Below are 72,089 nucleotides of genomic sequence, written 5' to 3'. Positions count from 1 at the left end.
TTACTAGAGCTAATCAATCAATATGGTAACGTTGTGGGATACAAAATTAATGCACAGAAATCTCTGGCATTCCTATACACTAATGGTGAAAAATCTGAAAGTGAAATCAAGAAAACACTCCCATTTACCATTGCAACAAAAAGAATACAATATCTAGGAATAAATCTACCTAAGGAGACAAAAGACCTGTATACAGAAAATTATAAGACACTGATGAAAGAAATTAAAGATGATACTATTAGATGGAGAGACACACCATGTTCTTGGATTGGAAGAATCAATATTGTGAAAATGACTCTACTATCCAAAGCAATCTACAGATTCAGTGCTATTCCTATCAAACTACTACTGGCATTTTTCACAGAACTAGAACAAAAAGTTTCACAATTTGTATGGAAACACAAAAGACCCCGAATAGCCTAAGCAATGTTGAGAACGAAAAACAGAGCTGGAGGAATCATGCTCCCTGACTTCAGACTATTCTACAAAGCTACAGTAATCAAGACAGTATGGTACTGGCACAAAAACAGAAAGACAAATCATTGGAACAGGATAGAAAGCCAAGAGATAAACCCACGCATATATGGTCACCTTATCTTTGATAAAGGAGGCAGGAGTGTACAGTGGAGAAAGGACAGCCGCTTCAATGAGTGGTGCTGGGAAAATTGCACAGGTACATGTAAAAGTATGACATTAGATCACGCCCTAACACCATACACAAAAATAAGATCTAAATGGATTAAAGACTTAAATATAACGCCAGAAACTATCAAACTCTTAGAGGAAAACATAGGCAGAACACTCTATGACATAAATCACAGCAAGATCCATTTTGACCCACCTCCTAGAGAAATGGAAATAAAAACAAAAATAAACAAATGAGACCTAATGAAACTTCAAGGTTTTGCACAGCAAAGGAAACCATAAACAAGACCCAAAGAGAACCCGCAGAATGGGAGAAAATATTTGCAAATGAAGCAACTGACAAAGAATTAATTTCCAAAATTTACAAGCAGCTCATGCAGCTCAATAACAAAAAACAAACAACCCAATCCAAAAATGGGCAGAAGGCCAAAATAGACATTTCTCCAAAGAAGATATACAGACGACCAACAAACACATGAAGGAATACTCAACATCACTAGTCATTAGAGAAATGCAAATCAAAATTACAATGATATATCATCTCACACCAGTCAGAATGGCCACCATCAAAATATCTAAAAACAATAAATGCTGGAGAGGGCGTAGAGAAAAGGGAACACTCTTGCACTGCTGGTGGGAATGTGAAGTGGTACAGCCACTATGGAGAACAGTATCGAGGTTACTTAAAAACTACAAATAGAACTACCATATGACCCAGCAATCCCACTACTGGGAATATACCCTGAGAAAACCATAATTCAAAAAGTGTCATGTACCAAAATGTTCATTGCAGCTCTATTTACAATAGCCCGGGGATGGAAACAACCTAGGTGGCCATCATCGGATGAATGGATAAAGAAGATGTGGCACATATATACAATGGAATATTACTCAGCCGTAAAAAGAAGCAAAATTGAACTATTTTTAATGAGTTAGATAGACCTATAGTCTGTCATACAGAGTGAAGTAAGTCAGAAAGAGAAAGACAAATACCGTATGCTAACACATACATATGGATTAAAAAAATAATGTCATGAAGAACCTAGGAGTAAGACAGGAATAAAGACACAGGCCTACTGGAGAATGGACTTGAAGATATGGGGAGGGGGAATTGTGAGTTGTGACAAAGTGAGACAGAGGCATGGACGTATATACACTACCAAACGTAAAATAGATAGCTAGTGGGAAGCAGCCGCATAGCACAGGGAGATCAGCTCGGTGCTTTGTGACCACCTGGAAGGGGGGGATAGGGAGTTTGGGAAGGAGGGAGATGCAAGAGGGAAGAGATATGGGAACATATGTATATGTATAACTGATTCACTTTGTTATAAAGGAGAAAGTAACACACCATTGTAAAGCAATTATACCATAATAAAGAAATACAAAAGATCATGAGAGATTACCACAAGCAACTCAATGCCAGTAAAATGGGCAACCTGGAAGAAATGGGAAAATTCTGGAAATACACAACCTGCCAAGACTGAATCAGGGCTAAATACAACATATGTACAGACCAATCACAAGCCTTGAAATTGAAACTGTGATTAAAAATCTTCCAAAAAATAAATCCCAGGAGCATATGGCTTCACAGCCGAATTCTATCAAACATTTAGAGAAGAGCTAACACCTATCCTTCTCAAACTCTTCCAAAATATAGCAGAGGGAGGAACACTCCCAAACTCATTCTACCAGACCTCTATCACCCTGATACCAAAAACAGACAAGGATGTCACAAAGAAAGAAAATTACAGGACAATATCACTGATGATCATAGATGCAGAAATCCTCAACAAAATACTAGCAAACAGAGTTCAACAGTAATTAAAAGGATCATAATCCGTGATCTAGTGGGGTTTATTCCAGGAATGCAAGGATTCTTCAGTACAAGCAAATCAATCAACATGAAACACCATATTAACAAATTGAAGGAGAAAAACCATATGATCATCTCAATAGATGCATAGAAAGCTTTTGACATAATTCAACACCCATTTATGATACAAACCCTGCAGAAAGTAGGCATAGAGGGAACTTTCCTCAACATAATAAAGGCCATATATGACAAACCCACAGCCAACCTCATGCTCAATGGTGAAAAACTGAACCTATTCCAACAAAGATCAGGAAAAAGACAAGGTTGCCCACTCTTATTCAACATAGATTTGGAAATTTTTGCCACAGCAATCAGAGAAGAAAAGGAAATAAAAGGAATCCAAATTGGAAAAGAAGAAGTAAAGCTGTCACTGTTTCTGGTGACATGATACTATACATAGAGAATCCTAAAGATGCTACCAGAAAAATACTAGAGTTAATCAATGAATTTGGTAAAGTAGCAGGATACAAAATTAATGCACAGAAGTCTCTGGCATTCCTATATACTAATGATGAAAAATCTGAAATTGAAATCAAGAAAACACTCCCATTTACCATTGCAACAAAAAGAGTAAAATATCCAGGAATAAACATACCTAAGGAGACAAAAGACCTCTATGCAGAAAATTATAAGACACTGATGAAGGTAATTAAAGATGAAACAAGTAGATGGAGAGATATACCATGTTCTTGGATAGGAAGAATCAACATTGTGAAAATGCCTCTACTACTCAAAACAATCTACAGATTCAATGCAATCCCTATCAAACTACCACTGGCATTTTTCACAGAACTGGAAGAAAAAAATTCACAATTTGTATGGAAACACAAAAGACCTTGAATAGCCAACGTTATCTTGAGAACGAAAAACGGAGTTGGAGGAATCAGGCTCCCTGATCAGACTATACTGTGAAGCTACAGTAATCAAGACAGTATGGTACTGGCACAAAACCAGAAAGATAGATCAATGGAACAGGATAGAAAGCCCAGAGATAAACCCATGCACATATGGACACCTTATCTTTGATAAAGGAGGAAGGAAAGTACAGTGGAGAATGGACAGCCTCTTCAATAAGCGGTGCTGAGAAAACTGGACAGGTACATGTATAAGTATGAGATTGGATCACTTCCTAACACCATACACAAAAATAAGTTCAAAATGGATTAAAGACCTAAATGTAAGGTCAGAAACTATCAAACTCTTAGAGGAAAATATAGGTAGAACACTCGATGACATAAATCACAGCAAGATTCTTTTTGACCCACCTCCTAGATAAATGGAAATACAAACAAAAATAAACAAATGGGACCTAATGAAACTGCAAAGCTTTTGCACAGCAAAGGAAACCATAAACAAGACCAAAAGACAACCCTCAGAATGGGAGAAAATATTTGTAAATGAAGCAAATGACAAAGGATAAATCTCCAAAATTTATAAGCAGCTCATTTAGCTCAATAACAAAAAAACAAACAATCCAATCCAAAATTGGGCAGAAGACCTAAATAGACATTTCTCCAAAGAAGATATATAGACTGCCAACAAACACATGGAAGAATGCTCAACATCATTAATCATTAGAGAAATGCAAATCAAAACTACAATGGGATATCATCTCATACTTGTCAGAATGGCCATCATCAAAACATCTAGAAACAATAAATGCTGGGGAGGGTATGGATAAAAGTGAACACTCTTTCACTGCTAGTGGGAATGTGAATTGGTACAGCCACTATGGAGAACAGTATGGAGGTTCCTTAAAAAACTACAAATAGAACTACCATATGACCCAGCAATCCCACTACTGGGCATATACCCTGAGAAAACCATAATTCAAAAAGAGTCATGTACCAAAATGTTCCTTGCAGCTCTATTTACAATAGCCAGGACATGGAAACAACCTAAGTGTCCATCATCAGATGAATGGATAAAGAAGATGTGGCATATATATACAATGGAATATTACTCAGCCATAAAAAGAAATGAAATTGAGCTATTTGTAATGAGGTGGATGGACCTAGAGTCTGTCATACTGAGAAAAGTAAGTCAGAAAGATAAAGACAAATGCCATATGCTAACACATATATATGGAATTTAAGAACAAAAATGTCATGAAGAACCTAGGGGTAAGACAGGAATAAAGACCCAGACCTACTAGAGAATCGACTTGAGGATATTGGGTTGGGGAAGCATAAGCTGTGACAAAACGAGAGAGTGGCATATATATATATATACACTGCCAAACGTAAAATAGATAGCTAGTGGGAAGCAGTCGCATAGCACAGGGAGATCACCTCGGTTCTTTGTGACTACCTAGATGGGTGGAATAGGGAGAGTTGGAGGGATGTAGACACAAGAGGGCAGAAATATTTGAGCATATGTATATGTATAACTGATTCACTTTGTTGTAACGCAGAAACTAACATACCATTGTAAAGCAATTATACTCCAATAAAGATTAAAATAAAACTACAATGAGCTATCACCTCTCACTGGTCAAAATGGTCAGTATCAAAAAGTCTACAATAATAAATGCTGGAGAGGGTGTAGAGAAAAGGGAACCTTCCTACACTGTTTGTGGGAATGTAAATTGATACAGCCATTATGGAAAACAGTAAGGAGGTTTCTTAAGAAACTAAGAATAGAGCTACCATATGATCTATCAATCCCACTCCTTGGCATACATCTGGAGAAAAACATGGTTTGAAAGGATACATGCACCCCAGTGTTCACTGCAGTGCTGTTTACAATAGCCAAGACATGGAAGCAACCTAAATGTCCATCAACAGAAGAATGGATAAAGAAGAATATATACAATGCAATATTACTCGGCTATTAAAAAGAATGAAATAATGCCATTTGCTGCAACATGGATGGACCTGGAGATTACTGTATTAAGTGAATTAAATCAGACAAAGACATATATCATATGATATTGGTTATACGTGGAACCTAAAAAAATTATACAAATGAACTTATTTACAAAACACACTACTGTATATAAAATAATCAACAAGGACCTACTGTATATCACAGGGAATGATACACAATATCTTATAATAACCTATATTGGAGGAGAATGTAATAAAAGAATATATCTATATCTATCTATCTATATATATATATATATATCTGTTTTATTGCATCACTTAGCTATACATCTGTAACCATCAGAATATTGTAAATCAACCATATTTTAATAAAAATTTTTAAAACTGTCAGCTAAGAATACTCTATCCAACAAAGTTTTCCTTTGGATATGAAGGAGAAATAAAGGCTTTTCCAGACAAACAAATGCTGAGGAAATTACATCACCACTAAACTGCTTACAGGAAATATTGAAGAAGCTTATTTACCAAAACAAAAAAGTCAAGTGTAGACAAAACTTTGAGTAAGGTGATATATGGACAGAATCTTTGAGTAGATTTGATATATGGACAGACATCTTTGATATATGGACAGACAGTCTTTGATATATGGACAATCTTTGATATATGGACAGACAATTGCAACTTTATATCAGAATAAGGTTTTAAACAGTTTATAATAGCATAAAAATTAAAGAGAAAAAAGCAGTAAAAATAATTATAGCTACTTTAATTTGGTAACAAACTCACAACATAAAAAGGGATAACTTGTGACAAAAAAAGGAGAAGTGTAAGAGGAAGAGGACAAAACCTGTATTGGCAAATGAGGGTAAGATACTATCAGCGTGCTTATCTAAAAGACGTTTTATATAAACCTCATGGTAACCATAAAACATAAATCTAGAACAAAGTCACAGAACATTAAGAAAAGAAGAAACTAAGAAAAACTTCATAGAAAAACAGAAAACCACAATGGGGGACAGAAACACAAGAAAGAACAACAATGGAGATATAGAGCAACCAGAAAAATAAAAGGCAGTAGTAAGTCATCATCTGTCAACAATCACCCAAAATATAAATGAATTGAATTAACCAATAAAAAGACACAGAGTGGTGGGTTGGATTTCAAACCAAGACTCAATTGTGTTCTGTCTCCAGGAGACCCATCTCAGCTCTAAAGACAAATTTAGGCTCAAAGAGAAGGCATGGATGATAATACTCCAAGCACATGGCAGCCAGAAGAAAGCAGGTGTAGCCCCATACTCATATCATAAAAAAAAAATTGACTTCAAGCCAAAAAAGTTTTCAAGAGACAAAATAGGCATTATATAATGATAAAGGGGACAATTTTTAAGAAGACATAATAGAAAACCCAAAAGAGAGGGGATATATGTATATGTGTAGCTGATTCATTTTGTTGTACAGTAGAAACTAACACAACATTATAAAACAACTATACTCCAATGAAAATTAATTTTAAAAAAGAAGACATAATAGTGATTAATACATATGCACCTAACATAGGAGCACCAAAATTTATAAAACAATTATTAAGAGATGTAAATGGAGAAATTGACAGCAACATAATAATAGTAAGAAATTTTAACACCCTGTTTACATAAGTGGATAGAACACTTGCACAGAAAGTCAGCAAGGAAACATAACCTTAAATGAAATATTAGACCAGATGTATTTGCTAGATTTGTACAGAACATTTTATTCAAATGCAGCAGAACACATTCTTCAAGTACACATGGAACATTTTGCAAGGATAAACTACATGTTGGAACACAAAACAAGTCTTAATACATTTAAGAAGATTAATATCATATCAACACCTTTTGTGATCACAGTGGCATGAAAATAGAAATCAACTACAAGAAGAAATATAGGGAAATTACAAACATGTGGAGACTGAACAACATTCTACTAAACAACTATTGAGTCAACTAAGAACTCAATGGAGAAACAAAAAATAGTTACAAATGAAAATAGAGCAAAATCTGTTGGATGCAGCAAAAGTGGTAATAAGAAGGATGTTTATAGTAATATTGGCCTACCTCAAGAGACAAGAATATCAAATAAACAATATAAACTTACATGTAAATGAACTAGAAAAAGGAGGCAGCCAAAGTCATTAGAAGGAAGAAATAGTAAAAATTAGAGTAGAAATAAATGAAATAGAGAGTAAGAATAAAATAGAAAAGATAGGTGAAAGTTCAAGCTGGTTCTTTTAAGAGATAAGCAAAATTAACAAACCAGCAAACCAGATTACTTAGCCAGATTACTAAGAAAAAGAAGACAAGACTCAAACATAATATGAAATGAAAGAAGAGAAGTTATAATGGACACCACAGAAATACAAAGGATTATAAGATACTAATATGAATTATTATATGCCAACAAATTAGACTTTCTAGAAATAAAATGAATAATTCTTAAAGTCATACAACCTTCCAAGACTGAATTATAAAGTAATAGAAAATCTAGATAGATCAATCACTAGTAAGGAGATTGAAACAGAAAAACTTCCTTGTAAATAAAAGTTCAGGACCAGATGGTTTCAAGGTAATTTCTAGTAAACATTCAAAGAAGATTTAATACATATACTTCTCAAACTCTTCCAAAAAGTTGATGACAGAAGGATTCTGACTCATTTTACAAGGTCAACATTACCCTGATATGAAAATCATATAAGGAAGCACACAAAAAAACGAAAATATCTGTCCATCAAAATATCTGTGATAAACATAAATGCAAAAATCCTCAACAAAATATTAACAAACCAAAGACAACAATACATTTGCCTTGTTTATACATCATGATCAAGTGGGATTTATACCAGAGATATAAGAATGGTTCAACACCCACAAATCAAATGTGATATACCACACTAACAAAATGAAGGATAAAAATCATATGCCTGAGGAGAAGGCGGAAGATGGTGGAAGAGTAAGACGCGGAGATCACCTTCCTCCCCACAGATACACCAGAAATACAGCTACACGTGGAACAGCTCCTACAGAACACCTACTGAAGGCTGGCAGAAGACCTCAGACCTCCCAAAAGGCAAGAAACTCCCCACATACCTGGGTAGGGCAAAAGAAAAAAAGAAAAAACAGAGACAAAAGAATAGGGATGGCACCTGCACCAGTGGGAGGGAGCTGTGAAGGAGGAAAAGTTTCCACACACTAGGAAGCCCCTTCGCAGGCGGAGACTGCGGGAGGCGGAGGGGGGAGCTTCGAAGCCGCGGAGGAGTGCACAGCAACGGGTGCGGAGGGCAAAGCGGGGAGATTCCCGCACAGAGGATTGGTGCTGACCGGCACTCACCAGCCCGAGAGGCTTGTCTGCTCACCCGCCGGGGCGGGCGGGGCTGCGAGCTGAGGCTCTGAGGCTCGGGTTTCGGTTTCGGACGGAGCGCAGGGAGAGGACTGGGGTTGGCGGCTTGAACATAGCCTGAAGGGGTTAGTGCAGCACAGCTAGCCGGGAGGGAGTCCGGGGAAAAGTCTGCACCTACCGAAGAGGCAGGAGACTTTTCCTTCCCTCTTTGTTTCCTGGGGTGTGAGGAGAAGGGTTTAAGAACACTGCTTAAAGGAACTCCAGAGACGGGCGCGAGCCGCGGCTAAAAGCACGAACCCCAGAGACGGGCGCGAGCCGTGGCTGAAAGCGCGGACCCCAGAGACGGGCGCGAGCCGCGGCTGAAAGCGCGGAATCCAGAGACGGGCGTAAACCGCGGCTAAAAGCTCGGACCCCAGAGGCGGGCGGGAGACGTTAAGGCTGCTGCTGCCGCCACCAAGGGGCCTGTGTGCGAGCACAGGTCACTCTCCACACCCCTCTTCCGCGGAGCCTGTGCAGCCCGCCACTGCCAGGTTCCCGGGATACAGGGACAACTACCCCGGGAGAACGCACAGCACGCCTCAGGCTGGTGCAAAGTCACGCCGGCCTTTGCCACCACAGGCCCGCCCCGCACTCCGTGCCCCTCCCTCCCCGCCGGCCTGAGTGCGCCAGAGCCCCCGAATCAGCGGCTCTTTTAACCCCATCCTGTCTGAGCAAAAAACAGACGCCCTCCAGCGACCTACACGCAGTGGCAGGGCCAAATCCAAAGCTGAGCCCTGGGAGCTGTGAGAACAAAGAAGAGAAAGGGAAATTTCTCCCAGCAGCCTCAGAAGCAGCAGATTAAAGCTCCACAATCAACTTGATATACCCTGCATCTGTGGAATACCTGAATAGACAACCAATCATCCCAAATTAAGGAAGTGGACTTTAGGAGCAAGATCTATGATTTTTTCCCGTTTCCTCTTTTTGTGAATGTGTATGTGTATGCTTCTGTGTGAGATCTTGTCTGTATAGTCTTGCTTCCACCATTTGTCCTAGGGTTCTATCCGTCCATGTTTTTTTTTTTTAATTTTTTTCTTAATAATTAATTTTAATAACGTTATTATACTTTACCTTCGTTCTTTCTTTCTTTCTTTCTTTTTTTCCTTCCTTCCTTCCCTCCTTTAGACAACGAATCATCCCAAATTGAGGAGGTGGTCTCTGACAGCAAGATTTATGATTTTTCCCCATTTACCTCTTTTAGTGAGGGTGTATGTGTATGCTTCTGTGTAAGATTTTGTCAGTATAGCTTTGCTTCCAACATTTGTCCTAAGGTTCTATCCGTCCCTTTTTTTTTTTTCTAAATAAGAATTTTTTAATTCAATAACTTTAGTATACTTTATTTTATTTTTACTGTATCTTCTTTCTTTCTGTCTTTTTTCCTTCTTTCCCTCCTTCCTTCCTTCCTCCCTCCCTCCCTCCCTCCTTTCTTTCCTTCTTGCCTTCTTTCCTTCTTTCTTTCTTTCTTCCTTCCTTCCTACCCTCCTTTCCTTCTTTCTTTCCTCATACTTCTACTAATTCCCTCTACTTTTTCTCCCTTTTATCCTGAGCCATGTGGATGAAAAGCTCTTGGTGCTCCAGCCAGGAGGCAGGGCTCTGCCTCTGAGGTAGGAGAGCCAACTTCAGGACACTGGTCAACAAGAGACCTCCCAGCTCCACATAATATCAAACGGCGAAAATCTCCCACAGACCTCCATCTTAACACCAGCACCCAGCTTCACTCAACGACCAGCAAGCCACAGTGCTGGAAAACCTATGCCAAACAACTAGCAAAACAGGAACACAACCCCACCCATTAGCAGAGAGGCTGCTTAAAATCATAATAAGGCCACAGACACCCCAAAACACACCACCAGACGTGAACCTGCCCACTAGAGAGACAAGATCCAGCCTCATCTACCACAACACAGGCACTAGTCCCCTCCACCAGGAAGCCTACACAACCCACTGAACCAACCTTAGCCACTGGAGACAGACATCAAAAACAGGAGGAACTACGAACCTGCAGCCTGCAAAAAGGAGACACCAAACACAGTAAGATAACCAAAATGAGAAAACAGAAAAACACACAGCAGATAAAGGAGCAAGATAAAAATGCACCAGACCTAACAAATGAAGAGGAAATAGGCAGTCTACCTGAAAAAATTCAGAATAATTATAGTAAGGTTGATCCGAAATCTTGGAGATAGAATGGACAATAGAATGGACAAAATGCAAGAATCAGTTAACAAGGACCTAGAAGAACTAAAGATGAAACAAGCAACGATGAACAACACAATAAATGAAATTAAAAGTACTCTAGATGGGATCAATAGCAGAATAACTGAGGCAGAAGAATGGATAAGTGACCTGGAAGATAAAATAGTGGAAATAACTAATGCAGAGCAGAATAAAGAAAAAAGAATGAAAAGAACTGAGGACAGTCTCAGAGACCTCTGGGACAACATTAAACGCACCAACATTCGAATTATAGGGGTTCCAGAAGAAGAAGAGAAAAAGAAAGGGACTGAGAAAATATTTGAAGAGATTATAGTTGAAAACTTCCCTAATATGGGAAAGGAAATAGTTAATCAAGTCCAGGAAGCACAGAGAGTCCCATACAGGATAAATACAAGGAGAAATACACCAAGACACATATTAATCAAACTGTCAAAAATTAAATACAAAGAAAGCATATTAAAAGCAGCAAGGGAAAAACAACAAATAACACACAAAGGAATCCCCATAAGGTTAACAGCTGATCTCTCAGCAGAAACCCTACAAGCCAGAAGGGAGTGGCAGGATATACTGAAAGTGATGAAGAGGAAAAACCTGCAGCCAAGACTACTCTATCCAGCAAGGATCTCATTCAGATTTGATGGAGAAATTAAAACCTTTACAGACAAGCAAAAGCTGAGAGAGTTCAGCACCACCAAACCAGCTTTACAACAAATGCTAAAGGATCTTCTCTAGGCAAGAAACACAAGAGAAGGAAAAGACCTATACTAACGAACCCAAAACAATTTAGAAAATGGGAATAGGAACATACATATCGATAATTACCTTAAATGTAAATGGACTAAATGCTCCCACCAAAAGACACAGATTAGCTGAATGGATACAAAAACAAGACCCTTATATATGCTGTCTACAAGAGACCCACTTCAGACCTAGAGACACATACAGACTAAAAGTAAGGGGATGGAAAAAGATATTCCATGCAAATGGAAACCAAAAGAAAGCTGGAGTAGCAATTCTCATATCAGACAAAATAGACTTTAAAATAAGGACTATTAAAATAGACAAAGAAGGACACTACATAATGATCAAGGGATCGATCCAAGAAGAAGATATAACAATTGTAAATATTTATGCACCCAACATAGGAGCACCTCAATACATAAGGCAAATACTAATAGCCATAAAAGGGGAAATCGACAGTAACACATTCATAGTAGGGGACTTTAACATCCCACTTTCACCCATGGACAGATCATCCAAAATGAAAATAAATAAGGAAACACAAGCTTTAAATGATACATTAAAAAAGATGGACTTAATTGATATTTATAGGACACTCCATCCAAAAACAACAGAATACACATTTTTCTCAAGTGCTCATGGAACATTCTCCAGGATAGATCATATCTTAGGTCACAAATCAAGCCTTGGTAAATTTAAGAAAATTGAAATTGTATCAAGTATGTTTTCTGACCACAACGCCATGAGACTAGATATCAATTACAGGAAAAGATCTGTAAAAAATACAAACACATGGAAGCTAAACAATACACTACTTAATAATGAAGTGATCACTGAAGAAATCAAAGAGGAAATTAAAAAATACCTAGAAAAAAATGACAATGGAGACACAACGACCCAAAACCTGTGGGATGCAGCAAAAGCAGTTCTAAGGGGGAAGTTTATAGCAATACAAGCCCACCTTAAGAAGCAGGAAACATCTCGAATAAACAACCTAACCTTGCACCTCAAGCAATTAGAGAAAGAAGAACAAAAAAACCCCAAAGCTAGCAGAAGGAAAGAAATCATAAAAATCAGATCAGAGATAAATGAAAAAGAAATGAAGGAAACAATAGCAAAGATCAATAAAACTAAAAGCTGGTTCTTTGAGAAGATAAACAAAATAGATAAACCACTAGCCAGACTCATCAAGAAAAAAAGGGAGAAGACTCAAATCAATAGAATTAGAAATAAAAAAGGAGAGGTAACAACTGACACTGCAGAAATAAAAAAGATCATGAGAGATTACTACACGCAACTCTATGCCAATAAAATGGACAATCTGGAAGAAATGGAAAAATTCTTAGAATTGCACAACCTGCCAAGACTGAATCAGGAAGAAATAGAAAATATGAACAGACCAATCACAAGCACTGAAATTGAAACTGTGATTAAAAATATTCCAACAAAGAAAAGCCCAGGACCAGATGGCTTCACAGGCGAATTCTATCAAACATTTAGGGAAGAGCTAACACCTATCTTTCTCAAACTCTTCCAAAATATAGCAGAGGGAGGAACACTCCCAAACTCCTTCTACAAGGCCACCATCACCTTGATACCAAAACCAGACAAGGATGTCACAAAGAAAGAAAACTACAGACCAATATCACTGATGAACATAGATGCAAAAATCCTCAACAAAATACTAGCAAACAGAATCCAACAGCACATTCAAAGGATCATACACCATGAGCAAGTGGGGTTTATTCCAGGAATGCAAGGATTCTTCAATATACGCAAATCTATCAATGTGATAAACCATATTAACAAACTGAAGGAGAAAAACCATATGATCATCTCAATAGATGCAGAGAAAGCTTTGGACAAAATTCAACACCCATTTATGATAAAAACCCTGCAGAAAGTAGGCATACAGGGAACTTTCCTCAACATAATAAAGGCCATATATGACAAGTCCACAGCCAACATCATCCTCAATGGTGAAAAACTGAAAGCATTTCCACTAAGATCAGGAACAAGACAAGGTTGCCCACTCTCACCACTCTTATTTAACATAGTTTTGGAAGTTTCAGCCACAGCAATCAGAGAAGAAAAGGAAATGAAAGGAATCCAAATCGGAAAAGAAGAAGTAAAGCTGTCACTGTTTGTAGATGACATGATCCTATACATAGAGAACCCTAAAAATGCTACCGGAAAACTACTAGATCTAATCAATGAATTTGGTAAAGTAGCAGGATACAAAATGAATGCACAGAAATCTCTGGCATTCCTATATACTAATGATGAAAAATCTGAAAGTGAAATCAAGAAAACACTCCCATTTACCATTGCAACAAAAAGAATAAAATATCTAGGAATCAACCTACCTAAGGAGACAAAAGGCCTGTATGCAGAAAATTATAAGACACTGATGAAAGAAATTAAAGATGATACAAATAGATGGAGAGATATACTATGTTCTTGGATTGGAAGAATCAACATTGTGAAAATGACTTTACTACCCAAAGCAATCTACAGAATCAATGCAATCCCTATCAAACTACCACTGGCATTTTTCACAGAACTAGAACAAAAAATTTTGCAATTTGTATGGAAACACAAAAGACCCCGAATAGCCAAAGCAATCTTGAGAACGAAGGAAGGAACTGGAGGAATCAGGCTCCCTGACTTCAGACTATACTACAAAGGTACATTTATCAAGACGGTATGGTACTGGCACAAAAACAGAAAGATAGATCAATGCAACAGGATAGAAAGCCCAGAGATAAACCCATGCACATATGGACACCTTATCTTTGATAAAGGTGGCAGTAATGTACAGTGGAGAAAGGACAGCCTCTTCAATAAGTGGTGCTGGGAAAACTGGACAGGTACATATAAAAGTATGAGATTAGATCACTCCCTAACACCATACACAAAAATAAGCTCAAAATGGATTAAAGTCCTAAATGTAAGGCCAGAAACTATCAAACTCTTAGAGGAAAACATAGGCAGAACACTCTATGACATAAATCACAGCAAAATCCTTTCTGACCCACCTCCTAGAGTAATGGAAATAAAAACAAAAATAAACAAATGGGACTTAATGAAACTTCAAAGCTTTTGCACAGCAAAGGAAACCATAAACAAGACCAAAAGACAACCCTCAGAATGAGAGAAAATATTTGCAAATGAAGCAACTGACAAAGGATTAATCTCCAAAATTTACAAGCAGCTCATGCAGCTCAATAACAAGAAAACAAACAACCCAATCCAAAAATGGGCAGAAGACCTAAATAGACATTTCTCCAAAGAAGATATACAGACTGCCAACAAACACATGAAAGAATGCTCAACATCATTAATCATTAGAGAAATGCAAATCAAAACTACAATGAGATATCATCTCACACCAGTCAGAATGGCCATCATCAAAAAATTTAGAAAGAATAAATGCTGGAGAGGGTGTGGAGAAAAGGGAACACTCTTGCACTGCTGGTGGGAATGCGAATTGGTTCAGCCACTATGGAGAACAGTATGGAGGTTCCTTAAAAAACTACAAATAGAACTACCATATGACCCAGCAATCTCACTACTGGTCATATACCCTGAGAAAACCGAAATTCAAAAAGAGTCGTGTACCAAAATATTCATTGCAGCTCTATTTACAATAGCCCGGAGATGGAAACAACCTAAGTGCCCATCATCGGATGAATGGATAAAGAAGATGTGGCACATATATACAATGGAATATTACTCAGCCTTAAAAAGAAACGAAATTGAGCTATTTGTAATGAGGTGGATAGACCTAGAGTCTGTCATACAGAGTGAAGTAAGTCAGAAAGAAAAAGACAAATACCATATGCTAACACATATATATGGAATTTAAGAAAAAAAATGTCATGAAGAACCTAGGGGTAAGGCAGGAATAAAGATGCAGACCTCCTAGAGAACGGACTTGAGGTTATGGGGAGGGGGAAGAGTGAGTTGTGACAGGGCAAGAGAGAGTCATGGACATATACACACTAACAAACGTAGTAAGGTAGATAGCTAGTGGGAAGCAGCCGCATGGCACAGGGATATTGGCTTGGTGCTTTGTGACAGCCTGGAGGGGTGGGATAGGGAGGGTGGGAGGGAGGGAGACGCAAGAGGGAAGAGATATGGGAACATATGTATATGTATAACTGATTCACTTTGTTATAAAGCAGAAACTAACACACCATTGTAAAGCAATTCTACCCCAATAAAGATGTTAAAAAAAAATCATATGCCTATCTCAATGGATGCAGGAAAAGCATTAGACAAGATTCAACAAACATTTATAATAAAAACCCTCAATAAAGTGGGTATAGAAGAAATGTACCTCAAGATAATAAAGGTCATACATGACAAATCTACAGCTAACACAATACTAAATTATGAAGAGCTGAAAGCTTTCATTTTAAGGTCTGTTACAATACCATGGTGCCCACTATCACCATATTTATTCAACGTACTACTAGAAGTCATAGATACAGCAATCAGACAGGGGAAGAAAAGAGATAAAAGACATGAAAATTTGAAAGGTAGAGTAAAACTGTAACTATTTGCAGATGACATGATACTATATATAGAAAACTCCAATGATTCCACCAAAAACCTATTAGAACTAATAAATTAATTCAGTAATGTTTCAGGCTACAAAATCAAGATATACATAAATTTCTTGTGTTTCTATACACTAATAACAGAGTGTTAGAAAACAAAATTAAGAAAACAATTCTATTTACAATTGCATCAAAAAGAATAAAATAACTAAGAATAAATTTAATCAAGGAGGTGAAAGACCTATACTCAGAAAATTACAAGACACTATGAAAGAAATTGAAAACAATACAAATAAATGGAAAGGTATACCATGCTCATGCGTTGGAAGAATTAATATTGTCAAAATGACCATACTACCCAAAGCAATCTGCAGATTCAATGCAATCCCTATCAAAATACCAATAGCATTTTTCACAGAACTTAAATAATTTAAAAATTTGTGTGATACCACAAAATTAAGAGGTATTTAACATCACTAATTATTAGAGAAATTCAAATCAAAGTCACAATGAGGTATCACCTAGCACTAATCAAAGTGGCAATCATTGAAAAGTCTACAAATAATAAATGCTGACAATGTTGGGGAGAAAAGAGAACCTTTTTGCACTGCTGTTAGGAATGTAAATTTATGTAGCCCCCATGGAAAACAATATGGAGGTTCCTTAAAAAACTAAAAATAGAGCTACCCAGCAATCCCACTCCAGGGTATATGTCCAGAAAAAATGCTCACCAACCAATGATTTGTTTAAGAAGGTGTGGTATAGATATACAATGGAATATTACTCAGCCATAAAAAAGAATAAAATATTACTATTTGCAGAAATATGAATGGACCTAGAGAATATCATACTAAGTGAATTAAATCAGAAAGAGAAAGGCAAATATTATATCACTTATATGTGGAATCTAAAAAATAATACAAATGAATCTATATTAAAAACAGAAACAGGGGCTTCCCTGGTGGCGCAGTGGTTGAGAGTCCGCCTGCCAATGCAGGGGACACAGGTTGGTGCCCCAGTCCAGGAAGATCCCACATGCCACGGAGTGGCTGGGCTCGTGAGCCATGGTCACTGAGCCTGCGTGTCCAGAGCGTGTGCTCCGCAATGGGAGAGGCCACAACAGTGAGAGGCCTGCGTACCGCAAAAACAAAACAAAACAAACAAAAAAAACAGAAACAGACTCTTAGACATAGGAAAAAAAAAAAACTTTTGGTCACCAAAGGAGAAAAGAAGGGTGGGTAGGGATAAATTAGGAGTATGGTATTAAGAGAGAGAAACTACTATACATAAAATATGTAAACAACAGTGATTAACTGTGTAACATAGGAAATAATATTAAATATCTTCTAATAACCTATAATGGAATGTAATCTGAAAAAATATATGAATAGCCTTATGATATACCAGAAACTAACACATTATTGTAAATTAAATATACTTCAGTAAAAAAAAATTGAACTACCATATGGTCCAGGGATTTCAATTTTTGTATATATATCCAAAGAAAATTAAATCACTGTCTCAAAAAATAACTGCATTCCGTATTTATCGTGACATTATTCTCAGTGGCTAAGATATGAAAACATCCTAAGTATCTCTCAATGGATATTAAAGAAAATGTGATTTATATATACAATGCAATCTTCTTCAGACATAAGAGAAGAAAATGTTGCCATTTGTAACAGTTTTAATAAACTGTGACCACTTATCCTAAGCAAAATAAGCAAGACACAGAAAGACAAATATTGTATGATCTCTTTTAATGTGAAATCCAGGATAGTCAAACTTAAAGAACTCAAAAGTAGAATGGTGGTTTGCCAGGTGCTGGGTGAGGTGAGAAAAATGAGCACATATTGGTCAAAGCATAAATATTTTCAACTACAAAATGAAAAAATTATGGAGACCTAATTAAAAATATGATGACTAGAGATAATAATTCTGAATTGTATACTCATAATTTGCTAAGAGAATAGATCTTATGTTTTCTCTCAAAACATGAATAAGTAAATGAATAAATAGATAAATAATGGTAAGTATGTGAGGCAATGGATGTGTTGATTTTCTTGTGTGTGGTAATCATCTCATAATGTGTATTAAACGGTCAGGTTGTGCATCTTAAATATATACAATTTATGTATCAATTTTACTTCAATAAATCCTTGGGAAAAAGAAAGAAAGATGGATTTGCTATATGAATTTCAAGCAAAGCTAACCTCAGAAATAGAAAAAATGTTAGGGATAAAGAGCTATTACGTATGATAAAGACATCAAGTTTTTAACATCTTTATTGGAGTATAATTGCTTTACAATGATGTGTTAGTTTCTGTTTTATAACAAAGTGAATCAGTTATACATATACATATATCACCATATCTCTTCCCTCTTGCGTCTCCCTCCCTCTCACCCTCTTTATTCCACCCTTCTAGGTGGTCACAAAGCACCGAGCTGATGTCCCTGTGCTATGTGGCTGCCTCCCACTAGCTGTCTATTTTACATTTGGTAGTGTATATAAGGATATCAATTATTGAATTCTATATGTGTATACACCTAACGAAAGAGATGAAAAGGCACGAGGCAAAAATGGAAACTTTCAAGAAGAAATGCATGAACTCGATATTATACTTTGAGACTTGAACACCTTATATCAATAACTGACAGATCCAGCAAGCAGAAAATCAGCAAGGATATAGTTGAACTGAATAGCACATTTTCTCAGTTGGATCCAGTTGACATTTGTTTTAAAAATATCGAACAACAACAGAAAACACTTTTTTTCAAACCTCACATGAAATGTTCACAATAATAAGATACACCCTGATCCATAATATGCCTTAACAAATTTAAAAGAATAAACATCATACAAAATATGGTATCTTGTGTGAAAAATGTCATTGGTAATTACAGGGATTAAACTCAATCTGTAGATTTCTTTGGGTCGTAGAGTCATTTTTGCAATGTTGATTCTTCCAATCCAAGGACATGGTATATCTCTCCATCTATTTGTATCATCTTTAATTTCTTTCATCAGTGTCTTATAATTTTCTGCATACAGGTCTTTTGTCTCCTTAGGTAGGTTTATTCCTAGATATTTCATTCTTTCTGTTCCAATGGTAAATGGGAGTGTTTTCTTGAATTCACTTTCAGATATTTCATCATTAGTGTATAGGAATGACAGAGATTTCTGTGCATTCATTTTGTATCCTGCAACTTTACCAAATTCATTGATTAGCTCTAGTAGTTTTCTGTTACAATCTTTAGTATTCTCTATGTATAGTATCATGTCATCTGCAAACAGTGACAGCTTTATTTCTTCTTTTCCAATTTGGATTCCTTTTACTTCTTTTCTTCTCTGATTGCTGTGGCTAAAACTTCAAAAACTATGTTGAATAATAGTGGTGAGAGTGGGCAACCTTGGCTTGTTACTGATCTTACTGGAAATGCTTTCACTTTTTCACCATTGACAATGATGTTGGCTGTGGGTTTGTCATATATGGCCTTAATTATGTTGAGGAAAGTTCCCTCTACGCCTACTTTCTGGAGGGTTTTTATGTTAATGGGTGTTGAATTTTATCGACGTTTTCTCTGCCTCTATTCAGATGATCATATTGTTTTTCTCCTTCAATTTCTTAATACGGTGTATCACGTTGATTGATTTGCGTATACTGAAGAATCCTTGCATTCTTGGAATAAACACCACTTGATCAGGGTGTATGATCCTTTTAATGTGCTGTTGGATTCTGTTTGCTAGCATTTTGTTGAGGATTTTTGCATCTATGTTCATCAGTGATATTGGCCTATAGTTTTCTTTCTTTGTGACATCTTTGTGTGGTTTTGGTATCAGGGTGATGGTGGCCTCGGAGAATGAGTTTGGGAGTGTTCCTCCCTCTGCTATATTTTGGAAGAGTTTGAGAAAGATAGGTGTTAGCTCTTCTCTAAATGTTTGATAGAATTCGCCTGTGAAGGCATCAGGCCCTGGGCTTTAGTTTATTGGAAGATTTTTAATCACAGTTTCAATTTCAGTGCTTGCGATTGGTCTGTTCATATTTTCTATTTCTTCCTGCTTCAGTCTTGAAAGGTTGTGCATTTCTAAGAATTTGTCCATTTCTAACAGGGTATCCATTTTATTGGCATATAGTTGCTTGTAGTAATCTCTCATGATCCTTTGTATTTCTGCAGTGTCAGTAGTTACTTCTCGTTTTTCATTTCTAATTCTATTGATTTGAGTCTTCTCCCTTTTTTCTTGGTAAGTCTCGCTAATTGTTTATCAATTTTGTTTATTTTCTCAAAGAACCAGCTTTTAGTTTTATTGATCTTTACTATCATTTATTTCTTTTTCATTTATATCTCATCTGATATTTATGATTTCTTTCCTTCTGCTAACTTTGGGGATTTTTGTTCTTCTTTCTCTAACTGCTTTAGGTGCAAGGTTAGGTTGTTTATTTGAGATGTTTCTTGTTCCTTAAGGTAGGATTGTATTGTTATAAACTTCCCTCTTAGAACTGGTTTTGCTGCATCCCATAGGTTTCAGGTCATTGTGTTTTCATTGTCATTTGTTTCTAGGTATTTTTTGATTTCCTGTTTGATGTCTTCAGTGATCTCTTGGTTATTAAGTAGTGTGCTGTTTAGGCTCCATGTGTTTGTATTTCTTACAGATTTTTTCCTCTAATTGATATCTAGTCTCATGGTATTGTTGTCGGGAAAGGTACTTGATAAGATTTCAATTTTCTTAAATTTACCAAGGATTGATTTGTGACCCAAGATATAATCTATCCTGGAGAAAGTTCCATGAGCACTTGAGAAGAATGTGTGTTCTGTTGGTTTTAGATGGAATGTCCTATAAATATCAATTCAGTCAATCTTGTTTAATGTACCATGTAAAGCTTTTGTTTCCTTATTTATTTTCATTTTGGATGATCTGTCCATTGGTGAAAGTTGAGTGTTAAAGTCCCCTACTATGAATATGTTACTGTTGATTTCCACTTTTATGGGTGTTAGTATTTGCCTAATGTATTGAGGTACTCCTATGTTGGGTGCGTAAGTATTTTAAATTGTTATATATTCTTCTTGGCTTGATCCTTTGATCATTATGTAGTGTCCTTCTTTGTCTCTTGTAATAGTCTTTGTTTTAAAGTCTATTTTGTCTGATATGAGAATTGCTAGTCCAGCTTTCTTTTCATTTCCACTTGCATGGAATATCTTTTTCCATACCCTCACTTTCAGTCTGTATGTGTCCGTACGTCTGAAGTGGGTCTCTTGTAGACAGCATATATACGGGTCTTATTTTTGTATCCATTCAGCCAGTCTATGTCTTTTGGTTGGAGCATTTAATCCATTTACATTTAAGGTAATTATTGATATGTATGTTCCTACTAACATTTTCTTAATTGCTTTGGGTTTATTATTGTAGGTCTTTTCCTTCTCTTGTGTTTCCCGCCTGGAGAAGTTCCTTTAGTATTTGCTGTAAAGCAGGTTTGGTAGTGCTGAATTCTCTTAGCTTTTGTTGTCTGTTAAGCTTTTAATTTCTCTGTCGGATCTGAATGAGATCTTTGCTGGATAGAGTATACTTGGTTGTAGATTTTTCTCTTACATCACTTTAAATATGTCCTACCACTCCCTTCTGGCTTGCAGAGTTTCTGCTGAAAGATCAGCTGTTAACCTTATGGGGATTCCCTTATGTGTTATTTGTTGTTTTTCCCTTGCTGCTTTTAATATGTTTTCTTTGTATTTAATTTTTGATAGTTTGATTAATATGTGTCTTGGCGTGTTTCTGCTTGGATTTATCTTCTGTGGGACTCTCTGTGCTTCCTGAACTTGATTAACTATTGCCTTTCCCATATTAGGGAAGTTTTCAACTATAATCTGTTCAAATATTTTCTCAGTCCCTTCTTTTTCTCTTCTTCTGGGACCCCTTGAATTCGATTGGTGGTGTGTTTAATGGTGCTCCAGAGGTCTCTGAGACTGTCCTCAATTCTCTTCATTCCTTTTTCTTTATTCTTCTCTGCCATAGTTATTTCCACTATTTTATCTTGCATTTCACTTATCCGTTCTTCTGCCTCAGTTATTCTGCTATTGATCCCTTCTAGAGAATTTTTAATTTCATTTATTTTGTTCCTCAACTCTGTTTGCTCGTTAGTTCTTCTAGGTCTTTGTTAAACGTGTCTTGTATTTTCTCCATTCTATTTCCAAGAATTTGTATCATCTTTACTCTCATTTTTCTGAATTCTTTTTCAGGTAGACTGCTGATTTCCTTTTTATTTGTTAGGTCTGGTGGGTTTTTGCCTTGCTCCTTCATCTGTTGTGTGTTTCTCTGTCTTCTCATTTTGTGTAACTTACTGTGTTTGGGGTCTCCTTTGCACAGGGTGCAGGTTCGTAGTTCCTGTTGTTTTTGGTGTCTGTCCCCAGTGGCTAAGGTTGGCTCAGTGGGTTGTGTAGGCTTCCTGGTGGAGGTGAGTAGTGTCTGTGTTATGGTGGATGAGGCTGGAACTTGTCTTTCTGGTGGGCAGGTCAACATCTGGTGGTGTGTTTTTTGGTGTCTGTGGCCTCATTATGATTTTAGGCAGCCTCTGTGCTAAAGGATGGGGTTGTGTTCCTGTCTTGCTAGCTATTTGCATAGGGTGTCCTGCACTGTAGCTTGCTTGTCACTGAGTGGAGCTGGGTCTTGGTGTTGAGATGGAGATCGCTGGGAGATTTTCACCATTTGATATTACATGGAGCTGGGACGTCTCTTGCATACCAGTTTTCTGAACTTGGCCCTCCCACCTCAGTGGCACAGTCCTGATGCCTGGCTGGAGTACCAAGAGACTGTCCTCCACATGGTTCAGAATAAAAGGGAGAAAAGAAAGAAAGAAAGAGGAAGATAAAATTAAATAAATAAAATAAAGTTATTAAAATAAAATATAAGTATTAATAAAAAAATTTTAAATAATAAAAACAAAGAAGCAAAAATGGACAGACAGAATCCTAGGACAAATGATACAAGCAAAGCTATACAGTGACAATAACACACAGAAGCTTACACATACACACTCACAAAGAGAGAAAAAGGGGGGAAACATATATATTGTTGCTCCCAAAGTCCACCCCCTCAATTTGGGATGGTTTGTTATCTATTCAGGTATTTCACAGATGCAGCATACATCAGGTTGATTGTGGACATTTAATATGCTTCTCCTGAGGCTGCTGGGAGAAATTTTCCTTTCTCTTCTTTGTTCACAGAGCTCCCGGGTTTCAGATTTGGATTTGGACCCGCTTCTGCATGTAGGTCGCCGGAGTTTAAGGAGAAGCTGATTCGGGGGCTCTGGCTCACTCAGACTGGGAGAGGGAGGGGTACGAATGAGGGGCGAGCCTGTGGCGGCAGAGCCCCTGCGTGACATTGCAACAACCTGAAGTTTGCCATGCGTTCTTCCGGGGCAGTTTTCCCTGGATCACGGGACCCTGGCAGTGGTGGGCTGCACAGGCTCCCGGGAGGGGAAGTTTGGAGAGTGACCTGTGCTTGCACACAGGCTTCTTGGTGGAGGCAGCAGCAACCTTAGCATCCCATGCCCGGCTCTGTGGTAAGCGCTGATAGCCGCGGCTCCGCCCATCTCTGGAGCTCATTTAAGCAGCACTCTTAATTCCCTCTCCTCTTACATCATGAAACAAAGATGCAAAAATAAGTCTCCTGTCTCTTTGGCAACTCCAGACTTTTTCCCAGACTCCCTCCCGGCAAGCTGTGACACACTAACCTCTTCAGGCTGTGTTCACGTAGCCAACCCCAGTCCTCTTCCTGGGATCCAACCTCTGAAGTCCGAGTCTCAGCTCCCAGCCCCCACCCCTCCCGGCGGGTGAGCAGACAAGCCTCTCAGCTGGTGAGTGCTGGTCGGCACCGATCCTCTGTGCGGGAATCTCTCCACTTTGCCCTCTGCACCCCTGTTGCTGTGCTCTCCTCCATGGCTCTGAAGCTCCACCTTCCGCCAACTGCAGTCTCCACCTGCGTAGGGGTTCCTAGTGTGTGGAAACCTTTCCTCCTTCACAGCTCCCTCCCACTGGTGCAGGTCCTGTCCTTATTCTTTGTCTCTGTTTTTTCTTTTACCCTACCCAGGTGCGTGGGGAGTTTCTTGCCTTTGGGGAGGTCTGAGGTCTTCTGCCAGCATTCAGTAGGTATTCTTTAGGAGTTTTCCCACATGTAGATATATTTCTTATGTATTTGTGGGGAGGAAGGTGATCTCCACGTCTTACTCTTCCGCCATCTTGAAGCTCCTCCCTCCCTTTCATCATTCTTAGTCAACATTGTACTGGAAATCTTATCTAATGAAATAAGAGAAGCAGGGCAAAATAAAGATACACACTTTGTGTAGAAATATAACCATGTTTTTTTCAGGTTACATAGCTATGTAGAAAATGCCTAAGAATAATAATAAAAAATAACATTCTTGAACTAATGAATTATTATAGTAGGTTGCAGGATACAGGGATTTAATATACAAAAAATTTTGTTTTCTTATATACCATGAAAGAATAATTGGAAATAGAAACTAAAAGCACAACACCATAACATTAATACCAAAAAAATTTGTCATAAATCTATCAAATTATGTGCAAGAGCTATATGAGGAAATTGTTCATGGAAAAGAAGGTTCAATATGTTAAGATGTCAGTTCTTCCCAACTTCATCTATAGATTCACAATGCCAATCAAAATCCCAGCAAATTACTTTGTGGATATATTTTTTAAAGGATTCTAATGTTTAGAAAGACAAAAATCCATATTAGCCAATGAAAAATTGAAAAAAAAATTTAAAGTTTTAGAACTGACCCTTTCTGACAACAAGATAAAGTTATAAAAAGACAGTGTAATATTGGTGAAAGAATAGACAAATTAATCAATGGAGCAGAATAGAAAACTCAGAAATACACACACAGAACTATAGTCAACTGATGTTTGACAAAAGATCAAAGGCAATACACTGGAAAAAGAATATTCTTTAAACAAATAGAGCTGGAACAACTGGGCATTCACATGTTAAAAAATGAATATGGACAATGATCGTATGCTTTCCACAAAAATTAACTCAAAATGGATATCAGACCTAAGTGTAAAATGCAAAATTCTTAAAATTCTGAAATAAAACATAGGTGAAAATCTAGATAACCTTGGGTTTGACAGAAAGTTTTTTGATACAACATCAAAGGCAAGATCCATATAAGAAAAATAGATAAGCTGGACCTCCTTAAAATTTCAAACTTTTGCTGTGCCAATTACACTCTTAAAAGAATGAGAAGATAAGCCACAGACTGGGAGAAAATATTTGCAAAGACATATCTGATAAATAATTTGTGTCCAAAATATGCAAAAATCTATTAAAACTAAACAAGACAACACAGATGAAAAACGGGTGAAACATCTGACCAGAGTCCTCACTAAAGAAGATATAGAGATGGCAAATAAGCAAATGAAATGACATTCCACATCATGTGTCACTAGAAAAATGTAAATTTAAACAACAGTAAGATACTACTACACATCTATTAGAATACGCAAAAGCCAAAAGGCTGACAACACCAAATGTTGTTGAGAATGTGGAACAACCGGCACACTCATTTATTACTTGTGGAAATACAAAAGAGTACAACCACTTTGGAAGACAGTTTAACAGTCTCTTACAAAACTAAACATACTCTTACAATACAATCCAGCAATTGCACTTCCGGGTAGGTACCTAAATGAGTTTAAAACTTCCGAACACACAAAAACCTACATAGCAGCTGTATTCAAAATTGCCCCAAATTTAAAATAACCAAGATCCCTTTCAGAAGGTGAATGATTTCTAAAACAAAAAGAGAAAACTATGGGGAACTCCCTGGAAGTCCAGTAGTTAGAACCCCATGCTTTCACAGCGGAGAGTTTGGGTTCAATCCCTGGTTGAGGAACGAAGAACCTGCAAGCCATGCACAGTATGATCAAAAACAAATCAAAACAAAACAAAAACTATGGTATTCGTTAAAGGAAATATTACTAATAACTACAAAGAAATGAGATTTTAAACCAAGGAAGTGCATAGAGAACTCATAAATAAGTATTGCTAAGTAGAAGCAGTCAACTCAAAGGCTACGTACTGTATGATTCCAAATATATATTCTGGAAAAGGAAAAACTATAGATGGCTAAAAGATCAGTGTTTCATGAAATAATGCTCAATATCCTTAATCATTAGAGAAATGCAAATCGAAACTACAGTGAGATATCATATCACACCAGTCAGAATGGCCATTATCAAAAAATCTACAAACAATAAATGCTGGAGAGGGGGTGGAGAAAAGGCAACCCTCTTGCACTTTGGAGGGAATGTAAATTGATACAGCCACTATGGAGAACAGTACGGAGGTTCCTCAAAAAACTAAAAGTAGAACTACCATACGACCCAGGAATCCCACTACTGGGCATATAACCTGAGAAAAACATAATTCAAAAAGAATCATGTGGAGAGAGGGGGAAGATGGCAGAAGAGTAACACGCAGAGAGCACCTTCCTCCCCACAGATACACCAGAAATACATCTACACATGGAACAACTCTTACAGAACACCTACTGAATGCTGGCAGAAGACCTCAGACCTCGCAAAAGGCAAGAAACTCCCCACGTAACTGGGTAAGGCAAAAGAAAAAAGAATAAACAGAGACAAAAGAATAGGGACGGGAGGCAGCCGTGAAGCAGGAAAGGTTTCAACACACTAGAAGCCCCTTCGCAGGCGGAGAATGCGGGTGGCGGAGTGGGGTAGACTCAGTGCCGCGGGGGAGAGTGCAGCAACAGGGGTGGAGAGGGCAAAGCGGACAGATTCCCACACAGAGGATTGATGCCGACCAGCACTCACCAGGCCGAGAGGCTTTTCTGCTCACCCGCCGGGGCGGGCCGGGCTGGGAGCTGAGGCTCAGAATTCGGTTGGAGCGCAGAGAGAGGACTGGCGGTGTGAACACAGCCTGAAGGGGTTAGTGCACCATGGATAGCCATGAGGGAGTCCGGGGAAAAGGCTTCACCTGCCGAAGAGGCAAGAGACTTTTTCTTCCCTCTTCGTTTCCTGGTGTGTGAGGAGAGGGGATTAAGAGCACTGTTTAAAGGAGCTCCAGAGACAGGTGTGAGCCGCGGCTAACAGTGCGGACCACAGAGACGGGCATGAGACACTAAGGCTGCTGCTGCCACCATGAAGAAACCTGTGAGCGAGCACAGGTCACTCTCCACACCACCCTCCCGGGGAGCCTATGCAGCCCGGCACTGCGAGGGTCCCGAGATCCAGGGACAACTTCCCAGGAAGAAAGCATGGAGCGCCTCAGGCTGGTGCAACGTCTCGCCAGGCTCTGCCACCGCAGGCTCGCCCCATATCGTGCTCCTCTCTCCCACAGGCCTGAGTGAGCCACAGCCCCTGAAACAGCGGCACGATTAACCCGGTCTTGTCTGAGAGAAGAACAGATACCCCCCAGCGACCTAAACGCAGAGGCGGGGCCAAATCCAAAGCTGAACCCCGAGAGCAGTGTGAACAAAGAAGAGAAAGGGAAATCTATCCCAGTAGCCTCAGGAGCAGCGGATTAAATCTCGACAATCAACTTGATGTACCCTGCATCTGTGGAATACATGAATAGACAACGAATCATCCCAAATTGAGGCGAGGGACTTTGAGAGCAACATTTATTATTTTTCCCCTTTTCCTCTTTTTGTGAGTGTGTATGTATATGTTTCTGTGTGAGATTTTGTCTGTATAGCTTTGCTTTCGCCATTTGTCCTAGGGTTCTATCCATCCTTGTTTTTTACTTTTTAAAAAAAATTTTACTTAATAATTATTTTTTATATTTTAATAACTTTATTTTATTTTACCTTACTTTATTTTATTCTCTTTCTTTCATTTTTTTCTAATTTTCCCCCTTTTAATCCAACCCATGTGGATGAAAGGCTCTTGGTACTGCAGCCAGCAGTCAGTGCTGTGCCTCTGAGTTGGGAGAGCCAACTTAAGGGCACTGGTCCACAAGAGACTTCCCAGCTCCATGTAATATCAAATGGCAAAAATCTCCCAGAGACCTCCGTCTCGAAACCAACACCCAGCTTCACTCAACGACCAACAAGCTAGAGTGCTGGACACTCTATGCCAAACAACTAGCAAGACAGGAACACAACCCCACCCATTAGCAGAGTGGCTGCCTAAAATCATAATAAGTCCACAGACACCCCAAAACACACCACCAGACATGGACCTGCCCATGAGAAAGACGAGATCCAGACTCATCCACCAGAACACAAAAACTAGTCCCCTCCACCAGGAAGCCTACACAAACCATTGAACCAACTTTAGCCACTGGGGACAGACACCAAAAACAACGGGAACTACAAACGTGCAGCCTGCAAAAAGGAGACCACAAACACAGTAACATAAGCAAAATGAGAAGACAGAAAAACAAACAGCAGATGAAGGAGCAACACAAAAACCCACCAGACCTAACAAAAGAAGAGTAAATAGGCAGTCTACCTGAAAAAGAATTCAGAATAATGATAATAAAGATGATCCAAAATCTTGGAAATAGAATAGAGTAAATGCAAGAAACATGTAACAAGGACCTAGAAGAAATAAAGATGAAACAAGCAACAATGAACAGCACAATATTGAAATTAAAAATACTGTGGATGGGATCAATAGCAGAATAACTGAGGCAGAAGAACGGATAAGTGACCTGGAAGATAAAATAGTGGAAATAAGTACTACAGAGCAGAATAAAGAAAAAAGAATGAAAAGAACTGAGGACAGTCTCAGAGACTTCTGGGACAGCATTAAACACACCAACATTTGAATTATAGGGTTCCAGAAGAAGAAGAAAAAAAGAAAGGGACTGAGAAAATATTTGAAGAAATTATGGTTGAAAACTTCCCTAATATGGGAAAGGAAATAATTAATCAAGTCCAGAAAGCACAGAGAGTCCCATACAGGATAAATCGAAGGAAAAACACACAAAGACACATATTAATCAAACTGTCAAAAATTAAATACAAAGAAAACATTAAAAGCAGCAAGGGAAAAATAACACACAAGGGAATCCCCATTAGGTTAACAGCTAATCATTCAGCAGAAACTCTGCAAGCCAGAAGGGAGTGGCAGGACATATTTAATGTGATGAAGGAGAAATACCTGCAACCAAGATTACTCTACCCAGCAAGGATCTCATTCAGATTTGATGGAGAAATTAAAAACTTTCTTTTTTACATATGTTCCCATATCTCTTCCCTCTTGCATCTCCTGCCTCACCCTTCCTATCCCACCCCTCCAGATGGTGACAAAGCACCGACCTGATCTCCCTGTGCTATGTGGCTGCTTCGCACTAGCTATCCACCTTACGTTTGGTAGTGTATATATGTCCATGCCCCTTTCTCGCTTTGTCACAGCTTACCCTTCCCCTCCCCATATACTCAAGTCCATTCTATAGTAGGTCTCTGTCTTTATTCCTGTTTTACCCCTAGGTAATTCATGACATTTTTTTTCTAAATTCCATATATATGTGTTAGCATATGGTATTTGTCTCTCTCTTTCTGACTTCCTTCATGCTGTATGACAGACTCTACGTCTATCCACCTCATTAAAAATAGCTCAATTTCGTTTCTTTTTATGGCTGAGTAATATTCCATTGCATATATGTGCCACACCTTCATTTTCCATTCATCCCATGATGGACACTTAGGTTGTTTCCATGTCCTGGTTATTGTAAATAGAGCTGCAATGAACATTTTGCTACATGACTCTTTTTGAATACTGGTTTTCTCAGGGTATATGCCCAGTAGAGGGATGCTAGGTCATATGGTAGTTCTATTTGTAGTTTTATAAGGAAACTCCATACTATTCTCCACAGTGGCTGTATCAGTTTACATTCCCACAAGCAGTGCAAGAGTGTTCCCTTTTCTCCACACCCACTCCAGCATTTATAGTTTCTAGTTTTTTTGATGATCGCCATTCTGACTGGTGTGAGATGATATCTCATTGTAGTTTTGATATGCATTTCTCTAATGATTACTGATGTTGAGCATTCTTTCATGTGTTAGTTGGCAGTCTGTATATCTTCTTTGGATAAATGACTCTTTAGGTCTTCTGCCCATTTTTGCACAGGGTTGTTTGTTTGTTATTAAGGTGTATGAGCTGCTTATAAATTTTGGAGATTAATCCCTTGTCAGTTGCTTCCTTTGCAAATATTTTCTCCCATTCTGACGGTTGTCTTTTGCTCTTGTTTATGGTTTCATTTGCTGTCCAAAGCTTTGAAGTTTCATTAGGTCCCATTTGTTTTTTTGTTTTGTTTTGTTTTTATTTCCATTTCTCTAGGAGGTGGGTCACAAAGAATCTTTCTGTCATTTATGTCATAGAGTGTTCTGCCTAAATTTTTCTCTAAGAGTTTGATAGTTTCTGGACTTACATTTAGGTCTTTAATCCATTTTGAGCATATTTTCTTTCTATGGTGTTTGGGAGTGATCTAATCTCATATTTTTACATGCATCTGTCCAGTTTTCCCAGCACCACTTATTGAAGAGGCTGTCCTTTCTCCACTGTACATTTCTGCCCCCTTCATCAAAGATAAGGTGGCCATATGTGCATGGGTTTATCTCTGGGCTTTCTATCCTGTTCCATTGATCTATCTTTCTGTTTTTGTGACAGTACCATACTGTCTTGATTACTGTAGCTTTGTAGTATGGTCTGAAGTCAGGGAGCCTGATTCCTCCAGCTCTGTTTATCTTTTTCAAGACTGCTTTGGCCATTCGGGGTCTTTTGTGTTTCAATACAAATTGTGAAATTTTTTGTTCTACTCCTGTGAAAAATTCCAGTGGTAGTTTCATAGGGATTGCATTCAATCAGTAGATTGCTTTGGGTAATAGAGTCATTTTCACAATATTGATTCTTCCAATCCAAGAACATGGTATATCTCTCCATCTATTTGTATCATCTTTAAAGAAAAATTAAAAACTTTACAGACAAACAAAAGCTGAGAGAGTTTTTCAGCACGAAACCAGCTTTACAACAAATGCAAAAGGATCTACTCTGGGCAAGAAACACAAGAGAAGGAAAAGACCTGTAATAACAAACTGAAAACAATTACGAAAATGGGAATAGGAACATACATATCAATAAATTTCTTAAATGTAAATGGATTAATGCTCCCACCAAAAGACACAGAGTGGCTGAATGGATACAAAAACAAGACCCATATATATGCTGTCTACAAGAAACCGACCTCAGACCTAGAGACTAGAGACACATACAGCCTGAAAGTGAGGGGATCAAAAAAGATATTCCATGCAAATGGAAACCAAAAGAAAGCTGGTGTACCATTTCTCATATCAGACAAAATAGACTTTAAAATACAGAGTTTTAGAAGAGACAAAGAAGAACACTACATAATGATAAAGGGATCGATCCAAGAAGAAGATATAACAACTGTAAATATTTATGTACATAACATAGGAGCACCTCAATACATAAGGCAAATACTAACAGCCATAAAAGGGGAAATTGACAGTAACACAATCAGAGTAGCGGACCTTAACATCCCACTTTCACAAATGGACAGATCAAACAAAATGAAAATAAATAAGGAAACACAAGCTTTAAATCATACATTAAACAAGATGTACTTAATTGATATTTATAGGACATTCCATCCACAAACAACAGAATACACATTTTTCTCAAGTGCTCATGAAACATTCTCCAGGATAGATCATACCTTGGGTCACAAATCAAGCCTTGGTAAATTTAAGAAAATTGCAACTGTATCAAGTAACTTTTCCGACTAGATATCAATTACAGGAAAAGATCTGTAAAAAATACAAACACATGGAGGCTAAACAATACACTACTTAATAACGAAGTGATAACTGAAGAAATCAAAGAGGAAATCAAAAAATACCTAGAAACAAATGACAATGGAGACTGGATGTCCCAAAACCTATGGGATGCAGGAAAAGCAGTTCCAAGAGGGACGTTTATAGCAATACAATCCTACCTTAAGAAACAGGAAACATCTCAAATAAACAACCTAACCTTGCACTTAAAGCAATTAGAAAAAAAGAGCAAAAAAAACCCCCAAAGTTAGCAGAAGGAAAGAAATCATAGAAATCAGATAAGAAATAAATGAAAAAGGGAAATGAGGGAAATGATAGCACAGATCAATAAAACTAAAAGCTGGTTCTTTGAGAAGATAAAAAAATAGATAAACCATTAGCCAGACTCATCAAAAAAAATGGAGAAGGCTCAAATCAATAGAATTAGAAAAGCAAAAGGAGAAGTAAAAACTGACACTGCAGAAATACAAAAGATCAAGAGATATTACTACCAGCAACTGTATGCCAATAAAATGGACAACGTGGAAGAAATGGACAAATACTTAGAAAGGCACAACCTGCCAAGACTGAATCAGGAAGAAATAGAAAATATGAACAGATGAATCACAAGCACTGAAATTGAGCCTGTGATTAAAAATCTTCCAACAAACAAAAGCCCAGGACCAGATGGCTTCGTAGGCGAATTCTATCAAACATTTAGAGAAGAGTTGACACCTCTCCTTCTCAAACTCTTCCAAAATATAGCAGAAGGAGGAAAACTCCCAAACTCATTCTACGAAGCCACCATCACCCTGATACCAAAACCAGACAAGGATGTCACAAAGAAAGAAAACTATAGGCCAACATCACTGATAAACATAGATGCAAAAATCCTCAACAAGATACTAGCAAACAGAATCCAACAGCACATTAAAAGGATCATACACCATGATCAAGTGGGGTTTATTCCTGGAATGCAAGGATTCTTCAATATATGCAAATCAAACAATGCGATGTACCATATTAACAAATGGAAGGAAAAAAACCATATGGTCATCTCAATAGATGCAGAGAAAGCTTTCGACAAATTTCAACACCCATTTATGATAAAAATTCTGCAGAAAGTAGGCAGAGAGGGAACTTTCCTCAACATAATAAAGGCCATATATGACAAACCCACAGCCAACATCATCCTCAATTGGGAAAATTGAAAGCATTTCCACTAAGATCAGGAACAAGACAAGGTTGCCCATTCTCACAACTCTTATTCAACATAGTTTTGTAAGTTTTAACCATAGCAATCAGAGAAGAAAAGGAAATAAAAGGAATCCAAATCGGAAAAGAAGAAGTAAAGCTGTCACTGTTTGCAGATGCCATGATCCTATATATATGGAATCCTAAAGATGCTACCAGAAAACTACTAGAGCTGATCAATGTATTTGGTAAATTACCAGGATACAAAATTAATGCTCAGAATTCTCTGGCATTCCTATACACTAATGATGAAAAATCTGGAAGTGAGTTCAAGAAACATTTGCATTTACCATTGCAGCAGAAAGAATAAAACATCTAGGGCTAAACCTACCTAAGTGGACAAATGACCTGTATGCAGAAAATTATAAGACACTGATGATAGGAATTAAGAGTGATACAAATAGATGGAGAGATATAACATGTTCTTGGATTGGAAGAATTAACATTGTGAAAATGATTCTACTACCCAAAGCAATCTACAGATTCAATGAAATCCCTATCAAGCTACCACTGGCATTTTTCACAGAACTAGAACAAAAAGTTTCACAATTTGTATGTAAACGTAAAAGATCCTGAAGAGCCAAAGCAATCTTGAGAACAAAAAATGGAGCTGGAGGAATCAGGCTCCCTGACTTCAGACCATACTACAAAGCTACAGTAATCAAGACAGTATGGTACTGGCACAAAAACAGAAAGATAGATCAATGTAACAGGATAATAATCCCAGAGATAAACCCACGCACATATGGTCACCTTATCTTTGATAAAGGAGGCAGGAATGTACAGTGGAGAAAGGACAGCCTCTTCAATAAGTGGTGCTGGGAAAACTGGACAGGTACATGTAAAAGTATGAGATTAGATCACTCCCAACACCATGCACAAAATAAGCTCAAAATGAATTAAAGACCTAAATGTAAGTCCAGAAACTATCAAACACTTAGAGGAAAACATAGGTAGAACACTCTATGACATATATCCCAGAACGATTCTTTTTGTCCCGTCTCCTAGAGAAATGCAAATAAAAACAAAAATTAAAAAATGGGACCTGGGTCTTCCCTGGTGGCACAGTGGTTGAGAGTCCGTCTGCCGATGCACTGAACATGGGGTCGTGGCCCGGTCTGGGGAGATCCCACATGCTGCGGAGTGGCTGGGCCCTTGAGCCATGGCTGCTGGGCCTGCGTGTCCGGAGCCTGTGCTCCGCAATGGGAGAGGCCACAACAGTGAGAGGCCCGCGTACTGCAAAGAAAAAAAAAAAGGACCTAATGAAACTTCAAAGCTTTTGCACAGCAAAGGAAACCATAAACAAGACCAAAAGACATCCCTCAGAATGGGAGAAAATATTTGCAAATGAAACAACTGACAAAGATTAATCTCCAAAATTTACAAGCTGCTCATTCAGCTCAATAACAAAAAAACCAACAACGCAATCCAAAAATAGACAGAAGACCTAAATAGACATTTCTCCAAAGAAGATATACAGGCTGTCAACAAACACATGAAAGAATTCTCAACATCATTAATCATTAGGGAAATGCAGATCAAAACTACAATGAGATATCATCTCACACCGGTCAGAATGGCCATCATCAAAAAATCTAGAAACAATAAATGCTGGAGAGGGTGTGGAGAAAGGGGAACACACTTTCACTGCTAGTGGGAATGTGAATTGGTACAGCCACTATGGAGAACAGTATGGAGGTTCCTTAAAAAACTGCAAATGGAACTATCATATGACCCAGCAATTCCACTACTGGGCATATACCCTGATAAAACCATAATTCAAAATAGTCATGTACCAAAATGTTTTTTGCAGCTCTATTTACAATAGCTCGGAGATGGAAACGACCTAAGAGTCCATCATCGGATGAATGGATAAAGAAGATGTGGCACATATATAGAATGGAATATTACTCAGCCATAAAAATAAACGAAATTGAGTTATTTGTAATGAGGTGGATAGACCTAGAGTCTGTCATACACAGTGAAGTAAGTTAGAAAGAGAAAGACAAATACCGTCTGCTAACACATATGTATGGAATTTAAGGAAAAAATGTCATGAAGAACCTAGGGGTAAGACAGGAATAAAGACTCAAACCTAGTAGAGAATTGACTTGAGGATATGGGGAGGGGGAATGGTAAGCTGTGACAAGGCGAGAGAGAGCCCTCGACATATATACGCTATCAAACGTAAAATAGCTAGTGGGAAGCAGCCGCATAGCAGAGGGAGATCAGCTCAGTGGTTTGTGACCACATAGAGGGGTGGGATAGGGAGGGTGGGAGGGAGGGAGACGCAAGAGGGAAGAGATATGGGAACATACGTATATGTATAACTGCTTCACTTTGTTATAAAGCAGAAACTAACACAGCATTGTAAAGCAATTATACTCCAATAAACATATAAAAGAAAAAAAAAGAATCCGCCTGCTAATTCAGGGGACATGGGTTCAAGCCCTGGTCTGGCATGATCTCACGTACCACAGAACAGCTAAGCCCATGGACCACAACTACTGAGCCTGAGCCCTAGAACCCTCGAGCCACAACTACTGAAGCCCGCAAACCACAACTACTGAAGCCCACGCACTTAGACCCCGTACTCTGCAACAAGAGGAGCCACCACAATGAGAAGCCCATGTACCACAACAAAGAGTAGCCCCCACTCTCTGCAACTAGGGAAATCCCACATGCAGCAGTGAAGACCCAATGGAGCCAAAAATTAATATAAATTAATAAATAAATTTATTAAATAATATATTATGCTAAATAAAATAAGCCAGGCACAAAAGGACAAATATTGTATGATTCCACTTATATGAGGTATCTATAATAGGCAAATTCATAGATACAAAAAGTAGAACAGCAGTTAGCAAGGGCTGGGGAGAAGGAGGGATGGGGAATTGTTGTTTAATGGGTACAGACTTTCTATCTGGGATGATGAAAATTTTCTGGAGATGGATGGTGGAGATGGCTGCACAACATTATGAATGTATTTAATGCCACTGAATTGTACACTTAAAATGGTTAAAATGCAGACAAAGCTATAATTAAAAAAAAGAGTCATGTACCAAAATGTTCATTGCACCTCTATTTACAATAGCCAGGACGTGGAATCAACCTAACTGTCCATCAACAGGTGAATGGATAAAGAAGATATGGCACATATATACAATGGAGTATTACTCAGCTGTACAAAGAAACGAAATTGAGTTATTTGTAATGAGGTGGATGGACCTAGAGTCTGTCATTTGTAGTGAGGTGGATGGACCTAGAGTCTGCGAAGTAAGTCAGAAAGAGAAAAACAAATACCATATGCTAACACATATATATGGAATCTAAAATTTAAAAAATGATCATGAAGAACCTAGGGGCAAGACGGGAAGAAAGACACCGACCTACTACAGAATGGACTTAGGGTATGGGGAGGGGAAGGGTAAGCTGTGACGAAGTGAGAGAGTGACATGTACATATATATACTACCAAACGTAAAATGGACAGCTAGTGGAAGCAGATGCATAGCACAGGGAGATCAGCTCGGTGCTTTGTGACCACTTACAGTAGTGGGATAGGGAGGGTGGGAGGGAGGGAGACAGAAGAGAGAAGGATATGGGAACATATGTATAACTGATTCACTTTCTTGTAAAGCAGAAACTAACACACCATTATAAAGCAATTATACTCCAATAAGGATGTTTAAAAAAAACATTGTTTGCTTTATGATATAAATCACAGCAAGACCCTTTTTAAGATCCTTTTTGACCCACCTCCTAGAGGAATGGAAATAAAAACAAAAATAAACAAATGAGACCTAATGAAACTTAAAAACTTTTGCACAGCAAAGGAAACCATAAAGAAGACAAAAAGACAATGCATTTTAGGGGAATGGGAGAAAATATTTGCAAATGCAGCAACTGAAAAAGGATTAATCTCCAAAATATACAAGCAGCTCATGCAGCTCAATATCCAAAAAAAAAAAAAAAAAAAAACTAATCCAAAAATGAGCAGAAGACCTAAATAGACATTTCTCCAAAGAAAATATACAGATTGCCAACAAACACATGAATGGATGTTCAACATCACTAATCATTAGAGAAATGCAAATCAAAACTACAATGAGGTATCACCTCACACCAGTCAGAATGGCCATTATCAAAAGATCTACAAACAATAAATGCTGGAGAGGTTGTGGAGAAAAGTGAACCCTCTTGCATTGTTGGTGGGAATGTAAATTGTTACAGCCACTATGGAGAACAGTATGGAGGTTCCTTAAAAAACTAAAAATAGAGCTACCATACCACCCAGCAATCCTACTACTGGGCATATACCCTGAGAAAACCATAATTCATAAAGAATCATGTACCACAATGTCCATCGCTCTATTTATAATAGAGAAAACAAATACGTATGCTAACACATGTATATGGAATCTAAAAAAAATAGACAGAGAACGGACTTGAGGACATGGGGGGGGAGGGTAAGCTGGGATTAAGTGAGAAAGTGGCATGGACATATATACACTACCAAATGTAAAAAAGATAGCTAGTAGGAAGCAGCCGCTTAGCACCGGGAGATCAGCTCCATGCTTTGTGACCACCTATAGGGGTGGGATAGGGAGGATGGGGGGTAGATGCAAGAGGGAGGAGATTTGGGAATATATGTGGATGTATAGCTGATTCACTTTGTTATAAAGCAGAAACTAACACACCATTGTAAAGCAATTATATTCCAATAAATATGTTAAAAAAAAAAGAAGAATGAACAAGTGTTGTGAAACCATGGGGGAAAAGAAAAATGAGTCATGTACCACAATGTTCATTGCAGCTCTATTTACAATAGCTAGGACATGGAAGCAACCTAAGTGTCCATTGACAGATGAATGGATAAAGATTAAGTGGCACATATATACAGTGGAATATTAGTCATAAAAAGAAACGAATATGAGTTTTTGTAGTGAGGTGGATGGACATAGAGACTCTCATACAGAGTGAAGTAAGTCAGAAAGAGAAAAACAAATACCATATGCCAACACATTTTTATGGAATCTAAAAAAACAATAGTCTGAAGAATCTAAGGGCAGAACAGGAATAAAGACGCAGACATAGAGAATGGACTTGAGGACAAGGGGAGGGCGAAGGGTAAGCTGTGACGAAGTGAGAGAGTGGCATTGACATATATACACTACCAAATGTAAAATAGATAGCTAGTGGGAAGCAGCCACATAGAACAGGGAGATCAGCTCGATGCTTTTTGTTCACCTAGAGGGGTGGGATAGGGAGGGTGAGAAGGATACGCAAGAGAGAGGAGATATGGGGATTTATGTATATGTACTGCTGATTCACTTTGTTATAAAGCAGAAACTAACACATCATAGTAAAGCAATTATACTCCAATAAAGATGTTAACAAAAAAATTAAAGAGAACAATAGAAATTTTCTGATACATGAAGTGCGGTAATATAATAGAAACCATTCTTCTTAGACTCTGAATTATTTTGTTAATACTTAATTGTACACATAATGAAGGATCCTTATGTATCATAGAAGGGACAATGGTAGGGAATGATACAAGCTTTGATAATATAGACATTTTCTCTCCTAATTTCCTTATAGTGCCAACTCTCTTCTAGTGGAACAAATGAATTAATCAAACATAGCTCATTAAGAAAGCATTTGACCATTAAAAAAAGAAATAAAATATACATGCACCCTAATGTTCATTGCAGCACTCTTTACAGTAGCCAAGACATGGAAGCAACCGAAATATCCATTGACAGAGGAGTGAGGAGTGGATAAAGAACATGTGGTATATATATACAATACTCACTCATAAAAAAGAATGAAATAATCCCATTTGCAACAAATGGATTGACCTAGAAATTGCCACACTGAGTGAAGTAAGTCAGACAGAGAAAGACAAATGTCATATAATAATGCTTATATGTGGAATCTAAAAAAAAAGTACAAATGAACTTATTTACAAAACAATAATAGAATCACAGATGTAGAAAACATCTGTGGTTTCGTCCCTGGTTAGCAGGGACGAAAGAGTTGTAGGGATAAATTGGGATATTTAGATTGACATATACACACTATTATATATAAAATAGATAACTAATAAAGACCCACACTACTATATTTAAAATAGATAACTAATAAGGACCCACTGTGTAGCACAGTGAAGTCTACTCTGTAATGACCTATATGGGAAAAGAATCTAAAGCGAGTGGATATATATAACTGATTCACTTTGCTCTACACTTGAAACTAACACAACACTGTAAATCAACTGTATTTCAATGAAAAATTTAGGATTAGGGAAACAACTTAAGTGTCCATCAACATATGAATGGATAAAGAAATTGTGATATATATATGCATACACACACACAGTGGAATAGTACTCTGCCATAAAAAGAGTGAAATTTGCAGCAACATGGATGGACTTGGAGGTCATTATGCTTAGTGAAATAAGTCAGACAGGGAAAGACAAATACTGTATTCCATAGTTATATGTGGAATCTAAAACATAAAACAAACCACTTTTTATAACAAAAAAGAAGCAGTCACATATATAGAGAACAAACTAATGGTTACCAGATGGGGAAGGGGCAATATGGTGGTGAGGGAGTGGGAGGCACAAACTGTTGGGTACAAGATAGCCTCAAGGATGTATTGAACGGCACAGGGAAGGTGGCCAATATTTTGTAATAACTAAATGAAAAGTAACATTTAAAATTGTGTAAAACATTTTTAAATAACTGAAATAAAAAGCTTAGTAAGATTAGAATGTTAGAGTGAATTTGTCTCTTAAAAATTCTCACCCATGCTGAGAAAGTCCAGAAGTCATACCTTTCACCACGACTGTCAGAAAAAATTTGTGAAGAGAGCCCTGGCATTCTTGAAGAGGTCTCTGGGAACTGCAGTCACTAAATTGAGAAACATAAATGCAATGGGAGTAATTAGATACCTGGATGACAGGGCAAAGTAGCAGCACTCAACTGCCAAAAGCAAGGTGGGTGTCATTACCATAATAAACAGCAGTGTCAAAACAGCAATCAGAATTGTCTGACTCACAAAAATCTATGGCATTGGTTAGTTGATCATAATGTTCCTAGAGGTGAAATAGATAGGAAGTCTACTAAATTCTTACTTAGATCTGTATAAGCAGAAAACTTCGAGGTTAAAGAAAACAAAAATCTAACTTGAATCATGAGTCAAAGCCCCTTAATTGTTCCCAGATTTGAGCCAGTTTACAGAGCCAAACCCCTTGAGTGAAAGGGAGGCCAGAACCCCTTGTGGAAGGACTTTGGTCTAAAAATTTATGCTGTTAATCTTTCTCCCTGCCTTCCATAATGTGACTTATGATCTTTTACCAGGGAAATTGTGCATTGGGGGAAAGAAAATAACTGGATCTTTTGAAGACTATGAGACACTGACTCTGAACTGGCACTAAAATGTCACTGGTCCACTAGATTAAGTAGGGACTTTTAGAGGTCAGGTGATCAATGGAGCTTCAGCACAGATTTATCTCACAGTGGGGCCATGGGGGCCTCACACCCATCCTCTAGTTATTTCCCCAATTCTGAAATGTATATTTGGAATAGACATATACAGTAGCTGGGGGGAATCCCTATATTGGTTCCCTGACCTGTACAATGAGGACTATTATGGTGGTAAAGGCCAAATGCAGGATTTGTATGCAGAAAACTACAAAACACTGATGAAAAAATCAAAGACCTGCGCATATTTTACTAGATTTATTTCTAAGTACTGCACTTTTGGGTGATAGTATAAATGTAATTGTTTTACAATATCATATTCCAAATGTTTGTTGTTCGTATATAGAAATACCATTCACTTTTTTATATTGACTCTATATCTTGCAAATTTGCTAAACTCATTTATTAGTTCCAGGAGCTCTTTTGCAGGTACTTTGGGATTTTCTACATGGACAATCCTTGTCAATGAACAGAGAGTTTTATGAAGTAAGTCAGAAAGAGAAAAACAAATATCATATATGAATGCATATATGTAGAATCTAAAAAACTGGTACAGATGAACCTATTTGTAGGGCAGGAATAGAGATGCAGATGTAGAGAATGGACATGTGGATATGGGGGTGAAGGGGAGGGTGGGATGAATTGTGGGATTAGGATTGACATATATACACTACCACGTGTAAAATTGTAGGAACCTGCTGTATAGCACACAGGAGCTCAGCTCAGAGCTCTGTGATGACCTAGATGGCTGGGATGGGGGTTGGGGGAGGTCCAAGAGGGAGGGGATATATGTATACATATAGCTAATTCACTTCGGTGTACAGCAGAAACTAACACAACATTGTAAAGCAATTATACTCTAATTAAAAAAGGAAATCAAAGACCTAAGTAAATGTAGAGATACATCTTGATCATGGATTTGAATACTAATAGTGTTAGGATATTCAGTCCTTCATAGTTTAATCTACAGATTGAGCAAAATCCATCAATATTTTTGTAGATATCAACAAGTCTGTTATAAAATTTGTATAGAAAGACAAAGTAACTAAAATAGTCAAACAAGTGTGTAAAAAGAAAAGAAAAAAATAATAACATTTAAGGAGTCACACTGATTTCTAGACTTATTCTGAAGCTCTATAATCAAAAGACTGGGTTTTTACAAAAAAATGGGAAATATGTGAGGTGATGGATGTGCTAATTGACATGAATGTAGTTAATCACTCCATAATGTATGTGACTATTAGAACATTACATTGGACACCTTTAAAAAATCACATTGCACATGTACCATGCTTTAGTCAATCATATTTTAGTAAGGTTGGGAAAATGAGTTGGTTGCTAGTGAAAAGTTAGAAAACTTGTTCAATGAAACAGTATAGAAATGGCCAAAATAGATGCACACAAATATAATCAATTGATTTTTGAAAAAAGGGACAAAAGCAATTCAATGAAGAATGGAGAGTCTTTTTAACAAATGGTGCTGAAAAACTAGACAACCATATGCAAAAAAAGAAAAAAAAAAGAACCTCAGCACATGTCTTATACCTTAAACAAAAGTTAACTCAAAATGGGTCATAGATCTAAATGTAAAATGTAAAACTCTAAAACTTACAGAAGAAAACACTGGAGAAAATCTACCTTGGTTTTACAAAGAGTTTTAGATATAAAACCAAAAACACAATCCATAAAAGAAAAAAATTAATTGGACTTCATTATAATTAAAAACTTTTGCTCTTTGAAGAACACTTAAAAGAGATGGAAAGGATTAGCCACAAACAGGGAGAAAAATATTTACAAATCACATAGATAAAAACTCTCAAAACTACAATGAGAACACAAAAACCTAGTATTTAAAAAGGCAAATATTCAGACAAGACACTTTACGAAAGAAAATATAACAATGACAAATAAACTTATGAAAAGATATTCACCATTATTAATCATTAGGGAAATACAAAAATTAAGACCACAATGCAGCTGGTCACTGCACACCTATGAATGTGGTTAAAATAAGAAATTCTGACAATACCAAATGCTGATGAGGATGCAGACCGAATGAAACTCTTGTACTTTGCTGGTAGGGATGCAAAATGATAAAGCTACTTTGGAAAACTTCATAAGCTGTTTTTTATGCAGTTAAATATACACTTACCACACAATACAACAACCCCAATCCTATCTATTTATCCAAGTAAAAAAACCCAAAAAACTAATATCCACAAAAAAAACCCCTGCACTCAGATGTTTATAACACCTTTATTCCTAAATGCCAACAACTGGAAATAACTCAAATGCCCATCAAAATGTAAATGAATAAACAAACTGTGATATATCCATATGATGGAATACTACTCAGAAATAAAAGGAATGAACTACTGATTCACATATATCATGAATCAAACTTAAGTATATTTTGCTAAGTGAAAGAAGCCAGACCCCAAATGCTACATAATGTATGATTCTGTTTACAAAGACCTTGTGGAAAAGGTAAAGAATATAGGGACGAGTGGTTGCCAGTGATTGGACGTGAGAGAAGGTGTTGATTACAAAGAGACAATATGAAGAAAATTTTAAAGTTGGTGGAACTGTTCTTTGTGGTACTATGATAATGGACATATTTCATGCATTTGTCAAACTCTTAAAACTGTACACCAAAAAGAAAAAACTTTACTGTATGCAAACTGAAATAAAACAACTAGAATATCAGGAGAACGAAAGATACAGACAGAGACAAATGAATGCAACTATATTACAAATGAATGCCATAAGCACACTGAAAGGGATGGGGAAGAAAATGACTCTGTAATTATTGACTTTGGAAAACTATCTTATCTGATAGTGAGGCTAGAGACAAAGAGAACTGTACACTAACACCAACACTGTATTTAAATTGGTAAGCTGGTAAACTTGTTTCTTACATGGGCATAGATTAGAAATTCTGAAACTACTTTACATGTGGAACAGGTTGAACAAATACTATATTGCAGATAATGGGACCCAGGTTTCTGACTTCTGGATAAGGAAGTAAGAACACAAGAATCAACCTGAACATGTTCCCAATTGTCACAGTGGAAAAAAATTGAACAGTAATATAAATATGGTACTTAGTTACTACCCAGATAATTCAATAAATATCTGAGTCCATACTGTTAATAAATGTTTGAATAAGTAAATAAATGGGAGAGAAAAATACACCTCTCTCAAGAACTATGAAGGATTCAATATTTTGCCCTACTTAATACTGTGACAGATGTTGTTATGCTCATCAGTACAGGTTTTTCTCCTCTTTTTCTGGAGTTTTTAGCTAATTTGCATTTCCTAAATCCCTTCCAGTAAGATTTGGACTTTGAGTTCTGGCCATATGGAATTTTGGTAAAAATTATAGGTACAATTTAAAGACCTACCCCATAAATGGCTAGAACTATGCCATCCAGTATGATTGTCTTTAGCCACATATGGCTATTGAGCACATGGAAAATGGATAGTCTGAATTGAGATGTGCTGTAAGTGCAACATACACGCTAGATTCTGAAGACTTTGTATGAAAATAAATTTAACTATCTCATTAATAATCTTTATATTGATTGTATGTTGAAGTTATAATTTTAGGAGCATGTTGGGTAAAGTGCATTACTAAAATTACTTTTTACGTATTTTCTTTCGCTTTTTAATGTGATAATTGACAAATTTTAAAATACATATGTGTCTGAAGTCAGGAAGCCTGATTCCTCCAGCTCCGTTTTTCTTTCTCAAGTGTTTTCCTGTTTAGTTTGATGTAGTCCCACTTGATTTTTGTTTTTGCTGCTTGTGCTTTGGGTGTCATATCCAAAAAAATCATTGCCAAGACCGATGTCAAGGAAGTTTCTCCCTGTGTTTTCTTCTAGAAATTTTATGGCTTCACGTGTCTCATTTAAGTCATTAATCCATTTTGAGTTAATTTTTATTAATAGTGTAAGATAGGGGTTCATTTTCATTCTTTCGCATGTGAATATCCAGTTTTCCAAGCACAATTTATTGAAGAGACAATCTTTTCTCCATTGAGTATTCTTGGCTCCCTTGCACATATGACTTATCTTAATATTTCTATTAGACAGCACCACTCTAGTAAACTCTTTCTCATTCTTTGTTTGATGGCCAGCTGGATAAGATCTGGCTGAGGATCATGAAGTCAGAGAAAATGGCTAGGTTTGAAGAGATCAAGGTGCTTTGTTCTCTGAATTACCAATTCTAGGAAAGCTGCCTACTGACCAGAAATGCCTGCATTGTACTGTTTCACGTGTAAGAAATTATTTTTTATATTGCACTACTAAGGTTTGGATGGTATTTGTAGAAGAAGTAAGCATATATTAATTAGTACAAATAGTGTGAGAAAGAGTCGAGCAAAATAAAAAGGATTCGGAGCATTGAGACAAGAATTTTAAACGAAGTCCTCAATGTGGCTCTCATTGTGACTATGATGAGTAGAGAAATTAAGATAGTGAAAAAGGACATTAAATGAGAAGGAATGCAAACACAACAGCCTGAATGTAAGAGAACATTTTGTTTGTTCAAGGAGTACCAATGATTCCAGTGTGGAAGGAGCACAGTTAGATGATAGTTTGAACCTTTTGGAACTGCTGATATTCAATGTATTCTGACCTATGAACACAGAAATTTTATATACTTCAGCATCATGGTAGTGAGAGTGGTAGTGTTATCAGAAAGATAACAGAGTAGGGAAAAAAGAGTTGGACCATGTATAGTCTTGTAAGAAACCCTAAGTACTTTGACTTTTCTTATGAGTGAAATGAGGAGCCGTTATAGGTTTTGTCTGATGTATATGATCTGGCTATTAAGAAACAAGATCACGGAGGGCTCACAAGGACCTCCCTTTGCAGAGGGCTGCTGAGGCTTGTCCTCCATCTATGCTTGATACACCAGAAATACATCTACACGTGGAACAACTCCTACAGAACATCTACTGAACGCTGGCAGAAGACCTCAGACCTCAAAAAAGCAAGAAACCCCCACGTACCTGGGTAGGGCAAAAGAAAAAAGAATAAACAGAGACAAAAGGATAGGGACAGGACCTGCACCAGTGGGAGGGAGCTGTGAAGGAGGAAAGGTTTCCACACACTAGCAAGCACCTTCGCGGGCAGAGACTGCGGGTGGTGGAGGGGGAAAGCTTCGGAGCCGCGGAGGAGAGCACAGTAACAGTGGTGCGGGGGGCAAAGTGGAGAGATTCCCGCACAGAGGATCGGTGCTGACCAGCACTCACCAGCCCGAAAGGCTTGTCTGCTCGCCTGCGGGAGCGGGCGGAGCTGGGAGCTGATGCTCCGGCTTCGGTCAGAGCACTGGGAGAAGACTGGGGTTGGCAGCGTGAACACAGCCTGCAAGGGGTTAGTGTGCCACGGCTGGCCGGAAGGGAGTCCGGGGAAAACTCTGGACCCACCGAAGAGGCAAGAAACTTTTTTTTCCCTCTTTGTTTCCTGGTGCGTGAGGAGAGGGGATTAAGAACGCTGCTTAAAGGAGCTCAAGAGACAGGCGCGAGCTGCGGCTAAAAGCGCGGACCCCAGAGACAGGTATGAGACGCTAAGGCTGCTGATGCCGCCACCAAGAAGCCCATGTGCGAGCACAGGTCACTATCCACACCTCCCCGCCCGGGAGCCTGTGCAGCACGCCACTGCCAGGGTCCCGTGAACCAGGTACAACTCCCCAGGGAGAACGCACACTGCGCCTGAGGCTGGTGCAACGTCACGCCGGCCTCTGCCGCCGCAGGCTCGCCCCACATTCCGTGCCCCTCCCTACCCCAGGCCTGAGTGAGCCAGAGCCCCCGAATCAGCTGCTCCTTTAACCCCGTCCTGTTTGAACGAAACACAGACATCCTCCAGCGACCTACACGCAGAGGCGGGGCCAAATCCAAAGCTGAGCCCCTGGGAGCTGTGAGAACAAAGAAGAGAAAGGGAAATCTCTCCCAGCAGCCTCAAAAGCAGCGGATTAAAGCTTCACAATCAATCTGAAGTACCCTGCATCTGTGGAATGTATGAATAGACAACGAATCATCCCAAATTGAGGAGGTGGACTTTGAGAGCAAGATTTATGATTTTTTCCCCTTATCCTTTTTTTGTGAGTGTGTATGTGTATGCTTCTGTGTGAGATTTTGTCTGTATAGCTTTGCTTCCACCAATTGTCCGAGAGTGCTATCCGTCCGTTTTTTTACTTTAATCAAAGAAAGAAAACTACAGGCCAATATCACTGATGAACATAGATGCAAAAATCCTCAACAAAATACTAGCAAACAGAATCCAACAGCACATTAAAAGGATCATACACCATGATCAAGTGGGATTTATTCCAGAAATGCAAGGATTCTTCAATATACGCAAATCTATCAATGTGATAAACCATATTAACAAATTGAAGGAGAAAAACCATATGATCATCTCAATAGATGCAGAGAAAGCTTTTGACAAAATTCAACACTGATTTATGATAAAAACCCTGCAGAAAGTAGGCATAGAGGGAACTTTCCTCAACATAATAAAGGCCATATATGACAAGCCCACAGCAAACATCATCCTCAATGGTGAAAAACTGAAAGAATTTCCACTAAGATCAGGAACAAGACAAGGTTGCCCACTCTCACCACTCTTACTCAACATAGTTTTGGAAGTTTTAGCCACAGCAATCAGAGAAGAAAAGGAAATAAAAGGAATCCAAATCGGAAAAGAAGAAGTAAAGCTGTCACTGTTTGCAGATGACATGATCCTATACATAGAGAATCCTAAAGATGCTACCAGAAAACTACTAGAGGTAATCAATGAATTTGGTAAAGTGGCAGGATACAAAATTAATGCACAGAAATCTCTGGCATTCCTATATACTAATGATGAAAAATCTGAAAGTGAAATCAGGAAAACACTCCCATTTACCATTGCAACAAAAAGAATAAAATACCTAGGAATAAACCTACCTAAGGAGACAAAAGACCTGTATGCAGAAAATTATAAGACACTGATGAAAGAAATTAAAGATGATACAAATAGATGGAGAGATATACCATGTTCTTGGATTGGAAGAATCAACATTGTGAAAATGACTCTACGACCCAAAGCAATCTATAGATTCAATGCAATCCCTATCAAACTACCACTGGCATTTTTCACAGAACAAGAACAAAAAATTTCACAATTTGTATGGAAACACAAAAGACCCCGAATAGCCAAAGCAATCTTGAGAACGAAAAAAGGAGCTGGAGGAATCAGGCTCCCTGATGTCAGACTGTACTACAAAGCTACAGTAATCAAGACAGTATGGTACTGGCACAAAAACAGAAATATAGATCAATGGAACAGGATAGAAAGCCCAGAGATAAACCCATGCACATATGGACACGTTATCTTTGATAAAGGAGGCAGGAATGTACAGTGGAGAAAGGACAGCTTCTTCGATAAGTGGTGCTGGGAAAACTGGACAGGTACATATAAAAGTATGAGATTAGATCACTCATTAACACCATACACAAAAATAAGTTCAAAATGGATTAAAGACCTAAATGTAAGGCCAGAAACTATCAAACTCTTAGAGGAAAACATAGGCAGAACACTCTATGACATAAATCACAGCAAGATCCTTTCTGACCCACCTCCTAGAGTAATGGAAATAAAAACAAAAATAAACAAATGGGACCTAATGAAACTTCAAAGCTTTTGCACAGCAAAGGAAACCATAAACAAGACCAAAAGACAACCCTCAGAATGGGAGAAAATATTTGCAAATGAAGCAAATGACAAAGGATTAATCTCCAAAATTTACAAGCAGCTCATGCAGCTCAATAACAAAAAAGCAAACAACCCAATCCAAAAATAGGCAGAAGACCTAAATAGATATTTCTCCAAAGAAGATATACAGACTGCCAACAAACACATGAAAGAATGCTCAACATCATTAATCATTAGAGAAATGCAAATCAAAACTACAATGAGATATCATCTCACACCAGTCAGAATGGCCATCATCAAAAAATCTAGAAACAATAAATGCTAGAGAGGGTGTGGAGAAAAGGGAACACTCTTGCACTGCTGGTGGGAATGTGAATGGGTTCAGCCACTATGGAGAACAGTATGGAGGTTCCTTAAAAAGCTACAAATAGAACTACCATATGACCCAGCAATCCCACTACTGGGCATATACCCTGAGAAAACCATAATTTAAAAAGAGTCATGTACCAAAATGTTCATTGCAGCTCTATTTACAGTAGCCCAGAGATGGAAACAACCTAAGTGCCCATCATCGGATGCATGGATAAAGAAGATGTGGCACATATATACAATGGAATATTACTCAGCCATATAAAGAAACGAAATTGAGCTATTTGTAATGAGATGGATAGACCTAGAGTCTGTCATACAGAGTGAAGTAAGTCAGAAAGAAAAAGACAAATACCGTATGCTAACACATATATATGGAATTTAAGAAAAAAAAATGTCATGAAGAACCTAGTGGTAAGGCAGGAATAAAGATGGAGACCTACTAGAGAACAGACTTGAGGTTATGGGGAGGGGCAAGGGTGAGCTGTGACAGGGTTATAGAGGGTCATGGACATATACACACTAACAAACGTAGTAAGGTAGACAGCTAGTGGGAAGCAGCCGCATGGCACAGGGGTATTGGCTCGGTGCTTTGTGACAGCCTGGAGGGGTGGGATAGGGAGGGTGGGAGGGAGGGAGACGCAAGAGGGAAGACATATGGGAACATATGTATATGTATAACTGATTCACTTTGTTATAAAGCAGAAACTAACACACCATTGTAAAGCAATTATACCCCAATAAAGATGTTAAAATAAATAAATAAAAATATTCTCCCTAAAAAAAAAATAAATAAATAAATAAAAACAAAATATTGAGTAATAAAAGCAAGATGCAGAAAAATAACATACACATGTTTAAACTTATGTTCAGAATAAAGCTGAACCAAGTTAGATTACAAGACTTATCAGAGTTCTATTTCAGGCTTGCTTAAAAGGTCTTTTTAAAAAAAAAAACAAACATTTTCTTGAATATATGTGAGTGGACATATACATACACTTTAAAAAGGAATTGCTAAATAAGGTTGTTTAAGGACATGATTGGTTAGTTTTACAAAGTGTAGAGATGTCATATTCTTATCAGTTGCACAGTATATATATATACCTGGGTCATAAGGACTCAGAGCCACCTTCCAGAAATATCAGGTGTGGTCCATTGAAAGAGAATGATTCTCTTTCCCTCACAGTATAGAGTAATTAATTATCCTTCATAATGAAATTTTTAAAAATAATTATGGAAAACAAAATGAATAATATCCATTTGTAAATAATATATGTATGAATATAAATATAAAGAGGGTTAGGATATGCAAAATTTGAATGATGATTGTTAGCGTTAGAGAGGAGGAAGGGAATAGGATCAGGGTTATAGAATAAAGGATTACATTTTATTGATAATATTTTATTTTAAAATGCTTCAATAAAAACAAGTAAAACTTTTAATGGAGAGTATTTAGTACTTGTAATATTGCTGTATACACTGTATTTTCAAAATACCATAAAAATGATGCTACAAAGAATTATTAAGACCTGAGTTTGCAAAATGACCACAGATTTCTAAGAGATTTTAGAAAAAAGGTTAGGGAAATAATGAGTGTTCATATTTTGCTTGAAGCCCTACGGAATGAGATTTACAGTGGATTTAGGGTGGATTATTTTCTTCAAGTGAATTTTCTGAATTTTACAGTGTCCACATTGTGCATGCAATTCTTTTGCAATCTGTGAAAAAGAAAAAAGAAGAAAAGGAATAAAAAATCTTCAAGAAGTAAAGTCTGAAAATGACCAGACAGTAAAAATTACTTGGATTGTGTCAAGATGGCAGACGAAGCACAAGCGCATTTCTCCTGTCCTACCTCAAATCCCTTTAAATGGCAGGAAAGGCAGGTTTCCGTATATAGAGAATAACATCCGAAGGGCACAGGGGGAAAAGAAAAGGGGAATTCTTGGAAGATGGAAAGCAGATGGGGCAGGGACACTGAGGTGGGGGTGGGGTAGGGGTGGGGAAAACGGGGGCCCTGAACTTGAGAGTGGGGGCAAAGCAGTCGGGGTGGGGAGTTGTGGGCAAGGAAAGGCGGCTCCAGATTTTGGAAAGGGGGTGGGGGCGGGAGATAGAAACTCCTCCCAGACCCAGGGCAGAGGTGGGCTTGAGAGTGGCGGGGGCGGGGAGGGTGGCAGTGTTTGGCAGGAAGGGGAGGCCTCTCTCCTGGCAGGAAGCTGCGCGACGGTGGTAAGAGGGAGGAGACTGCGGCTGCGGCAGCGGCTTCTGGGATCCCGATGTGGCAGAGGGGCCGTCACCGCCAACAAGGAGGTGGAGGGCCCGCGAGCCCGGTGTTGGAGACACTGCTGCCATCCTTTTCTCCTGGCCTGCTGTCCTCCTAGACACGCTCGTCGCCTAAGGATCCTCCCCTCCCAGCTCTTGCAAACTCCGAACTCGTCGCCTGCTGATTCTCTTTCACCACGGGTTCACAGCGGAGGCAGCAGTGAGGTGTCCGATTTGGACACGTGAGGCCTGCGATCCCCGGAATTGGGGAGGTGGGCGCTGGACTAGAGAATCGGAGGATGAGGGTTGGTGGATGCCAGGAGGGAAGATTGGGGTGTGTGCTGGGACAGGAGATGAGGAAGACTGACAAGGGTGATTTGGGGACGGGAGGGTGGGGGTAGGGGGAGCCAAAGAGCACCTGGATGGTATACAAAGGTGGCCCCAGAAAGAGAAATAGATTTGTTCTGGGCACCCAACAACAAAATGGAGATGACCAGGAAGAGATACGAAGGAGAGGTGAACAACAAGCAGAAGCCATGGGGATGGGAGGCAAAACAGATGAAGAGCAGACGACAATGAGCAGGGGAAAAGGAGACTATGTAAGTGCAAATGGAGAGACAGGGTGGGAGCTAATAAACGGTGAACATCTGTGCCTGGTGTGGGGACCGCAGTATGCTAACAGGATAAGGCATTAGCCAAAGGAGCCTGCTCCCTCATGCTGGGGCCTCAACCACCAAAACCATCACCACTCCAACCCTCCAGCACAGCCAAATAAGTTTGGAGGGAGGACAATGTTGGCAAGCATCGAATAGCATTTTGATAGCCAGCATCCCTGCTGCACACATGAATAACTTGGGCTGTAATACATATACCTGGTGCCCAGGGAATTTGCAATGCAGAGAAAAAAACCTCACACTATAGTACACTAAATGTTTCTCCCTAGCCTCTTCCTCCCCCTGCAGGTATGAAGACCCCTCACAAAAAGGCAGCTGCAGGGCAGCAAACCAGGGAAATTGTCGATGGCCACAAAGGGTCTGAAAGTATGAGGAAGAAAAAGACTTCTCAAAAGAAGCAGAGAGGCAGACCTTCCTCCCAGCCCCACAGGAAAATCGTGGGCTGCAGAATTTCACACGGATGGAAGGAAGGCGATGAGCCCATCACCCAGTGGAAAGGAACCGTTCTGGATCAGGTGCCTATAAATCCTTCTCTTTATCTGGTGAAATATGATGGAATTGACTGTGTCTACGGACTGGAACTTCACAGAGATGAAAGGATTTTAAAGCTTAAAATCCTTCCTGATAAGGTGCCATTATCTCGACTCAGAGATGTGCACCTTGCAAACACCATAATTGGTAAAGCTGTGGAACATATGTTTGAGGGTGAGCATGGTTCTAAGGATGAATGGAGAGGAATGGTCTTGGCCCAAGCACCTATCATGAAAGCCTGGTTTTATATTACCTATGAGAAAGATCCTGTCTTGTACATGTACCAGCTTCTAGATGATTATAAAGAAGGAGACCTCCGTATCATGCCAGAGTCCGGTGAGTCTCCTCCAGCAGAGAGGGAGCCAGGAGGAGTTGTAGATGGCCTGATAGGTAAACATGTGGAATATACCAAAGAAGATGGCTCCAAACGGATCGGCATGGTCATTCACCAAGTGGAAGCCAAACCCTCTGTGTATTTCATCAAGTTTGATGATGATTTCCATATCTATGTCTATGATTTGGTGAAAAAGTCCTAACTGTTAGGGTAAACTTTGCCACATTTGTGAAAACAAATGTGTACTTTGTAGACATGCAAAATAATGTTACTTTTCAGTGTATTGAAAGCTTTAAGGTCCCTGTTAATCTGACATCTTTGCCAGCATAACTGTTGTTTTCTCCTGAAAAATACAAATTTATGTGGCCATGACACGCTGTGTGTAAGGAATTTGTCATGTTGAAACGTTTGGGTGTGTTTGGTGGATGGGGCATGAAAGGAAGGAACAGCTGTAAATTCAGACTGTGAATAAAGATCAGCTAGTATCATAATCAGTCATCTAAAAATGGAATAGGACTTAGCTGGTCTGGTCTAGGGAGGGAGGAGGAGAAGGAGCTAGAGATGAGCTGTGGGGGAAGGGAGAAGGGGAGGTGGCTGCTTAGCAGGAGGTGGGGAGGGGTCAAAAATGGAGAGGCTCCCTAGCGGGCGGGATGACCTAAGAGGGGGAGGCACACAACTGGGAGGGGGTGAAGAATAACAGAGGGAGAGTGAGATCTTGAGACTTAGAGGAAAACAGACAGAATAAATTGAGTAGAGAGGGACACAAGGACGTTTAGAAGAGATCCAGAGCAAGGGAGAGAAAGATGAAGTTGGCAGAGATCTGGGGAGAGGCTAAAAGGATACTCAAATGGAGTTCTATGCATGAGTGAGGGGCCAGAAGGGGAGGGACATCGAGGAAAGAGGAATTCTAAGATGAAAGACTGACAGAGGGAGTGAGAATACAGACAACAAGATATGGGAAGTGTGGTCCATGAGAGATGGGAAGACCCAAGGAAAAATAGGACTTCTGGCAGTATCCAAATTGCCCTCCCTAGCTCTGTGCCCAAAGGAGGTGGCAACAGTCAAAGAAACCAGATGGGCTGGAGCTTCCCTAGAAGGACATTTTGACAGGAATGTCTCAAGAGTTAAGCAGGAGCCAAGTTTATACCTAAAAGCCTTTTATAATATCAGGGAGTTCATGCGACACCTGCTGAGCAGAACCCAAACCCTCAGCCTAAACACACTAACATGGCACTCCATAAGCAGGGGCCTGTGGGCAGATTCCTCGTATTTTCCAGAGGACCCAAGAGCAGTAAATCTCAGACCTGAAGGTCTTGGTTCCCTTCGCCTACACTGAATAAACGATTCTTGAGGGGAACAGGTCAGTGGGGTGCTCAGAACTTAAGAGATGTGCCACCTTGCATTTGGAAAGCATTTTATCCAGAAAAATGGAAACTTGCTAAACCCAGGTACAGCAGTCTCCTCACTGTTCTTCCTCCTCCTGGACTATACCTGGCCTCCTTACAGAGGAGGGGCATCAGAGGATTGAGCTTAATGTTTCTCTCCCGGGTGTGGGGAATACTTGACTGTCCATGCTTCTCTCAGCAGTTGCCTGAAATCACAGGTGACTTCACCCAATGCTTCACCAGATGGAGGTCTGCTGCCTCCAGAAGCCCCATTCTGGTTATATCCCAACAAAGCCATTGGCTACTGGCATTTCACAGGTACCTCCTGACCAGTCTTGCCCACTTCACGCACACGGGGAGCTGTGATGGAAATTTGTGCAGCTCTATTTCCTGGTGAGATAGATGGCATGCGCAGTTGGGCAGGGAGTTGTGACTTTGTATAACTAAGTCCTCCGACTGTATGGTACCACATAGGTGGTTGGTGGGGAGAGGGTGTGGTAACCCCCAATAAATTCCCTCAGAGGTACAATGTCCCAACACATGGGTCTTTGTCCTTCTCTCCTTCTTTCCTTTCCCTGGTCCAGCTGTGGAAGTTTCCTTCAAAACCCTCTCTCTGGTTTTCCCACTCCACACTTCACTGAAATATACCCCTACCCTCAAAGAAACAGTTCTGGTGACTACCCACTGCCCAGGTTTCCTTAACTCCAGGCATAGCAGGGAGGTGGGGAGGCACGGAGCTTCCAGGAGTTGATAGAAGTTGGTAATTCCAGTTCATTCTCTCCACCCAACATGGCCTGAAGCTGTTTGTCTCAAGAATTACACAAGGCAAGCCCACCTCACCAGAACAGGGATAAGTTTTCTTTCATACAGCACATAATTCAGCCTAGCAAACACCTGCAGGCCACTCATGGGCCAATTTCAGCCCGCTGTCATATTTTGCTTGATCGTCATGTTTTTATCATTCTCCATTTTAAAATTAGCTACTTAGACATTTGGGGGATTTCACATTTCAAAAATCCACATTTCTGGCTTACCTGAAAAAATAAAAACAAAATCAATAGACCAAGGATTAGGGCCCACATTCCAATAAGGATACAAGCAGCTGGCTCTGAGGAAGGGCTCAGCCATTTTAGACTCAGAATGCTCTCTCAGTGGGGCCACACCCCAAGTTGGCCTTCTTCGCTCTAATAAAATGCCCAGTTGTCTCCTGGAAGCACTTGCATTGGTAGTTTTGGGGCTAGACCCAGGGAAAACTGCCTAACCCCACTTTGGCTTACTTTAACCCCATTTGCTTTTTAATTTATTTGCTCTATCTTCATCTCACCAATACTTAGTTCAGGTGGTCTCTCTGCCAGGCAGTGTTCTAGACACAGGTCCTTATGATATGGTTATAAACAAAAGAAACAAATAAATAATCTTATCTTCATGGAACTTTCATATTAGTGTGGGAGACAGACAGTATCCAAGAGACAATAAGTAAAATATAAAGTAGTTTCAAAGTGATAAGTGTTAAGAAGGAAAAAATGAACAGGGGGACTGAAATTCCAGGGAGGAGGTTGAAGAGATGGCCTCACTGAGAGCCTGGATTTTGCGTAAAGACCTGAAGGCAGTGAGAGAGCTGACCCTGTGGCTGTCTGGGGAATGAGGATTCCAATTAGCAGGGACAGCACGTGCTGAGGTCCCAAGGCAGAGGTAGGCCTGGCATGTTCAAGGAACACTGAGGATACCAGCATGGCTGGAGCTGAGTTAGCAAGGTAGAGAATATCAGGAAGTGAGTTCAGAGAGGTGATGTGGATCTGGGAGAAGCAGATAGCTTGGAGCCTTGGAGGGTCTATAATGGAATTTGACTTTTACAGTGAGTGTGGGGAGGAGTCATTCGAGTATTTTCAGCAGAGGCTGGATATGATTTGTTTTATATTTTTCACAGGATCATTCTGGGAAGTCTGGAGTGTTATCTGTTTGTGGTCAAGTTTGGGAAAAGGAAGATAAAATATACCAATGAAACAGAGTAGAGACCTAAAAATAGATTTACATATAGGAAACTTATGTCATAATAGAGGTGATATTTCAGATGAATGATGAAAAGACATTTTATTCAATAAATGGTGCTCCATTAATCTGTTTCCCATATGGCAAAAAAATAAGCATAAATCCCTTCAACGCATCCTACACACAAAAGGAAAATGGAAAAATGTTAATGCTTATATTTAGAAGGTAATACTTATAAAAATTTTAGTATAAGATGAAAGTGAGTGTTTTTTTCCCTATGTAAATGGGAAAGATTTATTTTACAGGCAAAATATGCGCAAGTAATGAAGGGAAAGTTTGATATGTTTATTTTAAAATATGCAAGCCCCAAATATCAAAAATCATCATATACCAAGTGGAGTCAATGTGATAAGGTTACAAACTGTGATAGTCAAAATGAATTAAAGAAAAATATATTCAGTGAGAAAATAATAGAGTCCATAGAACACTGGGTAAATATATGAATAGGGAATTCAAATAGATCACAGTCAACAAATATACATTACCTTGATCTGCTGCTCATTACCTTAATCTTGTCCATAATATGTCATCTTCTAACATACTACATAGTTTACTTAGTTAATATGTTTATTGTTTCCCTACCAGAATGTAAACCCTGAAAGTGCATGAGTTTTCTTCCTTAGAATAGTATCTGGCATAACGTAAGTGTTTAATAAACATTTGTTAACTATATGAATCTCATCAGTAACTAGGGAAATGAAAATTAAAGTAACATGATCTCACACACATTAGATCAGCTACACATGTGAAGTTTGAAAATACATATTGACCAGTTAAACAAGTGGGAGATCCTATACACTCTAGGTGAGCATTTGTCAGAGAGAAATTTGCCATTATCTAGTGATAGCCTAGATAGAAGCCGGCATATTTCCAGCAATTTCATGTTTATATATTGTTGGAAGGCAATTCTGTGTGTGTCTCACATGTTACTGTACATATGGCAAGTAAAACACTGAGAATTCTTTCTTTTGAGGTGTCTTTTGAAAGATGTTTGAGTGGTGAACAGCTTTGGAAGATAGACATAGTATCTCTCTCTCTGAAGTAAAAAGCAGGATTGCTTAGTCTTTGGAAGATAGTGATTTCCTCTGGGACAAAGGGCAGGAATGCTTACTCCAATATAATAAAGATAATGTCTCTTTCAAGAGCAAAGGAAAGGGATGCTTACTGCTCCATATAAAAGTTTGAGGTTCCCAAACTGATGTTTCCTCCTTTGTAATTCAACTTACCTTATATGTATGTGTCATGTAACCATTCTTCATAACTCTGTAGGAAGTGGGACTCAGGCTTATAGGGTAAAAACACTGATATTCAGGCTATTTTTATTACTGTGAATAATAAACTATCCTTTGTCTCTGACCAAAAGTCTCATATGTTCTACTGGCACCCAAGAAACTGTGGCTGGTAACTTGTTAGCTCACAAATATGGTAAAATTTCATAATCTTCAATCTTCTTGATACTTGTAGCGATGAGGATAAAAGCTGACAGAGACATGGCTTTCTGTAAGAGGAAGAATGAGGACCTCACGAGCCAGTTAATGGAATTTGAGGGTAATTTATGAGAATTTATGGTGAATGTACAAATCAATTATGCATAAATAGTCCTTAATCTTTTAATGAGGTGGAATTGGGGAAGTAGTTGCAGGATGAGAGCTGAGGGCTCCCTGTCCCCAATGAGGTCAAAGGTCATATGCACCTGTCTGAGTATGATGGGAAATTTTGGCAAAGGGAAAGTGTCAAACTTCTGTGGGCCTGTTAGATATGGATGCTCAAGTCACTATTTTACCCAGATCGCTGGAAGAAAATGGCATAAAAATGAGCTAATGGGGATTGGGCTGGTGGGAAAGGAAGGTGGGAAAAGGAAGCCAGTATGACCTTCTGAGTGAATCCTTTTGGGCCAATTCAGTGCACTCTAGTTGTTACCTCTAATCTGAATATATAGTGGGAACAGATATTTGTATTTCTCTGCCCCATAAGTGCCAGATGAAATTCAGCCACATGTAGAGGAGTATTAGTAAGGTGCATAAATCATTCTCCCACCAACCTCCCTGTTCCCTTCTGGGTGCAGAGAATCCCAAGAGGAAAAAAAATCACAGTCCAGATTTAAAGAATTGAAGGAAGCTTAGGTGGTAAGAAGTTCAAGGACAGCCATATGCAAAAAAGCTGCAGCCTTAGAGAGGGTTATTGTCAAATTCACTTGTTTCTGCTATACTCTCAGCTGTTGCAGACAATGTGACTGTAGTTGAATCCATTACACAGACTAATGGTACATGGTACACTTTTAAATGTTGACAACACCTTCTTTCCCGTACTACTGACATCTGAGGATCAAGATCTTTTAGCATTCACATGAAAAGGTCTCCAATATATGTTTCTTGTACTTCTTCAGGGTTACTTAAACTCCACTGATGTTTGCCAAACTTGGATAGGTCAGAATTTAGAACAAGTGCTTCTACACTCTGATTTCCAAACTTTTTACTATATACTTGATATCCTGATGGTTGATAGTCAGAAGCCTTAGTTTCAACTGCCCAGGCCAGAAAGAGTGGCTGAAAATCCCCAACAAAATTCAAGAGCCTGCTTACTAAGTAATGTTTCTCAGTAGTATGTGGGCAGATTTATAATATTCAGTCCTTCAAACAGTCAAAGAAAACTTGCCTTTTTAAACCCCCTCCCCACCAAAAAGGAAGCTCAGCAGCTAACTGGATCCTCTGGATATTGAAAACTGTGATTACTTGGACATCGTATTTGGTTCTTTATATCAGGTACTCACAAATTAGCATCTTTAATTGTGGCCCAAAACAACATTCTGCTGTGGATATTGTCCAACAACCTGTGTCATACTCTCTACCTTTGGGGCCCCACAACTATAATGACCCCTTTGAGATTTAAGTCTCTGGGACTGATGACTATCCAATTGGAATCAATAACAAAGGGAAGCAATATCTGCCTGTTTGCAGATAGCCAACATTAATAAAATTTTTAAAACATTCAAAACAATGATGTCTTTTTTGTAGATATAACCATATACTAAAAGCATAATAACATATGAAAAACGTATGAATGAAAATAATTGACCTAGAAAAGGGCCCTCACCAGAATCCAACCATGCTGAGTTCCATGCTCAGTTTCTTGGACTTCCAGCCTGCAAAACTGTAAGAAATAAGTTTCTGGTGCTTATATGACACACACTTTATGGTATTTTGTTATAGCAACCTAAATTGACTAAGATATATAATATATACTTACAATAGAATATTACTCAGTAAGAAAATGGAATAAAGTTCTAATAGATGCTACAATGATGATGAACCATAAAAAAGCTGTGCTAAGTGAAAAAAGCCAGACAGTAAAGGACAAATACTATATGACTTCATTTGTAAGGATTATCTGAATAGGCAAATTCAGAGAGACAGTAAGTTAACAATGATTAAAAGGCAAATTTTATGTTCTATAAATTTTATCACAATAAAAGGAGGTTAATAGTAAAGGCATCCATGAAATGGCAAAGTAAGCACCTCCAAAAGTTTGCCTGTATATAAAGGCAATATCAGAAAAAGTTATCAGAATCAACATTTTGAGAGCTCTGGAAATTAATCAAAGGCTTGCAGCAACCCAGGGAATATTTTGTTAAGAAAAATAAATGAATCTCAGTAAGAACAGTGAGCTTCATGGTATTATAAATTATCCCAATCTAATCTCCCAGTTTCCAGTCCTCAGTACCTTGAACAATAACAGGCCACATTCTGAGTATTGGAAAGAGCAGAATGAGGCTGGAGCTTCCCCCCAAAAGACATAATTTGACTTGTTTGGTGGTTCCATTGAAGATGTCAATCAAAAGACTTGTTTTTATTATACCTCACTCAAACTTATCCAATACTAATAGCTTCTGGGGAGGCGGGGAGAGCATTTGTTCAATGTTTTAAGAGCACAACTGGCTGAGTCAATGGATAACAGTTTGAGGCAAACAGTAGACTAAATAAAATAAATGAGGAATGAAGTGTCCTTAGGGGCTTTGAAAATCTCTGACATATTCCTGGGGATATGGAAAGCCACCTTCATGTGTAGGGCTTTGTGCATAATCAGGAAAGACATTATTCCCCTAAACTCTCATTTATGGTGGACATTTAGGCTCTCTGAAAGCAGTAAGTGAAGGCTAATGCAAAGTGGTAAACTACCTGGTTCTATATATGCCAACATACACAAAGTGACTGGAAGACTTATTGGTAACAAGTGATTAAAGTTTAATCAGATTATTTGTTGACAGATTACTTGTTGACTGCTAAGCTCATTGAATTTGAGACCTCAATAGACATACATGAAAAAGTACAAATATTACAGAATTAGTTCAGAAAAGTCATGAAACAAACAACAACTATTATAACGAACAGCAATAAAACAAACCTTGGGGATGGGGGGAGAAACATAATTCTAACATTGCCATATTATGTTATTTTAAATGTCCAGTTCTCAAACAAAAATACAAAGCATGTAAGAAATAAGAAGGTATATACCATATACAAGAAAAAGAGCAATCGGTATAAACTGTCCCTGAGGAAGGGCAAAGATTGGACTTAAAGACATAAATCAGCTATTTTTAAAATATTCATAGGAGGACACTGGCCAAGATGGTGGAGTATAAAGACCCTGAGTTCACCTCCTCTCACAAACCCACCAAAATCACAAATATTTGCAGAACAACCATGAATGAAAAAGACTGGAACCTACCAGAGAAGATATTCTACAAGTAAAAACATAAAGAAGGAAGCAAAAGGAGACAGGTAGGAGGGGTGGACTTGCAATATAATCAAGTCCACACCCCTGGGTGGGTGACCTACAAAATGAAGAATAGTTATATTGCAGAGGTTCTCCCACAGGATGAGAGTTCTAAGCCTCATGGCAGGTTCCCCAGCCCAGGGCGTCCTGCACCAGGAAGACAAGCCCACAGAGCAGGCCAGTGGGGCTTAATTTCAGGAATCACACAGGAATAGGAGAAATAGAGACTTTACTCTTAAAGGGTACACACAAACCTCAAATACACCAAGACTCAGGGCAAAAGCAGTAATTTGATAAGAGCCTGGGCCAGACCTACCTGCTGGTTTTGGAGAGTCTCCTGGAGAGGCAGGAGGAGAGGGTAGCTCTGGCATACCCTGGGGACATAGACACTGGTGTAGTCATATTTGGGAACATTCTACCACATGAAAACTGCTGCTAGATGCTGCCACTTTGGGATCCTGCCTCTAGCTCATTAGCCCCAAGACCTGGCCCCACCCAACAGCCTGTAAGTGCCAGTGCTGGGACACCTCAGGCCACCCAACTAAAAGGGCAAGAACACAGTCCAAACCATCAGCAGACAGGCTTCCTAAAGAATTACTGGGCCCACAGCTGCCTCTAGACACATCCCTAGGCATAGCCATGCCCACCAGAGGATCAAGACCCAGCTCCACTAACCAGTGGGCAGACAACATCCCTGCCCTCCAGGAACCCTGCATGAGCCCCTAGAACAGCCTCACCGACCAAGGGGCAGATTCCAGATGCAAGAAAACCATGATACGGCAGCCTACAAACCCAGGCCGCCCACAGAGGCCAGACCTACCCTGGGACAAGGTGGACCTTGGCACTGACACTAGCAGTCCAACGCAAGCTTGAGGACACCCCAGACAACATACCTAACGATGTTAGGAACCACCCCCAATACCAGCTATCTGAAACAAGCTCTGGGATTCCTAGGTCCTGCAGCCAGACTCCAGGATGAGCTCTGTGTGCCAGTAGTCCAGCACTAACCCAAGGATGTGACTTTACCTGCCAGTGGGCAGGCAACAACCCTGGAGTCTTCAGAACACAGAATCCACACACCAAGGAGCCAGCACTAGCACAAGAACTCCCTAGGGTTCTGCAGAAAGCCTCCTCAAGATCAGGCTCTGAAACAGCAGCTAGCAGCAACAACATAAGGCAAGGCCTGGCAACCAATCAGGTTAGGGGCCAACCAAGCCTTCTGGACTGTGCAGACAGTAAGCCTGCCACAACAGAGGGACCTATGCAGCCCTCTTACAGGGGACACTTTGAGCATATAGGTGAGTGACAAGAGGGGAAGTAAACTGCTGGGGTGCATAGGACATCTCCTAAACAGGCAATTTCTCCAAAGTCAAAAAACATAACTAACACACCACATACTTAAAAATACAAATAGTAACTTAGACAAAAAGAAGTGCAGAGTACTATGTTCTACATGAAGGAATAAGAAAACAAACCCAGAAGAAAAACTAACTGAAGTGCAGATAGACAATCTACCTGGGAAAGAGTTCAGGGTAGTGATCAGAAAGATGATCAAAGAACTCAGGAGAAGGCTGGATGCACAGAGCAAGAAGTTAGAAGTTTTTAACAAAGACAAAATATAAAGAACAACTAAACAGAGATGAAGAATACAGTAACCAAATGAAAAATACACTAGAAGGAATCAGAAAAAAAGAAGAAAAGAATGAAAAGAATTTACGGGCATGTTAAGAGACTTCTGGAAAAACATCAAGTGCACTAATATTTTCATTATAGGGGTCCCAGAAAGAAAAGAGAGAGAGAAAGAGCCTGAGAAAATATTTGAAGACATACTAGCTGGAAACCTCCCTAACCTGGAAAATGAAAGAGTAACTCAAATCCAGGAAGCTCAGGGAGTCCCAGACAGGTTTGAACTAAGTGGAAAAAACCAAGACACATTATAATTGAAATGACAAAAGTGAAAGTCAAAGAGAGAATATTAAAAACATCAAGGATAAAGAAACAAATAATATACAAGGGAGACAAGAAGCCTCAGATCAACTCTGATGTCGCAAATGGACATACTTCCCTGCTAGCAACATTTCCAAAAAGCTTAACAGTTCATCAGTCCTCTGATTTTAAGGAAAGGCATAAGGGAGCAAAAACAATAGGGCTGTGTGAGGCTTGGAAATAGCAAATGATGTATAAAAGATGCTCAACCAGCGACAGCTGTGTTTCCAATATGCAGAGCCACAGACTGAAAACCCCACGACATGCTTAATGTTGAGAGTGAAAATGGCACCCTCGCACACACAGTCTTGAATCCAGACCATGTTACAGTAAGTGACAACCCAGTAGTTCTTGGAACTCTGAAATAGCTGTGCTGCTGATGGGGTCTTGGTGCTCCGGCCTGGTGTCAGGGAGAGCCAAGTTAAGGACTTTGGACCACCAGAGACCTCCCAGCCCCACATAATGACAATCGGTGAGAGCTCTCCCAGAGATCTCCACGTCAAACAAGACACAGCTCCACCCAGCAGCCAGCAAGGTCCAGCACTGGATGCCCCATGCCAAACAACTAACAAGACAGGAACATAACCCTACCAATTAGCAGAGAGATTGCCCACTACCTACATACTATGCTGCAATACTATGTTCGCAGGCACCCCAAAACACACCACAAGACATAAAACTGCCCACTAGAAAGACAAGATCCAGCCCCACCCACCAGAACAAAGACACCATTGCCCTCCACAAAGAAGCCTATACCACAAGCCACTGGACCAACCTTACCCACTGGGGGCAGACACCTAAAACAAGGGAAACTACAAACCTGCAGATTTTGAAAAGGAGACCACAAACACAGTAAGTTAAACAAAATGAGAAGACAGAGATATATGCAGCAGATGAAGGAGCAAGGTAAAAACCCACCACACCAAACAAATGAAGAGAAAATAGGCATTTTACCTGAATAAGAATTCAGACTACTGATAATAAAGATGATCCAAAATATTGGAAATAAAACGGAGTAAACAAAAGAAATGATTAACAAGGAACTAGAAGAACTAAAGAGCAAACAAACAATGATGAACAACACAATAAATGAAATTAAAAATGATCTAGAAGGAATCAATAGCAGAATAACTGAAGCAGAAGAATGGATAAGTGACTTGGAAGATAAAATAGTGGAAATAACTACTGCAGACCAGAATAAAGAAAACAGAATGAAAAGAATTGAGGACAGTCTCAGAGACCACTGGGGTAACATTAAATGCAACAACATTCGAATGATAGGGGTCCCAGAAGAAGAAGAGAAAAAGAAAGGGACTGAGAAAATATTTGAAGAGATTATAGTTGAAAACTTCCCTAATAAGGGAAAGGAAATAGTCAGTCAAGTCAGGAAGAACAGAGAGGCACATACAGGATATATCCAAGGAGAAACATGCCAAACCACATATTAATCAAACTATCAAAAATTAAATACAAAGAGAAAATATTAAAATCAACAACGGAAAAGCAACAAATAACATAAAAGGGAACCCACATAAGGTTAACAGCTGAACATTCAGCAGAAACTCTGCAAGCCAGAAGGCAGTGGCAGGACATATTTAAAGTGATGAAAGGGAAAAAACTACAACTAAGATTACCCTACCCAGCAAAGATCTCATTCAGATTCAATGCAGAAATTAAAATTTTACAAATAAGCAAACATCAAGGGAATTCAGCACCACAAAACAGCTTTACAAAAAAATGCTAAAGGGACTGCTGTAGGCAGGAAACCCAAGAGAAGGAGGAGACCTGCAATGACAAACACAAAACAATTAACAAAATCATAATATGAACACACATATCGATAACTACCTTAAATGTAAATGGATTAAATGCTCCAACCAACAGACATAGACTGGCTGAATGGATACAAAAAAAAAAAAAACACCCATATATATGTTGTCTACAAGAGACCCACTTCAGACCTAGGGACAGATGCAGACTGAAAGTGATGGGATGGGAAAAGATATTCCATGCAAGTGGAAATCAGAAGAAAACTGGAGTACCTATTCTCATGTCAGACAAAATAGACTTTAAAATAAAGACTATTACAAGACACAAAGAAAGACACTACATAATGATCAAGGGCTTATCCAAGAAGAAGATAAAACAATTGTAAATGTATATGCACTCAACATAGGAGCACCTCAATACATAAGGCAAATGCTAACAGTCATAAAGGGGGGAAATCAACAGTAACACAAAAATAGTATGGAACTTTAACACCCAACTATCACCAATGGACAGATCATCCCAACTAAAAATAAATAAGGAAACAAACTTTAAACAACACATTAAACAAGATGGACTTAATTGATTTTTATAGTACATTCCATTCAAAAACAAAAGAATACACACTTTCTTCTCAAGTGCTCATGGAACATTCTCCAGCATAGATCATATCATGGGTAACAAATCAAGACTCCATAAATTTAAGAAAATTAAAATTGTATCAAGTATATTTTCTGACCACAATGCTTTGAAACCAGATATAAATTAGAGGCAAAAAAACCTGTAAAAAATACACATACATGGAGGCCAAACAACACACTAAAAAATAAGCAAGAGATCGCTGAAGAAATCAAATATGAAATCAAAAAATACCTAGAATCAAACGACAATGAAAACAGGAGGGTCCAAAACCTATGTGATGCAGCAAAAGCAGTTTGTTTTTTTCTTAAACATCTTTATTGGACTATAATTGCATTACAATGGTGTGTTAGTTTCTCCTTTATAACAAAGTAAATCCATTATACATATACATATACCCCATATCTTTCCCCTCTTGCGTCTCCCTCCCTTCCACCATCCCTATCCCACCTCTCTAGGTGGTCACAAAGCACCGAGCTGATCTACCTATGCTATGCGGCTGCTTCCCACTAGCGATCTATTTTACATTTGGTAGTGTATATATACCCATGCCACTCTCTCACTTTGTCCCAGCTTACCCTTCCCACTAACTGTGTGCTCAAATCCATTCTGTAGTAGGTCTCCATCTTTATTCCCGTCTTGCCCCTAGGTTCTTCATGACAATTTCTTTTTTTAATTATTTTTTTACTTTCCATATATATGAGTTAGAATATGGTATTTGTTTTTCTCTTTCTGACTTACTTCACTCTGTATGACAGACTCTAGGTCCATCCACGTCACTACAAATAACTCAGTTTTGTTTCTTTTCATGGCTCAGTAATATTGCATTGTATATATGTGCCAAATCTTCTTTATTCATTCATCTGTCAAAGGACAGTTAGGTTTTTTCCATGTCCTGATTCCTGTAAACAGAGCTGTAATGAATATTGTGGTACATGACTCTTTTTGAATTATGGTTTCTCGGGGTATATGCCCAGTAGTGGAATCGCTAGGTAATATGGTAGTTATATTTGTAGTTTTTTAAGGAATCTCCATACTGTTGTCCATAGTGGCTGTATCAAATTATATTCCCACCAGACATGCAAGAGAGTTCCCTTTTATCCACTCCGTAACCAGCATTTATTGTTTGTAGATATTTTGATGATGGCCATTCTGACAGGTGTGAGATGATATCTCATTGCAGTTGTGAGTTACATTACTCTAATGATTAATGATGTTAAGCATTCTTTCATGAGTTTGTTGGCAATCTGTATATCTTAGGAGAAATGTCTATTTACGTATTCTGCCCACTTTTGGATTGGCTTGTTTGTTCTTTTGATAATGAGCGGCATGTGCTGCTTGTAAATTTTGGAGATTACTCCTTTGTCAGTTGCTTCATTTGCAAATATTTTCTCCCATACTTAGGGTTGTCTATTCCTCTTATTTATGGTTTCCTTTGCTGTGCAAAAGCTTTCAACTTTGATTAGGTCCCAATTGTTGACTTTGCCTTTATTCAAATTTTTCTAGGAGGTGGGTCAAAAAGGATCTTGCTGTGATTTATATCATAGAGTGTTCTGCCTATGTTTTTCCTCTAAAAGTTCTATAGTATCTGGACTTACATTTAGGTCTTTAATCCATTTTTTTTACATCTTTATTGGAGTATAATTGCTTTACAATGGTACGTTAGTTTCTGCTTTATAACAAAGTGAATCAGTTATACATATACATATGTTCCCATATCTCTTCCCTCTTGCGTCTCCCTCCCTCCCACACTCCCTATCCCACCTCTCTAGGTGGTCACAAAGCACCGAGCTGATCTCTCTGTGTTATGAGGCTGCTTCCCACTAACTATCTATTTTATGTTTGGCAGTGTATATATGTCCATGCCACTCTCTCACTTGGTCACAGCTTACACATCCCCCTCCCCATATCCTTAAGTCCACTCTCTAGTAGGTCTGTGTCTTTATTCCTATCTTACACCAAGGTTTTTCATGACATTTTTTTCTTAAATTCCATATATATGTGTTAGCATACAGTATTTGCCTTTCTCTTTCTGACTTCACTCTGTATGACAGACGCTATGTCCATTCACCTCACTACAAATAGCTCAATTTCGTTTCTTTTAATGGCTGAGTAATATTCCATTGTGTATATGTGCCACATCTTCTTTATCCATTCATCCGATGATGGACACTTAGGTTGCTTCCATCTCCTGGCTATTGTAAGTAGAGCTGCAATGAACATTTTGGTACATGACTCTTCTAGAATTATGGTTTCCTCAGGGTATATGCCCAATAGTGGGATTGCTGGGTCATATGGTAGTTCTATTTGTAGATTTTTAAGGAACCTCCATACTGTTCTCCATAGTGGCTGAACCAATTCACATTCCCACCAGCAGTGCAAGAGTGTTCCCTTTTCTCCACACCCTCTCCAGCATTTACTGTTTCTAGATTTTTTGATGATGGCCATTCTGACTGGTGTGAGATGATATCTCACTGTAGTTTTGATTTGCATTTCTCTAATGATTAATGATGTCGAGCATTCTTTCATGTGTTTGCTGGCAATCTGTATATCTTCTTTGGAGAAATGTCTATTTGAGTGTTCTGCCGTAATTGGATTGGATTGTTGGGTTTTTTTTGTTATTGAGTTGCATGAGCTGCTTGTAAATCGTAGAGATTAATCCTTTGTCAGTTGCTTCATTTGCTAATATTTTCTCCCATTCTGAGGATTTTCTTTTGGTCTTGTTTATGATTTCCTTTGCTGAGCAAAAGCCTTTAAGTTTCACTAGGTCCATTTGTTTATTTCTGTTTTTATTTCCATTTCTCTAGGAGGTGGGTCAAAATGGATCTTGCTGTGATATATGTCATAGAGTGTTCTGCCAATGTTTTCCTCTAAAAGTTTGATAGTTTTTGGCCTTACATTTAGGTCTTTAGCCCATTTTGAGCTTTTTTCTGTATATGGTGTTAGGGAGTGTTCTAATCTCATACTTTTACATGTACATGTCCAGTGTTCCCAGCACCAATTATTGAAAAGGCTGTCCTTTCTCCACTGTACTTTCCTGCCTCTTTTATCAAAGATAAGGCGACCACATGTGCGTGGGTATATCTCTCGGCTCTCTATCCTGTTCTACTGACCTATATTTCTGCTTTTGTGCCAGTACCAAACTGTCTTCATTACTGTAACTTTGTGGTATAATCTGAAGTCAGGGAGCCTGATTCTTCCAGCTCTGTGTTTCGGTCTCCAGATTGCCTTGGCTATTCGGAGCCTTTTTGTTTCCATACAAATTGTGAAAATATTTGTTCTAGTTCTGTGAAAAATGGCAGTGGCAGTTTGATAGGGATTGCATTCAATATGCAGATTGCTTTCGGTAGTAGAGTCATTTTCACAATGTTGATTCTTCCAATCCAAGAACATGGTAAATCTCTCCATCTATTTGTATCATCTTAGTTCTTTCATCAGTGTCTTATAATTTTCTGTATAGAGGTCTTTTTTCTTCTTAGGTAGGTTTATTCCAAGATATTTTATTATTTTTGTTGCAATGGTAAATGGGAGTGTTTTTTTAAATCATTATTACAGTATAATTGCTTTACAATTGTGTGTTAGTTTCTGCTTTAGAACAAAGTGAATCAGTTATATATATACATATGTTCCCATATCTCTTCTTTCTTGCATCTCCTTCCCTCCAACTCTACCTATGCAACCCCTCTAGGTGGTCACAAAGCACTGAGCTGATCTCCCTGTGCTATGCGGCTGCTTCTCATAGCTATCTACCGTACGTTTGGTAATGCATATATGTCAAAGCCTCTCTCTCGCTTTGTGCAGCTTACTCTTCCCCCTCCTCATATACTCAAGTCCATTCTCTAGTAGGTCTCTGTCTGTATTCCTGTCTTACACTTAGGTTCTTCATGACAGTTTTATCTTAAATTCCATACATATGTGTTTGCATTCTTCATTTGTCTTTCTCTTTCTGACTTACTTCACTCTGTATGACAGACTCTTGGTCTATGCACCACATTACAAACAGCTCAATTTCGTTTATTTTAATGGCTGAGTAATATTCCATTGTATATATGTGCCACACTTCTTTATCCATTCATCCGATGATGGACACTTTGGTTGTTTCCATCTCCTGCCTATTGTAAATAGAGCTGCAATGAATATTTTGGTACATGACTCCTTTTGAATTATGGTTTTCTCAGGGCATATGCCCAATAGTGGGATTGCTGGGTCATAGGGTCTTTCTATTTGTAGTTTTTTAAGGAACCTCCATACTGGTCTCCATAGTGTCTGAACCAATTCACATTCCCACCAGCAGTGCAAGAGTGTTCCCTTTTCTCCACATCCTCTCCAGATTTATTGTTTCTAGATTTTTTGATGATGGCCATTCTGACTGGTGTGATATGATATCTCATTGTAGTTTTGGTTTGCATTTCTCTAATGATTAATGACGTTGAGCATTATTTCATGTGTTTGTTGGCAGTCCATATATCTTCTTTGCAGAAATGTCTATTTAGGTCTTCTGCACATTTTTGTATTGGGTTGTTTGTTTCTTTGTTATTGAGCTGCATGGGCTGCTTATAAATTTGGACATTAATCCATTTTCAGTTGCTTTATTTGCAAAAATTTCTTCCATTCCGAAGGTTGTCTTTTGCTCTCGTTTATGGTTTCCTTTTCTGTGCAAAAGGTTTGAAGCTTCATTAGGTCCCATTTGTTTATTTTTCTTTTTATATCCATTTCTCTAGGAGGTGGGTCAGAAAGGATCTTGCTGTGATTTATGTCATAGAGTGTTCTGCCTATGATTTCCTCTAAGACTTTGATAGTTTCTGGCCTTACATTTAGGTCGTTAATCCATTTTGAGCTTATTTTTGTGTATGGTGTTAGGGAGTGATCTAATCTCATACTTTTACATGTACGTGTCCACTTTTCCCAGCACCACTTATTGAAGAAGCTGTCCTTTCTCCACTGTACATTCCTGCCTCCTTTATCAAAGATAAGGTGACCATATGTGCGTGGGTTTATCTCTGGCATTTCTATCCTGTTCCATTGATCTATCTTTCTGTTTTTGTTCCAGTACCATACTGTCATGATTACTGTAGCTTTGCAGTATAATCTGAAGCCAGGGAGCCTGAATCCTCCAGCTCCGTTATTTGTTCTCAAGATTGCATTGGCTCTTCAACATCTTTGTGTTTCCATACAAATTGTGACATTTTTTGTTCTAGTTCTGTGAAAAATGCCAGAGGAAGTTTGATATGGATTGCACTGAATCTGTAGATTGCTTTGGGTGGTACAGTATTTTTCACAATGTTGATTCTTCCAATGCAAGAACATGGTATGTCTCTCCATCTATTTCTCTCATCAGTGTCTTATAATTCTCTGCATACGGGTCTTTTGTCTCCCTAGGTAGGTTTATTCCTAGATATTTTATTCTTCTTGTTGCAATGATAAATGAGAGTGTTTTCTTGATTTCACTTTCAGATTTTTCATCATTAATATATATGAATGCCACATATTTCTGTGCATTAATTTTGTATCCTGCTACTTTACCACATTAATTGATCGGCTCTAGTAGTTTACTGGTAGCATCTTTAGGATTCTCTCTGTATATTATCATGTCATCTGCAAACAGTGACAGCTTTACTTCTTCTTTTCCTATTTGGATTCCTTTTATTTCCTTTTATTCTCTGATTGTTGTGGTTAAAACTTCAAAAACTATGTTGAATAAGAGTTGTTAGACTGGACAATCTTGTCTTGTTCCTAATCTTAGTGGAAATGCTTTCAGTTTTTCACCATTGAGGATGATGTTGGCTGTGGGCTTGTCATATATGGCCTTTATTATGTTGAGGAAAGTTCCCTCTATGCCTACTTTCTGCAGGGTTTTTATCATAAATGGGTGTTGAATTTTGTCAAAAGCTTTCTCTACATCTATTGAGATATCAAATGGTTTTTCTCTTTAATTTGTTCATATGATTTATCACATTGATTGATTTGCGTATACTGAAGAATCCTTGCATTCCTGGAATAAACCCCACTTGCTCATGGTGTATGATCCTTTTAATGTGCTGTTGGATTCTGTTTGCTAGTATTTTGTTGAGGATTTTTGCATCTATGTTCATCAGTGATATTGGTCTGTAGTTTTCTTTCTTTGTGACATCCTTGTCTGGTTTTGGTATCAAGGTGATGGTGGCCTCGTAGAACGAGTTTGGGAGTGCTCCTCCCTCTGCTATGTTATGAAAGAGTTTGAGAAGGATATGTGTTAGCTCTTCTCTAAATGTTTGACAGAATTCGCCTGTGAAGCCATCTGGTCCTGGGATTTTGTTGGTTGGAAGATTTTTAATCACAGTTTCAATTTCAGTGCTTGTGATTCATCTGTTCATATTTTCTATTTCTTTCTGATTCAGTCTTGGCAGGTTGTGCATTTCTACGAATTTGTCCATTTCTTCCAGGTTGTCTATTTTATTTGAATAGAGTTGCTTGTAGTAATCTCTCATGATCTTTTGTATTTCTGCTGTGTCAGCTGTTACTTCTCCTTTTTCAATTCTATTTCTATTGATTTGAGTCTTCTCCCTTCTTTTCTTGGTGAGTCTGGCTAATAGTTTATCAATTCTGTTTCTCTTCTCAAAGAACCAGCTTTTAGTTTTATTAATCTTTGCTATCCTTTCCTTCATTTCTTTTTTTTTTGAAATTTATTTTTTTAACATCTTTATTGGGATATAATTGCTTTACAATGTTGTGTTAGATTCTGCTTTATAACAAAGGGAATCAGTTTTACCTATACATACGTTCCCATATCTCTTCCCTCT

General features: G+C 38.6%; 1 protein-coding gene across 1 annotated transcript; it reads left to right on the top strand.

Moving 5' to 3' along the window:
• The first annotated feature begins 51,796 nt into the window (after positions 1-51,796).
• Positions 51,797-52,956, top strand: LOC307179954 (spindlin-2). The gene has a single exon (XM_079909844.1). It carries the CDS (start codon positions 52,137-52,139, stop codon positions 52,911-52,913), a length of 777 nt encoding a protein of 258 aa, XP_079765970.1. The 5' UTR covers positions 51,797-52,136; the 3' UTR covers positions 52,914-52,956.
• Positions 52,957-72,089: the final 19,133 nt, after the last annotated feature.

The sequence above is a fragment of the Stenella coeruleoalba genome (genome assembly GCF_951394435.1).
Source record: "Stenella coeruleoalba genome assembly, chromosome: X".
Classification (NCBI taxonomy): Eukaryota; Metazoa; Chordata; class Mammalia; order Artiodactyla; family Delphinidae; genus Stenella; species Stenella coeruleoalba.
Note: the sequence above shows the minus strand (reverse complement) of the source record. Positions and strands in the feature narration are given on the sequence as shown.

Excerpts from the sequence above, each read along its gene's own strand:
- LOC307179954 (XM_079909844.1), top strand. The coding sequence starts at position 52,137 with ATGAAGACCCCTCACAAAAAGGCAGCTGCAGGGCAGCAAACCAGGGAA.